Below are 72,089 nucleotides of genomic sequence, written 5' to 3' on the forward strand. Positions count from 1 at the left end.
ACTAAACACCATCTAGTTAGAAAGAACTTTCATATAAAGATAAGGAAATCACAAATATAACCCAAAAGCTTTAAACGATCACAACATTATTAATAATAAGGAATCATACAATATTTACATCATGTTTCCATAGCCTTTAGTGTGGGGCATTTCATATTGTTCATCCTTGTTCGCTCTACCACCGCTAGCTTGAGCGGAGTCCGGTCTCGACCCGGTCGGCTAGGTTGCCTCATTTGAGACATACACTTCAATCACAATCTCTCTTCCCTTTTTATCCGGGGTTCAATATCAACATACTACCACCATGTGTGCGGCATGGCGTCCGATCTCGGCCCGATCGGCTAGGCTGCCTTACCAAGGCATTTCTCTTTTCTATCAATCATCTCAATTCAACCTTTGTTTCACATATATCGTTCCATAGGCACATGGGGCCACAACTATCACATCATATATTTGGCACTAGGCCACATTTCACACCATTCCCAGATTCAATGATAGATTTGCAATTCAAGATAATAAGTAGAGCAACTAATATTGTAGGCATGGAGGAGACTTCACATAGATGGCACAACATATGCAGCTTCGATTTCAATTTAAGGTCTAAGCATTTCAATTCATGATCAATAGTCCTTTCACCTTTTCGAGCTATCAAGAATAGCATATTGATCATATTGAGACATACTTTCCACGCATATGAGGTTGCAACACCAATTGATGTGAAATAACAATCAATACAACAATTCAATTTTTAATCTTACCGTATTCACACAACCACCGATAAAGCTCAATTTCTAAAAGACGGGGTTTTAGCCATACATACCCCAATAAAGCTTTCCTTAATCCTTAAAAATTTTCGGAACTCTTAGAACTTTGATCTATTGTACAAAAATTATAAATTGAACCAAGAATTAGGGACAAGATTAGGATTCTAGCTCGTTTGAGCATATTATCAAGCACTAGGGGTGCATTGTGATCTTAGGCCCCTTTTGTGAAAGATTTCTATCATTTTATAACCCAATTGCTATCTTTTTAATTCACAACCTCCCAATACTCCATTATCTATTGTGCATGCAAGATTACTAGCCCTTATACCTATGTACTCACTTGCTAGTTACCTATTTTAATGGAAATTTCAAAATTATAGAGGAGGGTAAAGTTCTTACCTCTTAGGATGAAGACCTAGTAAATTGAGTTGACAATCTTCAAGGATTTGGGGCAAGGATTTAGAGAGAGCTTGATGAATATTACTCCTTCTCACTCTAGGAATCTCTCTCTCTATGTCGTGAAAAATAATAGGGAAATAGTCTATTGGGATGATTTTAATGGGATAGGGTCGGGTTTTAAAAATTAGAAAATAAGAGCCCCGAGTCAGATCTGCGATCACGTTTGCGATCGCAAAGTAGACATGCGGTCCGCATAATGGACCGCAAAAATTGCTTCCCAAAAACTGGACACACTGCCTGGGATCTGCGGCAGAAATGTGGCCTGCATACAGGTTCTGCGGTCGCATAATTCACCGCAGAACTGCCCTTTATAAAATCCCATGAAAATTATGCGACGACTATGCGGTCTGCATACCAATTATGTGATCGCATAATTGACCGCACAGTTGACCTCAAATTTGACCAACACACTGACTCACTTTGCGGCGACTATGCGGTCTGCATACCTGATATGCGACCGCATTCTCGACCGCAGAATTGTACTTTTCTGGAGAACATTATTTCTTGACTTTTTAGTGCATAGAACAGTCCAAAGGGGTCCGAACCTAACACGTATTCCTAACTTGGCACTACGAACTCTCGGGTTTAGAGTAAAAGTTTTCACGGGGCCTTACATTCTCTCCCACTTAAGATTATTTGTCCTCGAATGAGGATCAAGGTTCACACATTAACAAATTTTCTTCATGTAATCTCAGTTTCTCACAATCATAGAACACCTCAATAGCTCCGAACATGGCTAACTTTCTAATTTTCTAAAAATTTCGCAGAGTTTCCTGTGTAACTAGGACTATATACCTACCAGAGAACCACCAAAAACCATCCTAAAAATACATTCACAACTCGATAAAGCACCACAATGTATATATCAATAACACGAACCTCAGCATTACAAGCACTACATTATCATAATGACACCAGAACATGGACTGCACGTTTTAGATCATAACACCCTTTCAAGTCAAAGCTTATTGATACACAATCAACCGAAAATATTTTCCTTCCAAAATACTTTCGGCCTTCAAGGTGGCCTCTTATACTTATAGGCTTTTCCACAACATATTCACGGAAACAACTCCAACCTCCAAACATATCTAACAAGGGTGACAACTAGATACCTCGCATAAGCTAACCATCCATTAACATTCACTTCAATAATTTACACCAGGGTGATACACAAATGATCACCACCTACCTTCTTAGACATAGACATATGAAAACACAAACTCATGAGGAACAACTATGGGGAAACATCACACTCCTAGTGCGACCTAATGGGACATGCGCTTACGTACCCTTCATCATCAATTCACATAACATCTACAGGGGAAAATTTTGAGAATAACCGGTTCACCCTCCTGAATTCTAATTCTCTATGCAATCACCTAAACTCGTGGTGACCTTCACAATTACTCTAAGATGTGCTATAATAAATTGACCATAAAATTACCTACTGAATGTGTGTGATCACAGGGTGACTTTGACGTGTTTCAACCTTTAATACCAAATAGATCCAATACAGTAAGGAGCAACGGACTTCAAGATTGGGCTGGAATTATTCAGGAATCCATTTATGCGCCGAGCAGAGTATTTCATGAGGTTACATACTAAGAGACACGAGGATTTCTATTAATAATGCTAACATGGTTTACTCCAGGTGACTACATCAATTATTAGACAAATAAGGCATAGGGGTAACTCGTACATTGGTAATAGGAACTATTAAGGAGGAATATTCAAGTAAGTGACCCAGTCGTCTCCTCTCCTGGAGTGTAGGGAAAATCCGTTTATCAAGAATGAGAAAACTCTGGCACCTTGAATGCGATATGGGTTTCAAAATACATGAAGTTGGATTACACAAGCCCATGAGGATGGAAATAAGTTGAACACTAATGGGATTATCATATTTGAAACGGCTTATCCCTTCCGGATAATTGATCCTGTATGAGAGAACAAAAGATATGACTACTTGTCTTCCAAATCAATACGCTCATGATATGTGCAAAAATCTAAAGGCATTTAATCTCAACCTTTCACGAGTGAAACCATATAGCTAGGAACTCCTACCGTAGGGGTGAAATCATGTATTGGTTAGAGGGGTTTTAATGGTTGACATAACGCTCCAGGAGGAAAAACAATTAAAACTCCTATCCTCCTTAAGGAGGTGAAATACCAGGGGTAGCAAAATTTCCTGCACATGACAATGACGTTGTCAATAATCCTAGAAGCCGAGTGAGCAGAAGGCCACGTAACCCATCCAATCCGACCCATTTAAGACTTTTGAAAAGGGGACACACTTTGGTTCGAAATCATGGAAATATAAGCTTGAACTTAGGGGAAATCATTACTTTTGGAACCCATGAGACAAGCCCTCGTAGTCTTAGAGAATCGTCAACATTGGCAAGAAATTACTTAAAATCATTACGAGCTGGTATAGAATAAGGCCTCGAAGCGACCGTATGAATAATTATGAAAGGGTGAGAAGTCTTGATGCACTTATCAGAGAGGAGTAACCTAACTTATCTAGTCATAGGGACAAGTAGAGCATGTAGATGATTGTTAGAAAAGCATCTACAAGGAATACTAGCAATGTTTATTTATTCTAACAAAAAGAATATGTTCCCATCCTTAATGCTATAAGACTTCCTCTTTGATGCCATGAAACATAAATGAATTTTTACAATGAGAGTTATCAGATGAAATAGATAGTAGGGTAGCAAAACTAATGAGCACCATTTGGAACCAACAAGCTTAAACCAAGTTGAAAACATTAGAAGTCTGTAGAAAAGGAGAAATTTGCCCACTCTCAGAGCGCTTCTAGAGTACATAAAAGTGAGGTTAATTAAATTAGATCATATAGTTGGATAAATAGTCGAGACATTGAGATAATATCGCATTGAAGATTACGGGTAAACAACACATGATGCAAGACAAATTAAAAGAAAGTTAGAGAGCCTTATGGAAGTAACCTTTACATTGTAACCACTAGGAATGGTGGTAATATAAAGCGATTACGAGAAGCTACACTTTTTGAAAGAAGATCTCTGTAAGTAGTCACGTGATGTATAGCTCCAGAATTCAAAAATCCGATTATATTTAGCAACTCAACTTCACAATGAAGCACCATAGCACACTTCTACACAACCAACTATTACCAGCCAAATTGGGAGACGCTATAAGACTTGATTGAGAGAAAAGTTTTGGCATACGAATGTGTTACTAGGTGTATTGCTCATTGGTCAACCCAAAACCAAAGGCGAGAGTTAGACTGATAAGCAGATCGTTGGACTAGCACATATGTAGATAATCCATTATCGAAAGGAGATCATTAAATCTCAGCAATTGCGGCATGCTATCAACCCTTAATGAACTATAAGTGAGGTGGGAACCCAATGAGATAGTATAAAATAATTATGGAAGGTTTGCAGATGTTCATAATGAGTTCTCCATGGATTTTGACTTGAGAAATACCTAGATGCTAATGAAAGACAGAAAGACAAGAGAAACAAACGTTGTGCTACGATAAGATAACCTCCAAAGGTGTGCTTGGTCTTGACGGAGAGCCTAGTAAGGGTCCTTACGAGAAAGGAAGTGTTACAATGACACATAGAAGGATATGTTCTCTCATTGTTATCGAACAAGTGTTGGGAAACTAGCACAATGAATTCACTAACTAAGGAACACAGTTAACACATGTTGTGGAGGTGTAAAGAGAAAATAAACATTTGTTATAAGCTGGACATGCTTCTGCTATATTAACTCCCAACTGCAATATACGAACACGCCACGAGCAACCACAATACTAGGACAAGGTGAGCTACTTACCGCGGGATGTCCCAAGTGGACACGAAAGTTATGGCGACACAAGATCTCCCTATGACGGGGATGTGAGGATCTCAATTTTCAGAGAGACTTTAAGCACATGGTGACCATTTCGATTGACATGCACTCATGTGATAGGTGTTAAGGTATGCTCTTATGTTACTAGATAGTGAGAAGCTTTTATGATGATATTCGCAAGAGAGTAGATTGACTTGTTCAAACCATATAAGCCATATACACAACTGAGTAAAAGAGTGACTCGAGAAGGATCGTAACACTGGGATGCTTTACATGGAACTCGACAACACATAGGTAAACTTTACGACGGTGCATGCATAGGCACAAGTGGGCAGATGTTGTCCATTTCAATAAAATATTCTGTAAGAAATTTATCAGGTATAGTCCCTTGTTAAGAATTTAGGAAATGCAAGTCGGAAGTATTAATCCTAGAGTCATTGTCATAACCCCATTCAAGGACACAATTATAGAACTTGATTCCACAAGAATGTAAATAAGAGGATTTGTAATAGAGTGGATTCACGAATAATGCGTCTTGTTCAAAGAGTCGATACATGCAATGTTTTGTTATTCAACACCTTGTTAAGACCTTGTTTATGAGAATTCTTCAATATGGATGTACATATACAACGAGTAGAAATTTTGATCTGACTCACTTAATGACTTTAGGTTGGTAGGGCAATAGCTTAATCGATACCCCTCGACTCCACATCCCTAACGTACGTAGGTAACATATTGATATACTACATGATCTGGTGATGCAGAGACATTAATAGGAACAAGGGTACTCCCCTTAGCAACAAGTTCTACCAGTCCCTCCATGGCTCGATACATTCTCCTAACAAACGCTTGGGCAATATCCCTCAGATTCAATGGTGGGGTCATTCCCTCCTTAATCTTTCCAAAATCATGAATTACTCATCTTGAGATTTAGACAAAGAATGGAAATTAGCTCCCTATCTTGAGCTCTACTGCACGATCTTGAGTATCAAAGAAGGGTGAGATTCCTAAATGTCCGAATAGCTTCAACTTACAGATGTGGTCGACTACACACCGATAAGAAGGACTCTACTAGACACGGCTCTGAGACATCCTAGGACACTTTAAAACCTTAGGCTCTGATACCAAGTTTGTCATGCCTCAAAATCCGAGGAGCGAGACTGGCGCTCAACCGAGTGAACCCGACTGAGCAAGCCTGTTAGGATTCATTCTACCCAAACTAATTCATGAATAAATAGGAGATGGCCTCCATTAATCAAATTCTATAAACATGTCATTAACGATTTCCATTTCTTTTTCATTAGCAACTTCATTCACAATTTTGAAGACATTACAAGTTTATACATCATTGCCAAACATCAATATTTCTATTTTAATTCCAATACCCGACACTACCCACAACCTGTCTACGGAGCCTCTAAATAAAACTGAAAAATGTCGGCAACAAGGCTCCGGCTATACCTCAAATACAAAGTACATGATAAACAGATGAAACAGGACACCGAAATGAAGTGGGGATCACCAAGTCAGCTGAAGGGATGATGCGGCACTAGCTGTGACCAACACTGCCCGCTATAGAAACACCTACATCCATTTAAAGACGTAGCGCCCCCGGCAAAAGGGACGTTAATGTCATCGAATAGCACTAGTATGTATAACTAAACACCATCTAGTTAGAAAGAACTTTCATACAAAGATAAGGAAATCACAATATAACCCAAAAGCTTTAAACGATCACAACATTATCAATAATAAGGAATCATACAATTTTTACATCATGTTTCCATAGCCTTTAGTGTGGGGCATTTCATATTGTTCAACCTTGTTCGCTATACCACCGCTAGCTTGAGCGGAGTCCGGTCTCGACCCGATAGGCTAGGTTGCCTCATTTGAGACATACACTTCAATCACAATCTCTCTTCCCTTTTTATCCGGGTTCAATATCAACATACTACCACTATGTGTGCGGCATGGCGTCCGATCTCGGCCCGATTGGCTATGCCGCCTTACCAAGGCGTTTCCCTTTTCTGTCAATCATCTCAATTTAACCTTTGTTTAACATATATCGTTCCATAGGCACATGGGGCCACAACTATCACATCATATATTTGGAACTATGCCACATTTCACACCATTCCCAGTTTCAATGATAGATATGCAATTCAAGATAATAAGTGCACACAAGAGCAACTTCGATTTCAACTTAAAGTCTAAGCATTTCAATTCATGATCCATAGTCCTTGCACCTTTTTGAGCTGTCAAGAATAGCATATTGATCATATTGAGACATACTTTCCATGCATGTGAGGTTGCAACACCAATTCAAGTGAAATAACAATCAATACAACAATTCAATTTTTAATCATACCGTATTCACACAACCACCGATAAAGCTCAATTTCTAAAAGACGGGGTTTTATCCATACATACCTCAATAATGCTTTCCTTATTCCATAAAAAATTCCGGATCTCTTAGCACTTCGATCTATTGTATAAGAATTACAAATTGAACCATGAATTAGGGACAATATTAGGATTCTAGCTCGTTTGAGCATATTATCAAGCACTAGGGGTGCATTGTGATCTTAGGACCCTTTTTGTGAAAGATTTCTATCATTTTATACCTCAATTGCTATCTTTTCAATTCACAACCTCCCAATACTCCATTATCTATTGTGCATGCAAGATTACTAGCCCTTATACCCATGTGCCCACTTGCTAGTTACCTATTTTAATGGAAATTTCGAAATTATAGAGGAGGGTACAGTTCTTACCTCTTAGGATGAAGACCTAGTAACTTCAGTTGACAATCTTCAAGGATTTGGGGCAAGGATTTAGAGAGAGATTGATGAAGATTACTCCTTCTTACTCTAGGACTCCCTCTCTCTCTCTCTCTCTATGTTGTGAAAAATAATAGGGAAATAGTCTATTGGGATGATTTTAATGGGATGGGGTCGTGTTTTAATAATTAGAAAATAGGAGCCCTGAGTCAGATCTGCGATCGCAAAGTAGACATGCGGTCCGCATAATGGACCGCAAAAATTGCTTCCCAAAAACTGAACACACTGCCTGGGTCTGCGGCAGAAATGCGGTCCGCATACACGTTCTGCGGTTGCATAATGCACCGCAGAATTGCCCTTTACAAAATCCCAAGAAAATTATGCGACGACTATGCGGTCCGCATACCGGTTATGCGAGCGCATAATTGACCGCACAGTTGACCTCAAATTCGACCAACACACTGACTCACTTTGCGGAGACTATGCGATCCGCATACCTGATATGCGACCGCATGCTCGACCGCAGAATTGCACTTTTCTGGAGAATATTATTTCTTGACTTTTTAGTGCATAGACCAGTCCAAAAGGGTCTGAACCGCGGCGAGCAAGCTCGCTGCGAAGAATTTTACAAATTTCAAACACGTATTCCTAACTTGGCACTACGAACTCTCGGGTTTTGAGTGAAAGTTTTCACGGGGCCATACACTGGCACACTTAGTCCCTTAAGATTAACTCTGCTCAGAGTGCTTGCTTTAGGTAAGTGACTTCCTAAATGACCTTTAAAGGTTATTCGTCTATTGTCTATTATATTATTGTTGGAGCACGATCTCTGAAATTCTCACGATGTCGACCATTATCAAATCCTTCGGTCCCTAATTCATGTTCGATTTTATCTTGTTTACTAGACCATACTAATTTCTGTTACTATATGGGGTCTAACTTAGCCTTCTGGTAATCGCGTTCGACTCACCAACTCCTTTCTCGAAATGAGGATATGACCTTTGTCCTATACTCTATTATTGTCTCAAGGCCTGTCACCTCTTGTCTTTTCTTTCACTTGATTATAGACTCTGTCATTCTGTCATATTTTGATTTACCGTTATCATCCATTTATCACATCTTACTCATAATGCTTCAATTACTCTCTTCTTATTCTCCGGCTAATATTTTTGTCTATCACTTTATTCTGATAACTTCAACAATACATTCTTTCACTTTTAGCTCCCCTTGCTTTATCTCACTAGCTCTTTAGGTCACTAGCATTCTCTCTTTACTAGGAACGGGAGCCATACAAAGGTAAATATTTATCCTTTCTAGGATTCCAGTGCCAATCTTCTAAATTTTTCCAGACATTCTAGTATTCATATCTAAATGTACTATTCTATATCGCACTATCGGGGTGTCTCATAAGGAGAACTATTACAACCTTTGAAATATATATATTTATCCTTTGGAAATTTTAGCTTATGATAATAATCCATCTACCATTTTGGGTTACTCTAGCCCGAATTGGATCTTGCTATCCCCTTGTTCTCGTAAACTATATCTTTCAACTCCCATAGGACATACTGAGATGGGCATGGCCAATTGTACATACCTCTGTTACTGTTGAAGGTAACTCAGAATACATATATTTCTCTGCCTGAATTATAAAAACTCAAAACCTTCACTAACTGGTACCTCGTAACCTTCGCCACCTTGCTCCTTTTACTTGTTGAAACTTGTATCTAACTTTTGATTCTCTTATTGATTTTTAAACCATATGGGTGGATAGATATTCATGCCTTAGGCCTCCTTATCAAGAAACTTATGCGTCTTAGTACACACATAATCTACTGAAGACCTTACATTTACTCATCATAAGCATGATGCAAAATCGAGTTCCATTGACTCAACTCTTCCACAGCAACATTTAATCTCTTACCAACTATCTGTTTGGATGAGGTATCATTTGTGTTACGAATAAAATAGAATTTAGAAGTTTGAACTCTTATAATTGAGCTTTACCACACGATCTAGAGTAAGAAGAAAGAGTGACAGTCCTAAATGCCCTGCAGCCTCCTGCATATAAGTGTGCGGCACTACACACCCATAAACAAGACTCTACTAGACACGACTTGTAGACTCCCTAGGATAAAACTGCTCTAATACCACTTTTGTCACGACCCAAACCGAAGGGTCGCGATGGGCACTCGGTGCTTTACTCAACCGAGTACCGACATAACATATCATTCTTATCATACTATCATGAGTAAATGAGCCAGAAAACCCGTCATGAGATAACAAGAATAAAACATAAGGGAATACTCAACATATGACGACCCAACATGATATACAAACTTATACATGTGACATACGGGTCTATAAGGCCGACATGACCATTTGTAAACTCAAAACATAGGGCAACAAGGCCAAATAAGTATCCATACACCTGACATCTGTCTACAAGCCTCTAAGAGTACATAAAATCATAAAGCTCGGGATAGGGCCCTGCCATACCAATCAATACATTTCTAAATCATACTGACCAAATAGGCAACTCCGGAGCAAGTGGAGTGCACCAACATCTTCCGCTGAGCTGATAACCTACTAGGAGGAACTTCATCCTGTCTATCGGGACCTGCGGGCATAAAACGCAGCGTCCCAGGCAAAAGGGACGTCAGTACAAATAAAGTACCGAGTATGTAAGGCAGGAAAACATAAACAAGAATAGTAATATAAAGAGAGATAGAGGAGATACAACCTGTAACATCTGAGTGCCTCTGGGGGCTACTGACATGAAATGCATAATCCATACATATACATAAACTTTTAAAACATACGCCTCTATGGGCATCATCATCATATCGTACCCGGCCTCAAAGAGGACGCGGTTAAAAAACGTACCCGGCCATCATAAGGCTCGGTAGAATCGTACCCGGCCACGTGGAGCTCGGTAAACCCAACTGATCAGTGGTTGCACAATAGGTTCCGTACCCGGCTGACTTTAGCGCGGCTCGGTAGAGTAAAATAGATGCTATATAATGCATGCTACACTCATGCAATCACCTTCTAAACCTTTTGGAGTGACTTAAGAACATTATGGACATCCATACCCTCAATATGAACCTTAGTAGGATTCAAGGATCATACACACTTGCTTAGAATAATTTTATAAGGAAAGAACAACATGGACAACCTTAGTTGCTAGGAGTAGATCCGTTATGAAGTAGCATATTTATTTCACTTTAGATCATGCCAAAAGAAAGAACGAAGTGCCTTAACATACCTTAAACCCGTTAAGTACTTAATCCCTTCCAATCAACTCTTCAAACAAGTCAACTCAATCTATCATAGTATAAGGAGATTCAAAATCAGTGCTGAGCAAAGGCTATGTCTGTAACTTAAGCTAGTAGCTCCTTTACATAAATTCGGGCAGCATCTCCCCTGTAACAAGGGCCTCCTCCAATACCATGTACCAACAACAACAACCAGAGAAATCCATCAACATATAAATATCAATAACAAGAAACTATATAACAGTAACAAGTCACACTACTTCACGACGAGTGGCAAGCTTCGATTGGAATCCGTACAACCCATATCACCCCTTATAGACTTCTTAAATTAACTTAAAAGCATCATTAGCATGATAATGAATTAGTTCATCAATGATCCACACTTATACCATATATTTATAACAAAGGAAATAATCCACAACTCCAACTATCTTCAATTAGAAACTTTATTCACTAATTCATGTCTAGTCCAACCATTTAACTTAATCAACATCAAGATAACCTTAAGCACCTGCAAGAACACAATACACATACCTCCTACAGTAGCTTCAAGTTGAAATCCAAGTTATATTTAGCTTACAACAGCCCTCAATGGCAATACAACACCATAGAAGTGACTTAAGCTAATCCAAGTATTATCTTGTAGTTTATCATCCTAACAACTTAACCCACATACAAGAAAGCTTAAGAAAAATTAGTAGGCTATTATACTCACCTTAGACAGCAGCAACAACTTGAAATTTCAGCACAAAACAGCCCACAACTATCCTCAATGACAACACAACCTCAAAGAGGTGTTATTCTTCACTTTTGATGTTGAAATATTGTGTAATCCATTTGCAAGACTTGAAATAACCTAGGGTTGATATGAAAACCATCGGAGAGTATTTTACAGAACATAAACCACCTAAAACAACCTCCCACACGAGCTGGAACCACCCAAAAATCAGCAACAACAACAAGAACAAGAAACTTACTAGCGCCATGGGATTCCCGATACTTGATTTGTGTAGTTTGCCCTTTGTTTGGGTCTTGGATCATGAGAGAACCTTGAGAGAGTGTTTCTAGGGTTCTAAGGTCTGAATATACTGAAAATGACGACTTAAAACGGGGCTAAGGCATCTTATATATATCCATATGTCTTAAACCGCCTATGTGGGCCCCATTGAGAGCTGCTTGGCGCAGTCTCACGAAAACGCGAATATCTCTCTAGTCCAATGTCGTATCGACGAACGGTTTAATGTTTTAGAAACTAGACCCGTAGATTTTCAATTTTATATGTAGATCATCCCTTGATTCCAAGAATATTGGGAGAAAAGTTTGGATACATTTGACCTAAATTTCAGCACATTATGAATGCAACTTGTGATGACCTTTGCCAACTTTTGTTCCACAACTCGCTTGACTTAGAAACATAACACACGACTATCATACGACTAAACTAACTCATAAATTAACCTCCTTATCATGTTAATCACCCTAGTCTCACCCAAAAAGTATATGTTATAACATTCCAAACTTGTCGACTTTCGACGAAACTTATTTTCATCAGTTCGTTTAGCATCTAAGCTTTCCAACCCTTTACGAGAGAGGGCGAGAAATCGGCCACGAAGTTCGCTAGGATTTGGGACTTGATGGCCGTTCAAGGTTGATACTTGATTTCATACCCCCCGAGCTCGATGGCCCACTTGGCCAACCGGCCTGATAGTTCGGGTTTATGAAGTATTCTCTGCAGGGGTTACGTTGATAGAACGCAGATACGATGGCATTGAAAATATGGCTTCAGCTTTCGCGAAGCACTTATTAGTGCGAGAGCCAATTTTTCCAAATAGAGATACCTGGTTTCGGCATCCCCTAAGGTTTGGGTTACATAATAAATAGGGAATTGCGTACCTTACACTTCTCGAACCAGTACGCCGCTTACCGCTATTTCAGACACGGTCAGGTAAAGATAGAGTGTTTCATCCTCCTTTGGCGTATACAGCAAGGGTGGGCTAGTTAGATATCGTTTTAGTTCCTCTAAAGCGTGTTGGCATTCTGGAGTCCATTCGAAGTTGTTCTTTCTTTTGAGTAATGAGAAAAAGTGATGGCTTTTGTCCGATGATCTTGATATAAACCTGCCCAAAGCTGCTATCTGCCCTTTTAGTCGTTGCACGGCCTTCATATTGTTTACCATCGTGATTTCTTCGATGGCTTTGATTTTGTCGGGGTTAATCTCGATCCCCTGGTTTGATACCATGAAGCTCAAGAATTTGCCCGAACCCGCCCCAAAGGCGCATTTCTCGGGGTTGAGCTTCATGTTGTAATTTTTGAGGATGTCGAAAATTTCCTGCAAATGAGTCAAATGGTCCTCTGTTCGCAGGGACATAACTAGCATGTCATCAATATATACTTCCATTGACTTTCCTACTTGATGCTCAAAAATTTTATTAACTAGGCGTTAGTACGTTGCTCCCGCATTTTTTTAGTCCGAAGGGCATTACGTTATAACAATAGGTACCATACTTTGTGATGAATGAAGTTTTCTCCTTGTCCTCGGGGTTCATCTGGATTTGATTATACCCCGAGTAGGCATCGAGTGTGAGGGTCTAGTGGCCGGCCGTAGCGTTGATCAGACGATCGATGTTAGGCAGTCGAAAGGAATCTTTGGGACACGTCTTATTCAGGTCTTTATAATCTATGCACATTCATAGCTTGTTTCCCTTTTTAGGTACTACTATTACATTGGCAAGCCATTCGGGGTATTTTACCTCTCTAATGGATCCTACTTTAAGAGGTTTTGTTACCTCTTCTCTGTTGAAAGTATGTTTTACCTCAGACTGTGGTCTTTTCTTTTGCTTGCCGGGTTTAAATTTGGGATCGACGCTTAGTTTGTGGGAGATTATTTCCGGGGGAATTCCTGTCATATCTAAGTGGGACCAGGCGAAACAATCAAAATTGTTAGTAAGAAATTGAATGATCCCTCTTCTGAGTTCGGGGGTTAGCCCCGTTCCTAGATATACCTTACGGTCTGGGAGGTGTTCGACCAAAACGGCATGCTCCATTTCTTCTACCGTTGACTTAGTTGCATCCGATTCTTCGGGTGCGATGAAGGTTCGAGGGGTGGAGTAGTCTTCTTCATCGTCTTCGGGGGCCTGTATATTCCTAGGCTCGTCAGAAATTGGATCCGCGGGGGCCGGCACTCACTTCGTGGCAAACCGCGAACATTTCCTTCGCCGCCCGCTATTCTCCATATATGGTTGTTACGTCGTCCTTTGTGGGAAATTTTATCATCTGGTGCAGGGTTGACGGTACTGCCCTCATGCCGTGTATCCAAGGCCTGCCGAGCAATGCATTGTACCTCATGTCGCCATCGATGACCTGGAATTTTGTGTTTTGAATTGCACCAGATGTGTCGATCGAGAGGGTGACCTCCCCTTTTGTTACCTCGCCGATCATGTTAAAGCCGTGATAGATTCGAGAGATGGGAGTAACTCGATCGAGCAGCCCCAGTCATCCCACCACCTTCGATCTAATTATATTGGCCGAACTGCCCTGGTCCACGAGCACACGTTTTATCTTGGTGTTGTTTGAAAGAAACGAGATCACCAATGCGTCATTGTGCGGTTCTGTCATGGCCTCGAGATCCTCTTCGCTGAACGCAAGAGTGTCAACGGGCATGTGGTTTCGGGTCATCCCCTTTTCTGTGGTGGATATTCTCGTCCGCTTGAACATGGGCGCTTGGGGGGTGTCAGTTCGTCCAATAATCATACGGACGTCGTGTTGAGGAATATCTTCTTCTGCCCAGGTCGAGTTTTGTGGTGGAGCGCTGACATGTGGGACAACCATGTCCCTCGCTTTGTGGTTTTTGAGGTTCCTGTTCTCAACTCTATTCACTGAGCCAGACATTTGACCTGCAATCGAAGATCTTGGACAAGAAGAAGTATGAAAGATAACTTGCGTTTGTGTGACGAAACTAGCAAGAAAATAATCACTATTATTTTTAGCCCCACGGTGGGCGCCAAACTGTTTACCGTGAAAATGGTAATAACAATTAAATTTGTTGATGGGACTCTAAAAATACGTGATCTATTTTTATGCTAGTCGTGGAGCAGTTGATGTTGTGAGTGTGTGGTTTGAGGGTGAGACGCGAGCTAAAATAAAGCAGTAGTTGAACCAAGAGATAGCTGTTCAGAGCCTCGAGCTGGTCGATTTGGGGCCTCGAGGTCGAGTCCCAAGATCGGGCTTGAGCTATCGAGGGAAATCGGGGAAGGGCTAACAGATGCAATAATATTAAAGAAGGCTCTTTATAGCCAATGATAAGCAATAAGCAAGCAATGAATATGGAACAAGTATGAAAATAATAGGATAGAACAACAATGTCGAGAGAGTATCTTATATTTCTTGTAGAATCTTTGGTGCAATATCAGTTGCTTACAAAATAGTGAAAATCCCCTTTATATAGAAAGGGGGAAACTTATACGGTAAGGAATCCGTTAGCTGTAAATGAGCAGAGACGGGACGGCTGGAAATGACGCCCCGAGTAGGGCTCAAAATAGCCTGGCTAGGCTTTGTCAGACTCAGCCGCGACATACTTAGCCGCTTCTTGGGAACTTCCCATTTTCACTCTAGCCCCGACCATCATCCTCTTAAGACCGGGTGTCGATGGGTTCCGAGGGAGAAGACTCGAGCGCACCTTTGTAGCCTCGAGGCTTCGAGGCAATCTTCCAATATGATTTAATGACGGGAAATTGGACCCTCCGATTTTGCCGTACACAGAAACACAATAAATCAAACATAAATAAGGAAAGAGGAGCATGCAGAATCGATTAAGAACAAAATTAGGAGAAAAATCAGGCAAACCCTAATTTTGCCTGGAATCACAAAATTGGCCAAAGAATCTTGTCAAATCGGACACGTATGATCTTGCTATGGACGTATATAGATGAAGAACCGTCTGAGTGTTGAGGAGTACGTCTAATTTTCCTTGATTCGGAAGATTGGTAATACCATAGTCTTGTAAGAAACAACGAGTTAATCCATAAAAGGTAAGTAAATCAAAGAGGAAATCCGTGACTAATCGGATTTGGAAAAGATTTGAGTGAGGCGGCTAGGGTTTAGGCTTGAGAGATGAGAGAATAGAGAGGATTCAAGGGCGGCAGAATGGGGAAATAATATCTAGGGTTATGGGTTTAGTGGATTCAAAAGGGAAGATGGTTTGTGAGTCGTTGATCTCTGAGATCAACGGCCAGGATTAAAAGGGAGATGGGGCGGGTCATGAAAACAGGTCTCGTCCAGGTATATGGAAGGGGTCATTTGGTCTAGGGCTACTGGAGGAAAAATAGAATGGGCCAAATGTTCTAGGCCTGTTTTTGCTCCGAAAAATCACTTAAAACTGGGCCATAGTTTAAATACACAAAATTTGTCAAAAAATAATTTATGAAAAGTAACTAATAAAGTATTATTTTTGAAGTAAAATGATTGAAAATAATAACTTAACATTATAAAAATATAAAATGCTGTTTTGGCATAAATAATGTAATAAAAACGTAACTATGCATAACTATAAGCTATTATTGCAAAATTACGTAAATAGCTAAAAATACAAACATAATTATATGAAATGATGTAAAAAATGTTATAAATGTATCTGTGTGTGTAAATAATAAATTGGGATGATTAGTTCATCACAAAACAATTTAAAAAGATAATTAATAAATATTTAAGTAATTTAAATGCAAAATAAATAAATTTAAAGCTCTAAAATTCATGGAAAAATATCAAAAATTTGTATAAATCTTGTAAATTAAGTAATGATGCAAAAATGACATTTTGAAAAAATATCTATACTATTTGGAAAAAATATGAGGGCAATATTGGGTATCAAAACCAACATGCTTTAACTGTGAACCCCACTGTGTTTTCTGGTGTATACTTGCATATCTCCTCGTATGTATGAACATTGAATTGCAACTAACAATCGCCTTTGCTTGATACAGACAATGGTTCGATCTAGAGGTAGAGGCAACACTTCTAAAGGGAGGGGTGAACATTCTCGGGGTCGAGGCAAGAGTGCCTTACCCCTCGGCCTACAAAGGACAATTACAAAGAAAGCTACAGCCGGCAGAGGGAGATGTGCAGATCTCTCCGAGACGAGCTCTTATGTCCCGTCTAGGAGAGCATCTTAGGGCGACTCAGCCTCTGTTGAGGAGCAGCCGGCTGTACAGTCGAGGCCGCAAGGGAGATACCAACTCACGAGCGAGTGTCCTCATCTCATAGCACTTCCGAGGGATCAGAAAGTGCTGGTCTGGCTTTTAAGCTATCGACTACACCTGTCCCTAAGGCGCAAGATACACTAGTTCAGGATATCCCAATGATGGCAGAGGGGGATATGCTATAGCTGCTGGTCTTCAGAGATCGAAGAAGAAAGAGTTTTTGGAGGACCGACTTGTTAGCATGGCTGCCTTCACCAGCTTTCGGACATGGTGGCCAATGAGGTCTATAACTCTTGAGCGACAATTTCAGTTGAAAGATTCCGAGAGGTACAACCCAGCAGTGTTGAAACAATTCAGGGAACGCAATGGGTGGATGTGGTTGATTGAGAGTGTAATGGATGCCAAAGAATACCTTGTCCGTGAATTATACGCCAATGTGGTGCATATCAAAAAGGGGACAAAGGTAACCAAAGTGCGTAACCTAAAAGTGAGATTTGATCATCATACAGTCAACACGTAATTGGGCTTTGAAGATATTGAGCCAAAGGAATATTTAGAGAAGTATGAAATGGGAGATGCAGCCCGGCCGTAGTTACGAGAGATTCTAGCAGCACTAGGGCCACCACCACCATGAATTGCTGTTGGGGTTCCTATCCACCGGAGCACTCTGAGTTTCGAGGCGAAGGGGTGGCGAACCTTTGTCTCCAACAGACTAGACCCAAGCAAGAATGAGATCTACCTTCTGATTCCTCGGGCAGTTCTAGATGGTTCTATCATGGTCGGGTACACTATCAATGTGGGTGCCGTGATGTCGGCCAACATCTCAGTGATTGCTCGGCAAGATGACTCGTCCTACCCGTATCCCAACACCATTACAGAATATCTTACAGATGCGAGGGTAGAGCCGAGGGATTATGATATAAAGGTGCGTCCGAAGAAGCCTTTCTCTTGGTACTCACTGATGGCTGCGAACAACCCAAAGAGAAATGTCAGCCTTCCACCACCACAAGCTAGTCTGATGAGCTAGCCATGGTAGTTGCGGAGGCAGTTGATATTCCATCTACTTCGGCCGAGCCTTCCTCTAGTGCCGCAGCTATGCCTCCGCCATCACCTACAGGTCCTACCACAACTTCCACCTTGGGCTTTGAAGCCAATGTCTATGCCTACTATCCCACTTTCTGCACTCTGAGTCTCCCAGACATTGGTGAGCCTCAACAACTGGATGGAGACAACCACTGCAAAGCTGTCTGACTTATTCAGTACTATTGCAGCCCAATCTTCTGTTCAGGCACCTCAGGTTACCCCGACCATTGAAGAGCATTGAAGAAGCTCCTGGAGAACCAGACCAGTATTATGGCTACCTTTGTACAGCACAGGTTAGTGATCGAAGAGCTAGGAAAGAAAGTAAAGAAGATGCAAAAATCCCGGGCCAGCAAGAAGTTAGTGGATAAGCTCCTAAGAGAAGTAAAAAGAATGCTACAGCCAGAGATCTCCCCTTTGACATGCTGATTAACCTACACCATTCAGGCCTAGATCCTACAGCACTATCTGCACCGATGGCACCAGCTGGCCACTCTGAGGAGCCAGACCGTTCTGCTAACACTACAGATGTTCACCAACCAAGCCACTCCCAGAGTTGAGGATGATGAGATTCATTTAGATGAGCCTAAGTGCGGTGACATTGCTGGGGACACGGAGATGTCCAAGGAGACATAGGGAGTTTTTTTCACTCTTTCCCCTCTTTTACTCTTATTTTGTTAAGCATTAGGGACAATGCTTATCCTTATGTGGGGGTGGCGTTTATTAATTATATTTGATATATTGTGAGACATTTTTCCTATAAGAACTTGATATTATTTTCCGTTTTCATATTGTGTATATATTCTCTCTTTTTCTCTCATTATGTATATTCAGTATTTTTTTTGTTTATTAGCTTCTTTATTTTTGTTTCTTTATTAGTTCTTAGTTTGATTTAGTAGCTTCTTTTTATGTTTTAGTAAATAATAAACCTTTGGTTTTCATAATGCCACGTTTCTTTCCAAAGGTAGTTATTGTATGAACCAGGTGACTCATCCCAACAACGGATGGCCTGAAAACCTTCTTAAGGGAATGAGTCTGTTTTTGTGTTTAGGTAATAATAGTAGTAGTAATGAATCAAAAGACCTAATTAAGTCATACTCGAGAGTCAACCATGCTTCAATTGGCACCAACACACTTAACTACATGCTTATGGTTAGAGACAAGGTTTTTGAAAGAAATAGCTCTAGTTAGTGACCTTCTGACTCTTGTGTTGACTTTGGCAATCATCGAGTGGTTTAATTGGACCATAGTGATATTTACACTTGAATGTGGTCATTGTAGGCCCTTGACTATGTCCTCATTTACAATCGGTTTCTCGAGGGGTGAGATGAATCATTGCTTGTCCAAGTATCCGTGCGAAAGGTCTAGAACTTTCCCCGAATATGTTTCAAGGCGAAATCCTAAGTTTTGCTTGGTTTGAGAAGTGATTGTAGGCTCTCCTTGTCCCATTCGACTTTTCTATTGCCAACCAATGTCATTATCCCTATTCAACTCCATTGAGCCTTTAGCCTTTATCATTTGAAAACCATGTTACAAGCTTGTACCCGTTTTGTCGTGACCCAATCTTGGCACCTGAGATTTCCTTAACACTCTTGTGAAATAAACGGCTAAAAATATATGTTTGGGGGAGAGACGAGGAACTTGAAAAAAGTATCAAGGCAGCAAAAGAGAAACGAAATGATGAGAAGAAAAGGCAAGAAGAGAAAAGAACAAAAGAAAAATGCAAAAAATGAATACGTGGAAGGGTTGAAGGGATTCAAAGAGAGGCAATGATCCAAAATATGGAGAAATCAAAAAGGGAGAAAAAGAATGAAATGATCAAGAAAGAGTGATGTTAAGTCTCTCGAACCCCCAAATGAAAAGAAAGTGCCTCGAAGAATGGGCAAAGTGTGAGCCGAGAAATGAGAAATGGAGTGCTTAAGGAAAGGTGTAACCACTTACCCATACAGTATCCTACCCTAACCCAAAAGCCTTCATTACATCCCAAAAGAATTCTTACTTCATTTCAAGCCGAGTGAGCTTACATTAGTGGCGATCTACACGAGGGGCAAGCCCATGGTACTTGAAGTCGTACTTGTGACATTCTCTTGAGAGAGATGAGTGAAACTTTCATAAATCTTTGGATCGAGTGGTAAATTTCTTATGTGAGCTTGGCAAATGGACAGTAGAGGAGGAAGAGTTTGGAGTCCACTATGACCTACATGATAGAGCAAGAATCCTTGATGAGTAAAGTCAATTGTTGAAGCTCAAATGTCACATTAGAACTATATGTGCATGAATGTTTGACTTGTCGCCTTGCTAATAATACATGAGTAGTGTGGGTAATTGTTGGCTCCAAATGATGTGTGGATGGCTCACATTTGACTCGCTGAAATGACCCTTAACTATGAAGGTGGGAACTAATTTATTTTTTTGAGTACAAGCAAAGACTTAAGTTTGGGGGAGTTGATAAGTAGAGATTTTGACTGCTTATTAGCACCTTTTAGCTTTTGTTTTAGTCCGAAAGTATTGAATTGTGTTCCCAAAACTAATAAAATTGTGCAAATTATAGGAATGCTGAAAGTTTGGTCTCTCGAGATAAAATCTGACTCAAAATGAAGTGTTCCGAAGCACAAGTCAATGAAGGGCGCAAAAGCACAAATGTGCGGTCTGTAGAAGGACTTCTACGGCTATAGAAGAAATTCGTACCACAGAATTTCATCTGCGGCCGCAAACCAACAAGGAAAATCTAGCAGAACTTTCAGTAATGTGCAGCTGCAGAACTGGGCTAAGAGTCAAAGATTAGAGAGTATTAAAAAAAATCAAGTCCAGAAGCCTTTGTGAATTGCGTAGCACACAAAAATTGTGTGGCCGCAGAAGAGTGCCTCGCAGCCGCAGTCCAGAAATGTGTGGCCGCAGAAGACTGCCTCGTGACCGCAATTCAGAAATGTGCAGCCGCAAAACTCAACTTCCTGCCAGCTAAAGAAATCTACAGACCGCACATGGAATTGTGCAGCCGCAGAATCTCCCGAGGGGCATTTTTGTTCGAAATTTTTAGCCCTCTATAAATAGACGAGTTTCACAAAATTAGGTTAAGTTTGAACATCTGAAGTTGCTGTAGCCGTATTTCTTTACTACTTTAGGAAATTTTATATTATTTTGGTGTTTTAACATTAGATTTCATCATTTTAATCTTTCATTATGAGTTTAATTAGCTTTTCTTCTCTATTTTCTGTAATTTCAATTATGAGTAGCTATACATCTAATAAGGGTGTGACCCAACCCTGTGTAAATCTTATGGGTGATTAATTTAGTCCTTGTTTTTATTGGATGTTGATTATTTAGTTTAGTTCATGCTTTAATTGTAGAATTAATGGCTGCAAATATTGATTCATGCCAATTTGAATTAGTCTCTACTTCAGAAAGAGGGACCTAGTCAAGGATATCTTATCTAACAAGGAATTGGGTCAATTAAGAGAATGATTAACCCAATTAAAGGGTTCAACCTAGAGATAGTAATAACCCGACTTGAGCTCTTATCAATTATTTTGGTTGATACCCATTTGGTCTTGGCAAAGCCAGATTGGGCAAAGCCACTCTTTGACCGAGAGGTACTGAGTGGGTACTGTAGAGTTATGAGCTATAATACACCCCAATAAACAAAACAAGCATTAACGTCTTTATCCCATCAGGCAAACACCTAGGTTATGGTCACAATCCTAGGCCTTTAATCTAATTGGAAAAACCGTAAAAATATTTATCTCTAATCTATTTTATTTAGCTTGCTTTCATTAGAGTAACAGTAGAAATAGAAAACAAAACCTTGTTGTGGAAGTGCAATCTAGATAATCCAATTGCTCATTTCAGATATATACCCCTAACTCCCATCATAACTCCTAGTGGACTCGAACCCGACTCCTAGTTGGTTATTTGTTATTGCATACGACTGTTTCATATTTCAATTGAGGTGTGTTGTGGATATGATCAATGATCATATGTGCCCGCAGAATTACTTCTGCAGATCGCACTTCTGCTTTGCATTTCTCTTTTTTGCCTTGTTGAGCTAGAATACTCCTTTTTGAGTTAGATTTCTTTGTTGAGCTCCATTCCTCCAACATGCCTGCAATTCACTTAATTTTATTAGATTTTGAAATAAAAATTACTATTTTTAGACTAAAATTAAAGCAAGAAGGTACTAATAAGTGGTTAAGTTATCAGCTGTAACAGCCCAGGATAAGTAGCTAGATTAGATTTGTTCCTTTGATAGACACCATATTTTTTGACAAATTTTCTTACTTCCTTTCTCATGTTCTTCGAATAGAACAATATTACTAGCCTGTTTAGTGTAGTTTCAGCCCCTGAGTGACCCCCTTGAAGAGCATCATGCCATAATATCATAATTTCTTCACTTAACTCTGGCGCCTTACCTACTACCAGCCTTCCTTTTCTCCTTGGTTGCCTATGAATCCAAGTGAACTGATTATGAGTAGTAGGATTAATTTGGAGTTCTTCAATAAGTTGTCTAATTTCCTGATATGAGTTCCAGCTATCAACTATGGCCTAGAAGAGATCATTGTTGTTAGGTAAGATTACCAATGCCAACAACTCAGCTCCAGTGACTCTTGAGAGTGCAAAAGCTACCTTGTTCTCCACTCCTCTCTTGTACTCTATGGATTAGTCAAAAGGCATCAGCTTGGTCAACCATAAAAGTTGAGAGTTGATATTTAATTTATGCTCCATAAGGAACTTCTAAGCTTTCCGATCAGTTCTTATGACAAACATCGGTCCCAATAGGTATTGTGACCATTTAGTGACTACATGTACAATAGCTACCGATTATCTATCATAGACATATAGTGTTGCATGTCTATGTGATAGAGTTGCTAATAAAAGCTATTGAATGTCCTTCTTGCAATACTACTGCCCCTATATGATAACCATATGCATTAATATCTACAATGAATGTCTTATTGGCATCAAGTTAGGCTAGGACATGAGCTTGAATGCATGCTTCATTTAGTTTTGCAAATATAGAATCAGTTGTTGATGACCATTTGAAGTTGTCCTTCTTGGTCAGATCAGTTAAGGGCTTGCAAATCACACCGATGAACCTTCTATAATATCCAGGTAGGCCTAAATATCCCCTTAACTATTTGAGGGTGGTTGGAGTGGGCCATTTCTCACAGCTTCTACTTTGTGGGGATTAGTAGAAACACCTTATGCTGTGATAAAATGTCCTAGGTACTCAATCCCTTGAACACTAAAGAAAAGCTTTATCTTTTTGTCGAAGAGCTGATGCTCCTTTATTTCCACAAAAATGAACTCCATGTGAACCAAGTGGCCCTCCATATTGCTGCTTTAAATCAATACATCATCAAAGAACACCAACGTATGCTTCTTGAGAAATTTCTGGAAAAAAAATTCATCGGTCCTTGAAATGTTTTTGGGGCATTTGATAACCCAAATGGAATTACCAAATACTCAAAATGTTATGAATGAGTTCTAAAGGCAATCATAACCACTCTGAGTTGATGGTAACCAGATCTTATGTCTATCATAGAGAAGAACTTGGATCTTCCTTGTTCATCTAAAACTCTTCCACAATAGGAATTGGAAATCTGTTCTACACAATATACTTATTTCAAATCCCTATAATCCACATAAAGTCTCTATGTACTATATTTTTTCCCCTAGTAGAACCATTGGAGATGCAAAAGGACTACAGCTAGGTTGGATAATTCTTTGATCCATCATCTTTGAACTAAGCCCTCAATAATATTCTTTTTGACTGAAGGATACCTATAGGGTCTTTTATTCACAGATTCAATACCAGCTTGTAATACAATCATGCGATCAAAAACACCTCTAGAATGAGGTAGTTCAGTAGGTTCCTCAAACTTATAATACTCAAATAGTAATTGCACTAATCTAGCATCTGTTTTTGTTCCTTCTTTGGTCTTAATTGCATGGCATTGCTCCTCTGTATTCCCCGTGGGTACTACTTGAATCGTGCATTGTTGAGATGTGTTACCTGTATGTTTGGATAGTTTTTCAGCTCCTTGAACTTTAACTAGGCTGCCAACACCTCCAAGAAGATGCTTCCTCCCCTTATATCAAAATTTCACAGTTAACTTCCTTTATGTCTCCAAGTTTCAGAAATCATTGTACTCCCAGTGCCAATCCACATGAACCTAAAGAAATAAGTAAGAACTCTGCTGAGAACTCAACACCTTGCAGCAACCATGTGATTGCACGCATTCTATCCACTATCATGTTTTTATTTCCAGCAGCCACCATTTGAGGATTAGTAGACCTGATTTTACATTCCAAGTGTTTTACCAATTTAGGGTCTATGAAGTTGTGGGAACTACCAGCGCCAATCAGTATGTTCAATGCCTTCTTTGCATGATAAGCAGACACCTTCAAAGTTCTATCACCCAAGAAATCATTCAAAGCATGAATAAAAATTTCCATCTGCTCCACAGATTAAGATACTTCAAGTTTATTAAATCTATTTTCTTATATCATCAGTTCTTGCTCCTCGCCCAGGCTTTGCACTTCTATTTCTTCTATGGCTTGACACATATTTCTCATTGTAGAAATAACACAAACCCATTTTCTCTTTCTCATTCATTTCATTTTAGGCTTACAGTTCTCCTATTGAATCCCCTAGCATAAGTAGAACTACTAGAGTTAGGAGTTGGTAATCAAGGCTTACTGGCAGTTCCTTGACCTACATATCTCTTGGTTGAATGATTTGGTGCATAAGAAGGTTGTTTGGTTGTAGCTTGATAAGCTTATTGTATTCTAGCAGTTCTGTACCCCTGAGACAGTGTGGTTGGATTGATTAGTTTTACTGGAATGTTCAGCTCATGTTTCAGCCCCCTAAGGAAGCAGCTAATCGCATTTTCTTGAGACAAGCTGACTGTATTCAAATTCCTCTCATAGATAACTTGATATTCTTTCACACTTCCAGATTGTTTCATCTTCTTAATTTCCTCTATCGGATCATCAAAATAAGCCACAAACCTTTCTACTAATGCCATCACATATTCATTCCATGTAGCTAGTTGAAAGTATTGTCTATACCTCATGAATGACAAATTCCATTGAACAACCTCTCTTTCCAATTGCTTTGCAACCACTTCTACTTTTTCCTCAACAACGACCTTCTCTGTGGAAAAAAATTATTCAATTTTGAACAACCACGACCACATATCTTTCCCTATAAATTGCAGAAATTCTATTCTTGACCACTTGGAAAAATAAGGATTATGATGGTTGCAACTAACAATCCTTTCTCGTTGAGACCTTTCCTCAGATGGTTCACACTCATTCTGCAATGGAGTTTTATCCTTTTGAAGTTCTCTAAAATTTGTCAATTGTTCCTTCAACTCAAGGACTATATATACCACTCTCCTACAGAAATGTTTCTTATATTTCACGACCCAAGTTCCCCCTCCATGAACCGTCGTGACGGCACCTAGTCTATACGACTAGGTAAGCCTAACATTTGTGGAAAAAGAAACGAAAACATGAAAGCTAACAACTAACAGGTAAATTTTAATAAGAAATTAAGAAGCCGCTCGGCATATACAATAATCACTCTCGAAGTGTACATAAACTCTCCCAAAACCCTAAATATTGTAGGTCATAAACTGCAGAAAGAAATATGTATTTCTATACTCCAAAGTCTAACATAAGGAAATACAAGAAGTGTTTGACATGGGGAAGAGTAGATAGGGACTTCGAGGTCTGCGGATGCGGCAAATATACCTTGAAGTCTCTATAGCTGCCTCGCCTCACTGATAATGCGGCTGATAAGCGGTACCTGGATCTGCACACGAAAAACATGTGCAGGGAAGGGCATGAGTACACCACAACGGTACCCAGTAATTGCCAAGCCTAACCTCGGTGGAGTAGTGACGAGATCGGGTCAAGGCCCTACTGGGGTATATATAATAAAATAAGACAGAATGAAATATCACAAGAAAATTAAATATTGTAATTTAACAAGAATGTAATCATAGAAAGGCTGCAACTCCGAACACAGAAATAACAACAGGGGATCTCCCGGGATACCGTCCCGTAGTCTCAATCGTAAATGTGCAGGGGGGTCTACCGGAATACTGTTCCGTAGTCCCAAAGAAAATATGCAGAATAGGGGGATCTACCGGAATACCGTTCCGTAGTCCCAAAGTAAATATGTAAATAGGGGGATCTACTGGAATATCGTTCCGTAGTCCCAGAGTAAATATACAGTACAGTACAGGGGGATCTATTGGAATATTGTTCCGTAGTCCCAAAGTAAATATACAACTCAAACAATAGAAATACAACTACAACACGGAATCCTACAATTAAGACTATGTACAAGTCAAGGAAGAAGCAGGAAATTCACTAAACATGCTGCATAGAGTTCAGATAAGCAGTTAAGACATGTAGACATGTTGTTCTTAACTAAACAGGGTAATTACATATTCTAGTGTAGCTTAGTTAAAGGGAAACATGTATTTTACTTAAAGAAAATGGAGTTTTGAAACAAGTAGCTCGTGTACACACTTGACACCTCACGTACACGGCGCTCATTTATCAAAAACAGTACCAAATCCTAAGGGGAGTTCCCCCACATAAGGTTAGGCAAGCCACTTACCTCGAACCAAGCTCAATCAATCAGTCACAATGCCTTTCCCACGAATATCCGGCTTCCAGTGGACCGAATCAAGCCAAAATCAATTACATGACATAAATATAACTACAAGGAACTAATCTAGCTAATGAAATCAAAGCTAAAGTAAGAAATTTAAAAATCGCTCAAAAAGCCTCCCCGGGCCCATGTCTCAGATTTGGGTAAAAGTCATAAAATACGAACACCCATTCACTCACGAGTTCAGTTGTACCAAAATTACTCAAATTTGATACCAAAATCTCGATCAAAACCCCAAAATTCGGCCAAATAACTTTTCTCAATGTTTCCCAATTTTTTACCCCAAATCTGAAATTAAATGATAAAATTAATTATAGATTAGTGGGATATAACCAAAATCAAGTGTAGAATCATTACCCAATTGATATCTCTGGAAATCCCTCAAAATCTTGTCGAAATCCGAGCTCCCAAACTCAAGCTTTGATAAAATGGCCAAACCCTCGATTTTGAAATATTTAATACTGCCCAGTGAATACTCATCATGAACGCGATGCACTAGTCGCGAACGGGAATCTCACCTAGCTTGACCCTATGCGAATGGGGTACACTCATCGCGAACGCGTAGGCTTTTATGCTCGAACCCATCTGACTGTAACACGAACGCGAGGTCCTTATCGCGAACACATATCCTTAGTGTTCCATACGTTTACGAACGCGGTAACAACGTCACGAACGTGAAGAACAAACCCAGCAGGCCTCTCAGACGACCTACGCGAATGCGATACCTCCTTCGCGAAGGTGATGAACGAATTGTATGCAACAAAACAGCAGAAAATCTGCCAACTCAAAATCCAAAAATGATCCGCTAAGCACCCGAAACTCACCCGGGGCCCCCAGGACCTCAACCAAACATACCACCCAATCCTAAAACACCATACGAACTTTGTCGAGCTCTCAAAATCACATCAAATAACGCTAAATTCACGAATCAACTTCCAATTCGAACTTAAAGAACTTGAAACTTCTAATTTCCACAATTAATGCCGAAACCTATCAAACCACGTCCGACTGACCCAAAATTTTGCTCACAAGTCATATTCAACATTACGGACCTACTCCAACTTCCGAAATTGGATTTCGACCCAGATATCAAAAATTCCACTACCGGTCCAAAACTCCAAAAATTTGACTTTCGCCATTTCAAGCCTAAATAAGATAAGGACCTCCAAAACACAATCCGGACACGCCCCTAAGCTCAAAATCACCCAACGGAGCTAACTAGATGAAACTCCATTTCGAAGTTGTCTTCACACAGTCCCGACTACGGTCCAAATTCTAAGACTTAAGCCTCCGTTTAGGACTAAGCGTCTCAAAACTCTCCAAAAACCAAACGAAACCTCACCGCAAGTCACAATAGCAGAAATAGATACGGGGGAAGTAGTTAATAGGGGATCGGGGCTATAACTCTCAGAATGACCGGCCGGGTCGTTACATCCTCCCCCTCTTAAAACAATCGTTCGTCCTTGAACGAGCATAGAGACACACCTAAAGTGGTGAAATGATGAGGATAACGGCTGCGCATATACTGCTCGGTCTCCCAAGTCGCCTCCTCGATCGGCTGGCCCCGCCACTGAACCTTTGTTGATGCAATGTTCTTTGAACTCGGCTTTCGAACCTGCCTGTCCAAAATAGCCACAGGCTCCTCAACATAAGATAGATCCTTATCCAACTGGACTGAGCTGAAGTCCAACACATGAGATGTATCACCGTTGTACCTCTGTAGCATTGAAACATGAAATACCAGATGAACTCCTACTATGCTGGGAGGTAAGACAAGCTCATAAGCAACCTCCCCAACTCGCCGCAACACCTCAAATCGAAAAATGAACCTTGGGCTCAACTTGCCCATCTTTCCGAACCTCATATCGCCCTTCGTAGGTGAAACCCGGAGCAAGACCCGCTCTACGACCATAAATGCAACATCGCAAACCTTCCGGTCCGCATAACTCTTCTATCTGGATTGGGCTATGCGAAGTCTATCTTGAATTACCTTAACCTTCCCCAAGGCATACGGAACCAAGTCCGTACCCAATAATCTGGCCTCACCCGGCTCGAACCAGCCTACTAGAGACCGATACCGCCTACCATACAGAGCCTCATACGGTGCCATCTGAATGCTGGACTGATAACTGTTGTTGTAGGCAAACTCCGCAAGTGGCAAGAATTGATCCCAAGAACCTCCAAACTCCATCACACATGCACAGAGCATATCCCCTAGAATATGAATAGTGCACTCGAACTGTCCGTCCATTTGAGGGTGAAATATTGTGCTCAACTCCACCTGAGTACTTAACTCATCTTGTACGGCTCTCCAGAATCGTGATGTAAATTGCGTACCCCGGTCAGAGATGATAGATACCGGCACGCCATGATGTCTGATAATCTCGCAGATATAAACTCGAGCCAGCTGATCGGAAGAATAGGTAGTCATCACAGGAAGGAAATGAGCTGACTTGGTCAGCCTATCCACAATCACCCAAACTGCATCAAACTTCCGTTGAGTCCGTGGGAGTCCAACAACGAAATCCATAGTGATCTGCTCCCATTTCTACTCTGGAATCTCTAACTTCTGAAGCAATCCACACGGCTGCTGATGCTCATACTTCACATGCTGATAATTTAGACACCGGGCCAAATATTCCACTATGTCTTTCTTCATTCTTCTCCACCAATAATGCTACCTCAAGTTCTGATACATCTCCGTGGCACCCGGATGAATGGAGTACCACGAGCAGTGAGCCTCCTAAAGAATCAACTCACGTAATCCGTCTACATTGGGCACACATAGCTTGCCCTGCATCCTCAATACGCTATCATCCCCAATAGTGACCTCCTTAGCATCACCGTGTCCTTAAGGACAAGCATGCGGGTTATCATACTGACACTCCCTAATACGATCATAAAGAGAAGACCAAGAGACCACAAAGGCCACACACGACTCGACTCAGAAATATCAAATCTCACAAACTGGCTGGCTAAGGACAAACATCCAATGCCATGAGCCTCTCTACTGCTGGTACATATGCTAAACTCCCCAAACTCTCTGCCCGGCGACATAAAGCATCGGCCATTACATTGGCCTTCCTAGGGTGGTACAGAATGGTGATATCATAATCCTTAAGCAGCTCTAACCACCTCATCTGACGCAAATCAAGACCCTTCTGCTTGAACATATGCTGCAAACTTCGAAGATCAGTGTAGATCTCACAAGGGACACTGTACAAATAGTGCACCATATCTTTAGGGCATGAACAATAGCTGCTAGCTCAAGGTCGTGGACAAGAAAGTTCTTTTTATGCACCTTCAGCTATATGGGCGTGTAGGCAATCACCCTACGGTCCTGCATCAACACTGCACCGAGGCCAACTCGCGACGCATCATAATAAATAGTATAAGACCTCGAACCTGTAGGCAATACCAATACTGAGGTTGAAGTCAAAGCTTTCTTGAGCTTTTGAAAGCTCTCCTCGCACTCCTCCGTCCACATGAACGGAGCACCCTTCTAGGTCAGCCTGGTCATAGGTGCCGCAATAGATGAAAATCCCTCAACAAACCGACGGTAATACCCCGCTTAACCAAGAAAACTCCGAATCTCGGTAGCTGAGGACGGTCTGGGCCAACTCTGCATCGCTTCCACTTTCTTCGGATCCACTTTGATCCCTTCACTCGACACCACGTTACCCAAAACTGCCATAGAATCCAACTAGAACTCATATTTTGAGAACTCTACATAAATTTCTTCTCTCTCAAGGTCTGAAGCGCAGTTATCAAGTGCTGCTCGTGATATTCCTCACTCCAAGAGTACACCAGAATGTCGTCAATAAAGACAATGACGAATGAGTCAAGATAAGACCAAAATACATTGGGCATCAAATGCATATATACTGCTGGGGCGTTGATCGGCCTAAATGACATCACAAGGAACTCGTATTGACCATATCGAGTCCTGAAAGAAATCTTCGGGATAATTGGGTCCCGAATCTTCAACTAATGATAACCCGAACGCAAATCAATATTGGAAAACACTCGGGCAACCTGTAACTAATCAAACAGGTCATCAAAACGAGGCAAAGGATACCATTTCTTCACTATAACTTTGTTCAACTGGCAATAATCAATGCACATACGCATAGATTCATCCTTTTTCTCCACAAAAGATAGGAGTACCCCAAGGTTACACACTGCGCCGAATGAAGCCCTTATCAAGCATTCAACTCAGGAGGGTCCATACGGTAAGAAGGAATAGAGATGGGCTGAGTGCCTGGCAACAAATCAATACCAAAGTCAATATCTCTATTGGGTGGCATGCCCAGAAGATTAGCTGGAAATACATCAGGGAAATCCCTCACTACTGGGACTGAACCAACTCTAGGGGTATCAATACTTACATCTCACATAGGGTAGATACGCATCACACCCCTTCTCAACCATTCGTTGAGCTTTATGAAATGAAATAACTCGGCTGGGAGTGTAATCTAAGGTTCCCCTCCACTCTAATTGTGTTAAACCTGGCATAGCCAGCGTCACGGTCTTGGCGTGACAATCAAGAATAGCATAATGGGGCGACAACCAGTCTATACCCAAGATAATATCAAAATCTACCATGCTGAGCAACAATAAATCGACTTCTGTCTCAAACCACTAAGAGTAATCAAACACGACCGCTACACACAGTCCACAACAAGAGAATCTCCCATAGGAGTAGACACATAAATAGGGGAACTCAAAGAATCTCGAGATACGCCCAAATATAGGGCAAAATAAGAGGACACATAGGAATAAGTGGAGTCTAGATCGAATAGAACCGATGCATCTCTATGACAGATCAGAACAATACCTATAATGACAAAATCAGAAGCAATAACCTCTGTACGAGTGGGACGGGCATAGTATCTGACATGGCCTCCCCCTCTAGGGCGACCTCTACCTCCCCGACCTCTACCTCAAGCTGGCTGAGCAGGTGGAGTGGCAGCTGGTGTCATAATCATAGCCTGGGAACCCTATGGAGCATGGTGTGGCTAAGAATTCTGTAGAGGTGCACCCCTCCTAAGTCTAGGGAAATCCCTCACCATATGGCGAGTGTCGCCACACTCAAAACAAGCTCTAGGACGGTGTGGCGGTTGTGGCTGGCTCGGGCCTGGTCTGCTGGACTTACCGCTAAAAGCACCCCGTGTAGGAGGCACGCTAGATATTAGAGGTGCATAATAAGGCTCCTGAGGTCTAGGAGGAGCCGGAATACCACTAGCGGCTGGAAGAGCTGAATGAACGGGGCGACTCACATAGCCCCTACAATGACGAACTGCAGCTGGGGCACTAGCACCAAAATAATGGCCAAACTCTCAAGACCTCTTGGCCTCTCGGTCCTCCCTATCCCGAGCAAGCATGCCCTCCACTCTCCTGGCAATACTCATAACTTGCTAATACGAGATGTCCATCTCTAACTCCCGGGCCATGCTAGTCCTGATGCTGGGATGGAGTCCCTCAATAAACCGATGGACCCTCTCTCGAACTATAGAAACCAAGGCCGATGCATGTCTAGCCAAGTCACTGAAACAGACTGCATACTCTAAAATAGTCATAGCACCCTGGCGCAACTACTCACACTCCGCGCGCCATGTGTCCCTGAGGCTCTAAGGGACATACTCTCTATAAAACATGTCCGAGAACTGAGTCCATGTAAGGGAACCTGCCTCAGCCGGACTGTCCAACTCATAAGTACGCCACCACTGATAGGCTGCCCCTCGAAGCTAAAAAGTAGTGAAAGAAACCCCACACAACTCTGCTATGCCCATAGTACGGAGGACACGGTGGCACTCCTCTTGAAATCCATGAGCATCCTCTGACGCTAGACCACTAAATGTAGGAGGGTCGTACTTCTTGTACCTCTCGAGCCTACGCTGCTCCTCCTCATAAATAGCTGCCCTACCCTCGGGCTGAACTGGGTTACCGCTGGTACCAGTATAACCTCTAGAATCTAATAAACCTGAACCCGCTGCTTTGGGGTGCAAGCAGCGGGAGTCTATGCTCCTCCCCCGGCCTGAGATGTGGCTGGAGTAAGGGGAATCAACCCCGCCTGAGCTAGAGCACCGAACATGCTCAGGAACTGTACAAGGCACTCTTAAAGAGCTGGAGTAGTAGTAGTAGGCGTCTCAGGTGCCTGCGCTCCAACTGAAGTTACTAGTGCCTCCTCGGTAGTAGCTCGATCGAGTGCTCTGGCTGCACCACTTGGGCATCCTCGGCCTCTACCCCGGCCCCGGCATCGGGCAGCTCTAGCAGGGAGCGCAGGTGCCTGGTTATCTCCGGTTGTACGTGTCCTCACCATCTGTAAGAGAATAGAAGACATAAGTTTAGAATTTCGAAGTCAATAATTTCGCACGACAAGGAATCAAATGAAGTGAAATTTTCCTAACAGTTCCATAGCCTCCCGAAGATAAGAACAGACATCTCCGTACCGATCCGCGAGACTCTAATAATACGGTTTGTGACTCACGACTCCTATGAACCTAGAGCTCCGATACCAACTTGTCATGATCCAAGTTCTCCCTCCATGAACCGTCGTGACGGCACCTAGTCCCTACGACTAGGTAAGCCTAACATTTGCGGACAAAGAAACGAAAACATGAAAGCTAACAACTAACAGGTAAATTTTAATAAGAAATTAAGATGTTGCTTTGCATATACAATAATCACTCTCTAAGTGTACATAAGCTCTCCCAAAACCTGGAATATCGTAACTCACAAACTACAGAATGAAAGCAGTGTTTCTATACTCAGAGTCCAACAAAAGAAATACAAGAAGTGTTTGACATGGGGAAGAATATATAGGGGCTCCGAGGTCTGCGGATGCCGTAGATATACCTTGAAGTCTCTACAGCAGCCTCGCCTCACTGATAATGCGGCTAATAAGCGGTACCTGGATCTGCATACGAAAACTATGTGCAGAGAAGGGCATGAGTACACCACAACGGTACCCAGTAAGTATCAAGCCTAACCTCGGTCGAGTAGTGACGAGATCAGGTCAGGGCCCTACTTGTGTATATATAATAAAATAAGACAGAATGAAATATTGCAGTAAAAATAAATACTGTAATTTGACAAGAATGCAATCATAGAAAGGCAGCAGCTCAGAACACAGATATAACAACAGGGATCTTTCGGAATACCGTCCCGTAGTCGTAAACATAAATGTGCAGGGGATCTACCAGAATACCGTTCCATAGTCCCAAAGTAAATATGTAGAACATGGGGATCTACCGGAATACCATTTCGTAGTCTCAGAGTTAATATACAGAACAGAGGGATCTACCGGAATACCTTACCGTAGTCCCAAAGTAAATACGCGGTACAGGGGGATCTACCGGAATACCGTTCCATAGTCCCAAAGTAAATATGCAACTCAAACAATAGAAATACAACTACAACACGGAATCCTACAATTAAGACTATGTACAAGTCAAGGAAGAAGAAGGAAATTCACTAAAGATGTTGCATAGAGTATAGATAAGCAGTTAAGACACGTAGACATCCTATAAACAGGGTAATTACATATGCTAGCGTAGCTTAGTTAAAGGGAAACATGTATTACTTATTGAAAACGGAGTTTTGCAACAACTAGCCGTGTACGCACTCGTGACCTCACATACACGGTGCTCATATATCAAAAACTGTACCAAATCCTAAGGGGAGTTCCCCCACACAAGGTTAGGCAAGCCACTTACCTCGAACCAAGCTCAATCAATCAGTCATAATGCCTTTCCCACGAATATCCGGCTTCGAGTGGCCCAAATCAAGCCAAAATCAATTACATAATATAAATATAACTATAAGAAACTAATATAGCTAGTGAAATCATAGCTAAAGCAAGAAATTGGAAAATCGCCCAAAAAGCCTCCTCGAGCCACGTTTCGGATTCGAGCAGAAGTCACAAAATACGAATACGCATTCACTCACGAGTTCACTCGTACCAAAATTACTCAAATCTTATACAAAAATCTCGATCAAAACCCCGAAATTCGGCCTAAGAACTTTTCTCAAATTTTCCCAAATTTTCCGTTTTTTCACCCCAAATCCAAAATTAAATGATAAAATTAATGATAGATTAGTGGGATATAACCAAAATCAAGTGTAGAATCATTACCCAATTGATATCTCTGAAAATCCCTCAAAATCTCATCCAAATTCGAGCTCCCAAACTCAAGTTTTGATTAAAATGGCCAAACCCTCGTTTTTGAAATGTTTAATAGTGCATAGTGAATCCCTCTTCGCGAACGCGGTCAAAGCCTCGCGTTTGTGCAGCACAAGCTGCTTCAGTCCTAAAAATACTCATCGCAAATGTGGTGCATTGGTCGCGAACGCGAAGTTCACCTAGCCTGATCCTATGCGAACGTGGGACACTCATCCCGAACGTGTAGGCTTTTATGCCAGGAACCCATCTGACCGTAACGCGAACGCGAGGTCCTTATCGGGAACGCGTATCATTAGTGTTCCATACCTTTGCGAACGCGGGAACAACGTCGCAAACACGAAGAACAATCCCAGTTGGCCTCTCAGATGACCTACGCGAATGCGAGACCTCTCTCGCGAACGCGATGAAGGAATTGACTGCAACAAAACACCAGAAAATCTGCCCACTCCCAAAGTCCAAAAATGATCCGCTAAGCACCCGAAACTCACCCGAGGCCCCCGAGACCTCAACCAAACATACCAACCAATCCTAAAACACCATATGAACTTATTCGAGCTCTCAAATCACATCAAAAAACGCTAAATTCACGAATCATCCTCCAATTCGAACTTAAAGAACTTGAAACTTCAAATTTCTACAACCGATGCCGAAACCTATCAAACCACGTCCGATTGATCGCAAATTTAGCACACAAGTCATATTCTACATTATGGACCTACTCCAGCTTCTGGAATCAGATTCCAACCCCGATATCAGAAATTCCACCTCTGGTCCAAAACTCCAAAAATTCGACTTTCGCCATTTCAAGCCTAAATAAGCTATGAACCTCAAAAACATAATTCGGACACGCCCCTAGGCATAAAATCACCCAACGGAGCTAACGGAATTGACAGAACTCCATTCTGAAGTCATCTTCACATAGTTCCGACTGCGGTCCAAATTCTAAGACTTAAGCCTCCGTTTAGGGACTAAGTTCCCCAAAACACTCCAAAAACCAAAACAAACCTCCCGGCAAGTTACAATAGCAGAAATAGATACGAGGGAAGCAGTTAATAGGGGATCAAGGCATAAATCTCAAAACGATCGGTCGGATCGTCACATTATATTAACAATCGAAACAAGCAAAATAAAGTTAGAGAACAATGCTCGATGTTTAGTTACTTGAAAGGAAATTAAATCTTGTCATTACTAACTCTTGAATCTATTTTTATTTTATTTTATTTTTTCAAAGATACATGAATTTATGGATCCATTTACCACGAATGTTAGGACTTATACAACCATGTAATTCTTTCTGTACTTATTTCCTCCTTTTTCACAATTTCACTGTACATAATTTTTTGATGACGGAAAATGAAATATCGGTGAGAAAAGGATCATAATACATTTTGCTGCAATGCATATAAACTAATAATAAAAATCCATTTAAAATCTTATATACATTATAAAAAAGAAAGATTTCTTTTTTAATTGTGTAAGCTCAAGATCATAATTCGAGATCAAATTTTTAAGCCTTGAAAGAGTCATTGGTATGGATGCACACATTGAAGAGTGAAGACTGAAGCTAATAACCTAGTTCTTTCCACGATTTAACAAAGGCATAATTATTTGTTCTTGTATTCTGTAATTCATGACCGAAACCAGATGCTTTTGACACGTTTAAATTAATTAATTAACAGTATCACACTTCATCAGAAGAGACAGAAAAACAGAACAAAATATAGAAATTAGAAAATGAATTAAATTAAAACGACTCAAAACAAATCCTTTTTCCTTTTGTTTGCTTAAAAGGAAAAGATGCATTACATTAATAATTATTACTACGTTGTATTGCATGAATTACTTTTGCTAGGAGCACAATGTACAATGAGATCAATCATGAAAGTATTAAATACAAAAGGAGCAAAGGGAGATAATATCATCCCCTAGATAGTTACATCCATATTTAGCTAGACTATGTATTACTTGATTCGTTTTCCTGTATGCTTCTCGTTTATATGGTTGGGTATAACTTTGTTCAATTAGCATCAACCTTTAGTCATCAATGATATGATCGATGATATTTCTCTCATTTCAATTTCCAGGCGAAGATAAAATTGTCTGGGAGTCTTGGGTAATGAAGTCGAAGCACATTGTCACTTGGTTTAAATACTGAGTGCAGACAAGTTTATTTTTTCAGTTGCATTCCTTGAAAAGAGCATTGTAATCTCCGTTTGACTATTTGTTGTGCAATTAGGTCCTTTTGAGAAGCCAATAGTCCATTATCTTTTGTCATTTCTAACCTCTACATTTGTTTTCTCTGAAAGAACTTTATGTGTTTAACTTGTAGCAATTTCGTGGGGTCAGCACCAACCTAATTCTTGTGTGTAGCAATGCTGCTGTTTTAACACTTTCATCAATTCTTTAACTAAATAAAATCTATTGATACAAGTATGTATAATGTAGATAATGTCTCTTTAATTTCTCTTTTGCTATATCTTAACATTTGTGTCACCAAAGCATTTGAAGAAGCCATATCAAGCCAAAAGATGCAATCACCGCGTTACAAGAAGCTAATTAGGTCTGGTAATTCTTGAGGTTTACCAGGTACATTAATGGTAGAAGTAGGAATCAAAGAATTAGTTTCAAAAGGATTAATTGGTGTTGGTGTAACTTTTACTATAGCATGAGAAGTGCCATCATTTTGCTTCAAATCTTCATCAAATGTCTCCCAACGATCAGTAATTACTGTCCTCAATTTGTTCTGTTCTTCAAGATTTTGATTACCAGTTTCATGTACCACAATGGCTTTAGTCTCATGTACTAATTCATGCATTTGTGAGGCTTTTTCAGAAACCCCATTAATGATTTCCTCAAGTTCTTTAATATCTTCATCTGGTATTTGCTCAACTCTTGGACATTCTGCTGCATTTTTCACCCCAATGCTTCTACAAAGCTCAAAATACAAAGACAATTCTTCCCCTTGAATGGTTGCTTTTTGCACAATCCTAAGTGCCATGCTAGCTTCAACTTTCCCTGCTGAATAAATCCTCAACAAAGTTCTAGCAATTCCATTGCATATTCTGCTATAAACATCGAAAACTTCAATCATAACACAATCCATTGCTTCAAGAACAAGAGGGACAATAGCTGTATGACATAGTGGCCTAATTTCAAGCAACATGTCAAGCAAAAATTGAAGCTTTTGAAGCATGACAAGATCTTGAATCATGGAATATCTTCCTTCAACAACAAGATTTTTATTATTGATGTTGTCCAAATTTTGTAGATTCTTCCTTTCTTGCAAATTCATGAAAAGAAGAGAGGATTTCTGATCAAGGTAGGTAAAATAAGCGCGAACAAACGCATTAATCCCCCACATTTTTGAAGGATTAGAATGGCCATCTTTGAAATTTGAAAGATCAAATGGCAATCTTCCAATTCTTTGAATAGCAGGGAGTTTGGAACTATAAACGCCGTGCATGAGCATTAAACCTTTAATTGCAACAACCCAACTTTTCGTTTTCTCCATACGTAAAGAAATTGCCCATATAAGAGATTTAAGATGGCTAGGAGATAAACGTAGCCATTTGTAAACACGATCAACATTCTTCATATCAATTGAGAATTCGTCGTGACTTGTGGCTTTGATTACAGCAGCTTCCATTTCAGGATTTCGAAAAGCTGTTCGTCTTGATAAGCTAGCAAGCCATAGGCTGTTACGATCTTTGATTAATCCAGAAGCTTTTTTCCATAGCCTCATTGTTCTTGTTGGGTTGTTTTAGCTATATGTTTTCACCTGCTTTTATTTTCTTTCTTCTTTTCTTTCTCTTTTTGATATTCTAAGTTTGTGATTACCAGTAAAACTATTGGGATCTTTAAGGAATTGGGAACAAAAGAGAACAAAAAAAACAAAAAAAACAAGAAGAGTTGACTAGTAATGGAACCCAAACACATGGCATGAGTCATAACAAGCCGGCCAAAGATATAAAATAAAGGAACCCCCCATTTTTTGTGAGGTTTGTTAGAATTACTAGTTTTGTTCAGTAAACTTCTTCCTTCAATGTTGTGTTTTTTTTATTAAAAAATTAACTTTTGTACCTTAATTTTGTTTTATTGTTGTTTCTTTTATTTGAGTTTTCTTTTCTACTTATGCTGGTAGTATTTTTCCTTTCCTTTACAAGGTATTTTTACCATAACTCTTTACTCGTATTTTTTTTTAACCGGTTTTGAAAACACTTTTGAGGGTCTATCTTATTAGCTTCTCTACCTCTCACAAGGTAAGAATAAGGTCTGCGTACACCTCATCCTCAGACTCTACTTGTAGGATTTCACTTAGTATGTTGTTGGTATTATCTCCTTTATTGGCACAATTGTTTTTGAATATTTTTTGTTTCAGTGAAACAAATCAACTAATTTTCTAAGAAAAAATACTCCTAATCAGAGGTGGATCTAGGAATTGAAGTGTATGGGTTCCTACCGCAATTTTAAGTCAATATATTATAATAACCGAATTAAGGAACGAGTATCACTATTCAACATACATTTAGAAAATAACAAAACACTTAAAGATAACATATGAATATAAACATTATCATTACAATTGTACTCGACGACTAGTCATGTTTTGAAAACGATCAATGATCGCATCATTAGATAAACTTTCAAATACTTCATCCTCTATATAACAAACTAAACAATCATTAAAAAATTCATCACCAATTCTGCTTCGCAAGTCATTTTTAACGTACTTCATCGAAGAAAAAGCTCTTTCTACCGTTGCAGTAGCGACAGGCAACTCAAACATAACTTCACAAGCAAATAAACACGTCTCCAAGTCTTGTGCAAATTTGTTTTAACCAATGTCTCTGAAAGATCTCCAAGTCTTTTCAAGTTAGAGAATTCATTGCCCGACTCTCGCACATAGTCAATATAGATGTCAAGCTTAAAACCAAGATCCTCAAGCATAGAATCAGTAAACTCATCCGGATAGTGTGTAGCAAGTTTCATAATCTTGTCCTTATCATAATTTGCAAAAGAATTATGTGGACTCAAACTAGCCATACGAAGAAGTAGATCAGAATTCACTTCATTGAAACGACTGTTAAGCACCGAAAGTTGCAAATCAATAATAGCATAGAAAACCTCTACACGCAAATGATAAGAATATGTAACACTTGATTTCTTACGCTTTGACTTTCTAGGAGCATAATTCATATCCATTTCGGGGATCACGATACCATGCTTAACACAAAATAAAGAGACGTCTTCTAACAAAGAATTCCATCTAGAATCTCTCATATCTTGCAATTGTCTCTTTGCGAAACCAACAAGCTTCATTGCACTTACAATATCTTGATATTTTTTTTGCAAAGCCATATTTAAATCATATGTAAGTGCCAATACTTTCAACATCAAAAGTAACATATACACAAAGTCATAAGATCTTATGTCATCCACTAGACTTTTTGCTATTGATCTCTCATGATAATTTGAACCCTCAATTGCAAGAACTCCAAGAACATGAACAATTGATGAGAATAAACTAATAAAATTACGTACTGTCTTAAAATAAGAACCCCGTCGAGTATCACCTGCCCTTTGAAGTCCAAGTTCTTGATTTAAACCGCTTCCCGTATGAACCTCACCAAGCACTAGTAGTTCCTCTAATTTTTCTGCTTGATCATCTCGAAGCATCTCCCTACGCTTAAAAGAACCCCCAACAATGTTTAAAACTTTTGCAAGAATATAAAAAAATTGTTCGGCCTCATAATGTATTTTTGCAATAGCTACAAGAGTCAGCTGCAATTGATGAGCAAAACAATGTATGCAATACGCCGAAGGAGTATCATTCATAATTAAAGTTTTAAGACCATTAATTTCTCCTTGCATGTTACTAGCTCCATCATAACCTTGTCCCCGTATTTGAGATTTACTCACTGAATGTTCCAAAAGCGAAGAACAAATTGCTTCTTTTAGTGACTTTGCCGATGTATCTTTAACATGAACAATGCTAAGGAATCGCTCAATAACTTTACCCTCTTTGTTGACATAACGCAAATCAAGCGCCATTTATTCCTTGTGAGAGACATCCTTAGACTCATCAACCAATATCCCAAAGTAATCCCCGTTCAAGTCTTCCACAATGGCTTTCAATGTTTCTTTTGCACAAGAACTCACATTGTCTTTTTGTATGCTTGGACAAATCATAATGTCATTTTTTGGAGCATTTTCTAATACAACTTTCTTTACATCATCCTTCTTATCCGCATACCACTTTAAGAGATCTAAGAAGTTGCCTCTTCTTGTAGATGTTTCGCGCTCATCGTGACCCCGAAAAGGCATTCCTTCTTTCAAAAGATACCTTGCAACGTCAATTGAGGCATTCAAGCGGACCCGATACTCACTTTTAGTTTTCTCGGATTGCTTATCAAAAGATGTTAAAATAGATTGCGCTTGATTCGATAAATCTAGCATCATCTTGAAACATCGATTATGAACACTATTCACTTCACTCACATGTGCGTTAAGCCTTTCTATATCTTTATTCCAAGTCCTAAAATCATCTTTTGTAAAAGAGTCACTTACTTTTTTCCCATATCCTCCAATCTCATTTTTAAACAAGTAACAACATAAGCAAAACGCTGCATCTTCTTTAATACTGTATTCTAACCATTCAGAGTATGAAGTTTTAATCCATTCCGGATTAAAATGACGCAATTTCCCACCAAAATTTGTTTTTGGAAAAATAAAATTGCGAGGCCGACAAGGCTCTCTTTGAATGAAATGTCTTCTCACGCGGTAGCGTAGATTAGGAGGAATTTCTGAAATTTGTTTTCATTCACCAGGATTGGGTTTAAGAAGATTCGAATCCAACATAATATCTATATGTGATGGTTGGGAAGAATTGACATTGTCATTAATCACTGGACATGAGGGAGAACTAGAAGTAGAACCTGAAGAGGTTTGCGGCTTGAAAAATTTCTTGATCATATTGACTCTCACTAAAATGCCCTACAAGTCATAAGACACAAATTAACTATTACAATTTATTATTATTTTAATTAAAAAATAAGATCTATAACCCAACTTCATAAGTTGAATAAAAGATTAATATTCACAAAATCCAAAAATAATACTAAAATTTATAGCACATGGTCCCATTTAGGAGTGAATGAATAGCAGATGGTCCCATATAGCAGATGGTCCCATATAAAAGGTTCCAAGGACGAGTTCTTTTGCAATTTTGTTAGAGAACAAATTTATATCAAATAAAACTAACATGCATTTGTTTTAGGTTGTTCTTTTAACAAAACTAACATGCATTTGTTTTAGGATAAGATAGTTTTGACATGGTCAAAAGAACTTTCGTCATATAACAACGATCAAAAATGACTGTTTCGTGTTATGATCTCACTCGACAATATCTTCAACAACGTCCTAAGAAAATCAAATCCGAATGTTATATTGAAAGTCAGGGCATGCGGCGCAATTCTCTCTTAAAAATCTTTCTTTAACATCATTCGGGAGTAGAAAATTATATTCGTTTTTAAATTACAAGAATATATATATTAATTAGGAAGAATTACATATAAGTACAACTCATACACTTACATTGCAATACAATAGCCTAGATTCAACTTTACAAATCTGTAGCACAAAGATATTAGGCTCAAGTTCGAAGAAACATGATTGTCAAGATTCCCACGGGGAATTTTGTCTGCTTTTTTATTCTTTGCACACAACCACCTTATATCGATCATATACTGTAACGACCCGACCGGTTGTTTTGAGTATTGGCATTCAGTTCGGTGATTTATGGTTTTGAGTAGTTTCATATTAAGTATTATGACTTGCGTGCATGGTCGGTTTCAATTTTCGAGTGATTCGGGGTTGATTTGGAAGAATGATTCTCATTTTTAGAAGCTAAAGTTTGAAAAGTTGACGACTTTAGTGAAAAAGAACCCGAAATGGCATTTTGATGGATCCGATAGGTTCGTATCGTAATTTTGGACTTGTGCGTATGCTCGAAATGAAATTCGGAGGCCCCTAGGTTGATTTGTCATGTTTTGCCGAATGATGGCAATTTGTGGCTTAGAAATTTCCTACTTTCACCATGGTTTGACCTTATGGCTATTTGGTTCGCATTTTAGTTTCAGGACTTGGAATAGGTCTGTTTTGTCGTTTGTGACTTGTCTGCAAGTCATTCCGACTTGGTTTGATAGGAATCAGACGCGTGGTTGCGTTTTTTAGAAGTTCTTGAAATTCATTGTGATTTTCATGTGTTTTGGTGTTCGATTCTTGATTCCGGATATTATATTGTTGTTTTGATCGCATGAGCGGGTTCATATGATGTTTATGTACCTGTGGGGATCTTTGGTTGGAGCCCCGGGGGCTAGGGTGAGTTTCAGACGCATTTCAGAGTGTTTGAAAGTGTTTCAATCTTGCTGATTTTCGGTCTGGTGCTTCAGGTCTCGCAAATGCGATTTAGTTCACATTTGCGGATTTCGCATTTGTGAGGAGGGCTCCGCATTTGCGAGGTTGGGGTGAACTGCTGTATTCACATTTGCGAACTTATAAATCATTTTTGCGATGGGAGTTGGGGGCTAGGCAGGCTGCATTTGCGACCTTTTCTCGCATTTGCGGTATCTGCCAGGTACGCTTTTGCGAACTTTTTGTCACTTTTGCAACTTCTTTATAGATTGATGAGTGGTCGCTTTTGCAATCATTTTTTCGTATTTGCGACCCCAGATCCCAAATGCGACACCCACAGCTTGTTTATAGCTGGGTATTTCGGGACTTAGCTTCCTTTTATCATATTTTGAGCCTTAGACTCGGTAGGAGGGGATTTTGAGGAGGGATTTTCACATACAACTATTGGATAAGTGATTTCGATCAATTTTTAATTATATTACATGATTATGTATGAGATTTACCATCAAATTCATGACAATCTAAGAGAATTTTTGGGAAATTTTGTCTGTATTTTGAAAAATAAAAATTTGAGATTTGAGAGTGAAATCGGACTCGGATTTAAAAATAAAACACATATATAAACTCGTAGGATTATGGATAGTCGAGATCGATGAGTGTCTCCTTTATTGGAACAATTGTCTTTGAATATTTTTTGTTTTTTGGAAAACAAATCAACAAATTTTACAAGAAAAATAAAATACTCGTAATGTTTTTAACAAAACTAACATGCGTTTGTTTAAAGATAAGATAGGTTTGACATGGTCAAAAAGAACTTTCGTCATATACCAGCGGTCGAAAAGGACTGTTTTGTGTTATGATCACTCGGCAATATCTGCAAAGAACAATGGTAGGTGACTCTGAGACCTAAGAGCGGGCATGCAGGTATACCTTAAAGTCTCTGCAGCAAATTTCACACAGTTACCTAACACCCAACTCACTCTGAGGTATCTGGATCTGCACAAAAATGTGCGGAAGCATAGTATAAATATATCATAGCGGTACCCAGTAAGTATCAAAATTAACCTCGATGGAGTAGTGACGAAGTTCAAGTCAAGACACTTACTAGTCAATAACCTGTGCAGAATATCAATATAAAACTATCAACGGAAAAACAAGGTAAGGAAAGCCAACGAAGGGTAATCGTGTGATAAACAGCAAAATAATCAAGCACAGATAAAATACAAGTGAAAGCAATTAAAGGATAACAACGACAGTTCTAATCATCAAACTATTCCAACACAAAATTTACAACAAGAATCACCCCTAGTTATCAGACCTCATAATCACAAATTACGAGTACCCATATCACAAATCTAATACACATGTTAGCTCGTGGCCACATTATCAATCACAACCGCACGGACAACTCCCGTGCTGTACAAACAACTCACGTGCCAATGCCACCACATGCCAAAACAACAATACCAATATTACAATAAAACATAGCCCACGGCTCAACAACGAAGTATACAAGAATTTTAATAACAAAACGAAACGGGAATAGCTCAATAATAAAAGACAATCCATGTAATTACAACTTCAATCAAGAGCATGGTAATAGCCTAAAAGCCTAAATCGGTCAATACCACATATAAGCGCGTGTACCCACTCGTCGCCTCGTGTACACATCTTTCATATAGTTCAAGTAATGCAATTAATCGGGGAAGTTTCCTACATAAGGTTAGGCAAGATACTTACCTCAAAGCTCTCAATGAGTAGTCTAGAAATGCCTTTCCTTTAAAATTCATCCCCTCTCGGCTCAAATCTAACCAAAATCGACTTAAAAACATCAACTAATGCAAGAGAAATCAATTTCAGTAAATAAAGTTAGGATCTTTACACAATACCCCAAAAGTCGACAAAGTCAACTCCGGACCCGTCCAACCAAAACCCGAGTCGACATGTAGATCTTGACTATCCATAGCCCTACGAGTCCAAATATGTATTTGGTTGTCAAATCCGAGTCCAATTCGTCTCTCAAATCTCAAATTTTTATTTTTTAAAATATAGACAAAATCCCCCAAAATTTCTCTTCAAATCTCATGATTTAGATGTTAAATCTCATAAACAATCATGTTATGTAATCAAAATGAATTAAAAATACATATCCAATAGTTTTATTCGAAATCCCTACTCAAAATCGCCTCCTACCCAGTCTAGTGGTTCTATATGTGATAAAATGAGATTAAGTCCTGAAATACACAACATATAAAAGATGCAGGTGTTGCATTTGTGACTTGGGTTCACAAATGCGAACCCTCACAAAAGCAAACTCTTGCAAAAGCGAAAAAGGCTTCGCAAAAGCGAAGCTTCGATAGCCCTGAACAAAGCAAAAGCGATAAAAACTATCGCAAATGCGAACTATGGCCTTTCACGAAGGCAACCAGTCGGTCGCAAAAGCAACCTTCCCCTAACCTAGGCCTCTTTGCATTTGCGATCGCGAAAGCCATGGTCGCATTTGCGACCTCCTCATCGCACATGCAATGGAACCAGTTATTGCACACTCAAACTAAAAAAAAAAAAAAATCTGAAACCATTCGAAACTCACCCGAGCCCTGGGGTCTCCATACCAAACATCAACACAAGTCTAAAAATATCAAACAAACTCGCTCATGCGATCAAAAATACCAAGATAACATCCGGAACCACGAATCGGACACCTAAATACATGAAAATTACAATGAACTTCAAGGATTGCTAGAAACACAACCATGCGTCCGATTCCTATCAAACCAACTTATAATGACACCAAATTTTGCAAACAAGTCACAAATGACAAAAATGACATTTTTCAATCCAACTAAAATCCGAACCCGATAGCTTTAAGGTCAAACTTTGGTCAAACATAAAATAATTCTAAACTTTCAAATTGGTAACTTTCGCCAACAAGTTCTAGATCAACCTAAGAACCTCCGAATCCAACTTTGGGCATATGTATTAGTCCAAAATCACAATCCGGACCTAACAGAACCATCAAAATTCCAATTCAAAGATCAAATACGCAAAAGTCAAATTTTGTCCACTCTTCCAACTCAAAGATTCTAAAATGGAATCATTATTCCAAAACAATCCCGAATTGTTTGAAAACCAAAACTGACCAAACACACAACTCATAATACCTAATAAGAAGATACATAAGACCTAAACCCACTAAACGGAACGCTAAAGCTCAAAACGACTGGTCAGGTCGTTACATTCTCCCCATATTAATTAAACGTTCGTTCTAGAACATGCCAAGAGTTGTTCCAAAGCCACCAAATCAATGCATAAAATTACCATGCACATACACACGGGTGATCCCTGTTGCTCCAAAATGCACACGCAAGTATACGTGGTCGACAAGTAATATAATGATAAGTTGAGTGTCGAACCCACAGAGACTTGTGTAAACTACTCACGGAATTACTCAAATTTCTATTCAATATAGCTACAATCAAAATCCAATGATATGATTATATTTTACTATGATTCTAAGTAAAACTAAATTATCAAGTAACGAATTGATTGTTGTGTATTCAGTAAGACAAACATTCCAGGGTTGTGATCGATTCACCATTCGTATTGTGTTCTAATTAACTCTCCCTTTCATATTATTCACCCATGATTGCTAATTAATCGATAAATGCTCTCATAGACCTCTCCCGAAGTACTACTCACCTATTCTCAATAGATTAACGCCTATATTCTTATGGAATCAACCTATTAAGAACACATTAAGATTACGATATTTAATTAAGCACGGTGACTAGGTATATTCCTATCCTAACCACAAATCCGCTCCCCCTAAGGGTTAAGATCATGCTCTCTTCAATTCTTCTCTAATCTAAACATGGCTTTCCCAAGCATAGCATAGATAGTAAATAGAACCTAACTGTTGGCCAGACAATTAAGCAATTAAACACAGAATTGACGAAACAACCATATAGTGGTGAATTATAATCAAGGTCAAGCTAATATCAAACAACAATATTCATGGCTAAATCACAACCCCAGAACAATGGGTGTTTAGCCACTCATACTCATGTTCATCACAATAGGGTTCAAATTTATCACAATTAGCAAAAACAACGAGAAGAAAAGAAGAAACTGATGGTTAAATCTCCTCCTTGCCTCTTGCCTCTCTATTTCTCCCTCTAGACTATGAAAAACTGATAAATTAACCTTGGGCGAGCTTGACTTTATATAGGTTAAGTGGGTTTCTCTCCAGATTTTCAATCTTGCCCCTGAATAACTCTTTTCTGGACTGGGAAACGCGCGAGCTCGCGCGTGACTTCGCGCACCATTCTGCCTCAGCTCCCTAACACGCGCGACTTCGCGCATGAGCTCGCGCACTTGGGCCATCATTTCTTCCATTTCTTTGTCTCGTCCTTGCGCGCACTCAGCTCCGAGGGGTCGTTCTTGCTCATAAATCATCCCAATAGCCTCTTGAAAGCATCACATAAGCTCCTCATCCTTCAATGTATACAATTCACAATTAGAGCCTATTTTTCATCAATTAACCATATTATGACATTGGAATATAATCAAGCGGAAGCATAAACAATAGCTAAATCACTAGTTTTAACCTATTATCAACACCCCACACTTAATTCATTGCTAGTCCTCGAGCAATCAAACTATACTCTCTAGAGATTCCTTCACTCAACCATTTCCCCTAACGCATTACACCCAGAACAATTTATATACATTACGCCTAGCAGTGAACAATCCTAGCCTCAAAGGTCGACTTTCAAGTGCCATGCAATATTCATACTTCCTCAACATACTCTACACAGAGGTCAAGACTTTCCTTTCCTTCACGAATCACATGCCCTCACAAAAGAAGTCACATGCATGCAATTGGTACCATAGGCTTGCCCTTAATGTAAATCTCTACTAATGTAGGCTCACTCGGTCTAAAATCAATTAGGACTTTTTCATGGTTGTAATGTGGGCTAAGGGGCGGGTAGGATATATTTAGGAATAGTGGTTCACCCTCCTAAGCACTTTAACACACCACATAAGCACTTTGAGCGCAAATTTTTCAATCCCTACTTCAATTTCACAAACAATATCACCCAAAAATTTCTCCCTCTTTCTTTAAGCACTACTTTAATTTATACCCCACTAGCAAGAACAAGACAACAATTTATTCACTATATTTTCCTTCTTCTTTTTTTTTTCAATTTCCGCTAGTGGTGTATTATTTTACAAATATAAGTGCACCCATCTTTCTTTCATTGGTTCCACTCAAAAGCCACCCCACGCTAGTCCCTTCTTACTTCTTTTAGTGCTCATCTCACAATTAAAGTGCTTTAAGAGGAAAAAAGATCAAACATATCAAATAAGAACAAAAAGGATATAGGCTTGTAATCTGGGTGCCAAATAAAAGTCTATAGGCTCACAAAGGGTTAACTAGGGATATAATTTATCTATGGTAAGCAGTTAAGCTCAAAAAGATCAAAGAGGGCCTAAAATCATCTTTCAAACCGAGCATTACCTAAAATTTTGCTTCAACTCACATACCGGGCAAGTTCTAGATACAAGTACACAACATGGACTACACAAAACCTCACCACACATGGCACATGACTCGTTTCAGATCAGCTCCTCAAGATACTTCATTACGAGCATTCAATTCAGTCAAACATACAGATTAAGGTACTATAGTGAGATTCAACAAACAAGACTAAGCGTTACACTCTAGGGTCTATTGTGTTCAGGTGTGTTAACGCTATGGGTTCTCTTTTGAATTTTCTAGCTCGTAGCCCATTAACCTAATCTACAAATAAAAAGTAAAAATAAAAACTACCTACACTCGGTTTAAGTTAAAACCTTGGAAAAGAACCGTGGTATAAAGAAAAACCAAGGGGAAGTTGCTACACTACCAAAAAAAAATCTTTTTGGTGTTTTTCTTAGACTAACTTCCCTCAAGAAAATCGTCTAAAAGATCCGTCATCAGGAAGAGTCTACATATTTTCAATTTTTTTTCGACTTAGTCCCTCAAGAACCCCGTCGAAAGGGATCCGTCGTCGGGACGAGCCATTTATCTATTTTAACTAATGATTCCTACTTAATGCTAAACTAGCAAAATCAAACAAAACAAAACAAAAACAACATTCAAATGATACATCTACAAACATACAACAAAGTACCCCCAGCTGCAGCATCTACCACGATCTTAGTTTCAGAATGTAGCCCTTCTATGAAAGTGTGAGCTAACACTTCATTCTTATGATTGTGATGAGGACAGTCTCTGAGTAGCCCCTTGAACGTTTCCCAAGATGAGTACAACGATTCACCTCTTTCTGTTTGAAGGCCACTATTTCACTTCTGATCTTTGCAGTTTTGCCTGAAGGAAAGAACCTTTCCAGAAATTTTCTTGCCAAATCATTCCATGATGTAATGGAGTTAGCTGGTTCTGCCTTTAGCCATCGCTTAGCCTCACCCAACAGAGAGAATTGAAAAAGTGTGAGTCTCACATAATCTGGAGTGACCCCGTTAGTGATATAAGTATCACAAATCTCCAAGAAGTTCAGAATATGCTGCTGCGGATCCTCATGTGGAAGACCCATAAATTGCCCGTTTGCATGAAGCAGCTGGATCATACTCTGTTTCAGCTCAAAGTGCCTGGTGATCCTGGGCTTCACGATACTAGAGGTGACATTAGCAATGCTGGGCATTGCCACCTCCTGAACAGCCATGGGTTGCTCCTCTGCCATGTCCACAGGAAATTGAACAAGTGGCTGAATATTATTCGTGTCCCTTGCTTCCCTTAACCTCCTGTGAAATGTTCTCTTAGGTTCAGGATCAAAGCGTTGAAGTCGGTCCTGGCTTCTAACCCTACGCATTCAATCAAAGTTCCTGAGATCTGAGCAACAATCAAGTAACGTTAGACTAGACAAAATAAGCAATTAAAGAAAAAACTAGCAAGTAGCTAATATTCAAGTCCCCGGCAACGGCGCCAAAAACTTGTTGCTCCAAAACGCACACGCAAGTATACGTGGTCGACAAGTAATATAATGATAAGTTCAGTGTCGAACCCACAGAGACTTGTGTAAACTACTCACGGAATTACTCAAATTTCTATTCAATCTAGCTAAAATCAAAATCCAATGATATGATTATATTATACTATGATTCTAAGTAAAACTAAATTATCAAGTAACGAATTGATTGTTGTGTATTCAGTAGAGACAAATATTCCAGGGTTGTGATCGATTCACCATTCGTATTGTGTTCTAATTAACTCTCCCTTTCATATAATTGACCCATGATTGCTAATTAATCGATAAATGCTCTCATAGCCCTCTCCCGAAGTACTACTCACCTATTCTCAATAGATTAACGCCTATATTCCTATGGAATCAACCTATTAAGAATGCATTAAGATTATGATATTTAATTAAGCACGGTGACTAGGTATATTCCTATCCTAACCACAAATCCGCTCCCCCTAAGGGTTAAGATAATGCTCTCTTCAATTCTTCTCTAATCTAAACATGGCTTTCCCAAGCATAGCATAGATAGTAAATAGAACCTAACTGTTGGCCAGACAATTAAGCAATTAAACACAGAATTGACGAAACAACCATATAGTGGTGAATTATAATCAAGGTCAAGCTAATATCAAACAACAATATTCATGGCTAAATCACAACCCCAGAACAATGGGTGTTTAGCCACTCATACTCATCTTCATCACAATAGGGTTCAAATTCATCACAATTAGCAAAAACAACGAGAAGAAAAGAAGAAACTGATGGTTAAATCTCCTCCTTGCCTCTTGCCTCTCTATTTCTTCCTCTAGACTATGAAAAACTTAACCTTGGGCGAGCTTGACTTTATATAGGTTAAGTGGGTTTCTCTCCAGATTTCCAATTTTTCCCTTGAATAACTCTTTTCCGTACTGGGAAACGCGCGAGCTCGCGCGTGACTTCGCGCATAACTTCGCGCACCATTCTGCCTCAGCTCCCTAACACGTGCGACTTCGCGCATGAGCTCGCGCANTGTCTCGTCCTTGCGCGCACTCAGCTCCGAGGGGTCGTTCTTGCTCATAAATCATTCCAATAGCCTCTTGAAATCATCACATAAGCTCCTCATCCTGCAATGTATACAATTCACAATTAGAGCCTATTTTTCATCAATAAACCATATTATGACATTGGAATATAATCAAGCGGAAGCATAAACAATTGCTAAATCACCTAGATTTATCCTATTATCAATCCCACATCACATCAATCCATGTAGGCCTGGCAACACTATCTCAACTGAAGATTATTCCTTCAAACTTAACCAATTAGCCTAAGAACCAAATTTCCTCGTCCAAGCATCCCCCAAAGATCTGATTCTCATATAAAGACACTATATCAACCTTAACCAGCTACAACGGCTTATGCGTACATCCACAAGGTAGAACCACACGACGCAACACATCACCCATATGCCCATAGCAACAACTCTGACCATAATAGCTGCCCATTATAAAACCTGGTACCGGTAAATTGCCCTATATTAACTAAACCTTGTTCCACACCTTTATAACACTGATAATCTCACCCGGCCAACAATGCACACCTGGTACATACATCGCAATCCGAACCCCAAAAGTACAACTCGAATATGACTGAATATGGAAAGAGAAACACATGAGAGAACTATCAAACAAGTCCAACAGGTACAACTCCCCACCGGTACCATACTATGAATCCATTCCACAAGGGAGAAAAAAAACATACGAACTAATCACTAAGGATCTCATCCTAACTTTACAGTACCACAACACATAGCCCGATTCAGACACACCGATCCATCTAAAGACACGAGGATCCCATCCTCAACTCTGAATCACAGGTAGAATAGACGCCACACTAATCAAAAACCTTTCACTAACTCAATCCCGTAGAATAAAACTACAACATGCAATAAACTCCCCATGCTAGTAGAGTACCTCAACCATAAGTCGTGGCCAAAACCACCCAAAAATCACATCAAAACCTACCGTATTAAGAAATAAAAAGTCCACCCTAGTCTTGTAACCCTCAATACTGACCAAATTATAACGATAAATATGATCTACCATAGTAGAATCCCCCAATAGCGTAGACACATAAATAGAGCACAAGAATCATGAAACATCAATATAGGAAGCAAGGTTGAATGGATCTTACCAATAAATAGGACTGGATCAAAATAAATGTGATGCATCTCTAGAGGAAACCGAAACCATACCTGCAGCGACATCCTCTGGTGCAGCAGCGTCAACCCTACCAGGGAAAGCATAACAATGGGTCGGGCCTCCCCCTCTATGACTCCCTCCACCCGCCTATCCCCCATCTCTAGATGGATGTGAAGGTGTAGTAAAAAATGGAGCGAAACCCATGGCCTGAGTACTCCAATGTGATAAACTTGCCCGGAGTCTGGGACTATGTGCCTGGTATCCCCGAACTCAAAGTAACCTCTCTGTTGCTGTGGCTGTGGGAGCTGTCCGGAACGAGTGCTCTAGGACCCATGGATAACTGAAGCACCACGTGAAACCTGAACTGCAGACTGAACTGGCTGACCAAATAAACCTCTACCATGACGCGCTCTGGCCCAAAAATAGGGATTAGTAGATCCTCCCGATCCAAAGGCTTCTTCGCCACCATATCCTCCATCTTTAGACCGTGAATACGCTCTATCCTCCTAGCAATCACCACAACCTGCTGAAATGAAGTATCAGTCTCCAACTTCCGTGTTATCACCCTAGTCCGAGACCATAGTTGAGCCCCTCGATAAATCTGCGGACTCTCTCTCGTTAACACTAGAAACCAAAGCTGGTGCATGGAGGGACAACTCACTAAACCTCATGGCATACTCTGACACAATCATAGTCCCCTAACACAACTGCTCAAACTTTGTGCGTCATGCATCCCAGAGGGTCTGTAGAACGAACTCCCTAAAATACATCTCAGAAAACTAAGCCCAAGTAAGTGGCGCTGCATCGGTTGGCCTACCCTTCTCATAAGCCTGCCACCACCTATGTGCTGACCCTGACAGCTGGAAAGTAATAAGGTCTACCCCGCTCACCTCAACTGTGCCCATAGTGCACAGAATATGGTGACACCGCTCCAAAAAACCATGTGCATCCTTAGAAGCTACGCCTCTGAAAGTGGGAGGATCATACTTCTTGAACCTCTCTAACCTCTTCCACTCCGCCTCTGATGCCTCTGAAAGTCGGCGGGAGTTTGAGCTCCTCCCCCAGCCTGTGAATTAGCTGGTGCAACTAGGATCAATCCCGCCTGAACCAATATACCAAACATGCTTAGGAACTGAAGTCCAGGGGTAGCAACAGGCGTCTCAGATGCCTGCTCCCCGATCAGAGCTACTGGTGGCCCCTCAACTACTAATTTGGCAGGTGCTCTAGCTGTGGCACGTGCTCCTCCTCGGCCTCGGCCTCTGCCCCTAGAAACACCGGCTCTGGAGGCAGCATCATTAGTAACTGTAGCTCGTGTCCTCTGATCTCGTCCAATTCACACCACAAATCGAGGATATGAAACAGTTGATTGCAATAGTAATACCCAACAAGTGTCGGGGTCGATTTCCACAGGGAGCTATATGTGGGGGTTAGGAGTATATAATATAGTACGTAAGTATGAACTATCTCAATTTACACTTTCACAAATCGGGGTTGTTTCTATGTACATTTTAAACTAAGATTGCAAAGTTAAGAAATGAAACTAAGAAATTATTTTTATTGTTTTTCAAGTTTTGTAAAAAGCCTAGGGCTATGACCATCACCTAGGTGTTGCCTAATGGGATATAAACCTTAATGCTTGTTTTGTTGATCAGGGTATATTATAGTTATCAACACTCAATCACCCACTCAGTACCTCTCGAGTAGAGAGTGATTTTGCCCAATTTGGCTTTCTCAAGTCCAAATGGGTGTTGCACCAAACGGTTAATAAAAGCTCAAGTCGGGTTATTACTATCTCTAGGTTGAACCCTTTAATTGGGATTATCGATCTCTCGACTGACCTAATTTCTTCTTAGCCAAGTTTTCCTAGACAAAGTCTCTCTTTCTCAAGTAGATACTAAGTCAAATAGGCATGAACTAATATTTTCAACAATTAATTCCACAAATTAATTCATGAACAAGGCTAAATAATAAACACCCAACCATAAACAAGCATTAAATTAAACACCCATAAGGTTCACACGCTAGGGTTAGGTCACAACCCTAGTAAAAATCTAGCTACTCATGCTTGAAATTGAAAAAATAGAAGAACAGATGCTACATAAACTCATTTTATGAAATCAAAATAATAAAACCTATGTTTAAATATCCCAAAATATGAAAAACTACTAAAAAAAGCAAAGAGAAACGTCTACTGTAGCTGTTGATGTCAAAAGTTGCCTAAATTTATGGAACTCGTCTATTTATACAGGGCTGGAAATTTCGGAAAAAAATACCCTTCGAGAGGTTCTGCGACAGCACAATTCCATGTACGGTCCGCATATTTCTTCAACTTGTCAGGAACTTGGAGGTCTACAACCGCATAATTTTGATCTGCGGCCGCAAGGCACTTTTTCTGTGGTCCGCACTTTTACACGTGTGTCCGCACTTGATCTTCAGCGGCCCGCACTTTTACACCTGCGGACGCGTAACTCTTCTTCTGCGACCGCACAACTCCTGTGCGTTCCGCACTTCTGGGAGACTTGGAATGCATATCCTCGGAACTTTTGGTCCTAGCCATCTTTTGCAGCCGCACAATTCATGTGCGGAATGTACTTTGCACCAAGCTCTGCTGGATTTTCCTTCATCATCTGCGGTCGTAGATGATATTTTGCGGTCCGCACTTTTGGGCTTCTGTGCCTTTTATGGCCTTGAGTTCAGATTGCTCCATTTTTAGTTTGATTTCATCTCACAAGCCCATCTTATAATATTCCTTCAATTAAGCACATTTCATCAATTTTCGGGAACACAATTAAACTCTTTTAGACTAAACAAAGCTAAAAGGCACTAATAAGTAGTCAAAATCCCCACTTATCATCCTCACCATCTGTGAGAGAATAGAATGACACAAGATCAACTTCAGAAATCAATAAATCTACATGATAGGAATGAAAGAAGTGAGGTTTCCTAATAGTTTCGTAGCCTCTCGAGGATAAGTACTGACATCTTCGTACCGATCCACAAGACTCTACTAAACTTGCTTATGACTCGTAGCACCTATGAACCTAGAGCTTTAATACCAACTTGCCATGACCCTAAATCTCACCTTAATGATCGTGATGACACCAAGTACCTAGGAATAGGTAAGCCTAACACATTTTGAGTTTTTAACAGATTTAAAACATTAAATATAAACTAGTAAATGCCATACATAGCTAAAAGCGAACAATAGTTATACATTTTCCCAAAACTGGTAGTACAGAGTCATAAGCTCTACTAAAAATATACTGGAGATCACTAAATAATACACTGTGGAAATAAAGTAACCAACAACAAAGAAAAATGAATGGTGACTCCGAGGCCTGCGAGCGGGCATGCACGTATACCTTGAAGACTCCGCAGCAAATCTCAAACAGCTAGCTAACGTCCAGCTCGCTCTAAGGTACCTGGATCTGCATAAAAATATGCAGAAACGTTGTATGAGTACACCACAATGATACAGAGTAAGTATCAAGACTAACCTCAATGGAGTAGTGAGGAGGTTCAAGTCAAGACACTCACTAGTCAATAACGTGTACAGAATATCAATATAAAGCTAACAACGGAAAAACAAGGTGAAGAAATGGTAACAAAGGGTAATCATGTAATAAATAGCAAAATAATCTAGCACAAATAAAATACAAGTGAAAGCAATTAAGGGATAACAACGACAGTTCTAATCATCAAACCGTTCCAACAAAAATTTACAACAAGAATCACCTCGAGGTACCACACCTCATAATCACAAATCACGAGTCCCCAAATCACAAATCTTATATAGATGGCACCTTGTGCCCATATTATCAATCACAACCGCACGGACAACTCACGTGATGCATGTACCAATCACGTGCCAATAACACACTTTACCCAGCATGGTCACAGGATCAATAATCACAATCCCCCAGGCGTGGTCATAGGATCAATATCCGAAAACGCCCGGCATTGTCATAGGCTTAAAGTCATAATCCGCCCGGCATGGTCACAGGCTCAATATCCCAAACCGCCCGGCGTGGTTACAGACTAACAATCCATCCATATCACAAATTAAGCAAATATACAAGAATACTTGTAGATGATCAATGAACATCAAGTTTCATACTGCTGGACTGGTATAAGTGACATGTTACGGTGTATGCATGTGTAAGTGTACAATCAAAGCTCAAATCAACAAGTAATATCAGGGACACTGAGTAGCACATTAAAAACAACACAACAAATCACATAACATGCATGACACACACACAAGGAATTCACACCACCACACGAATATCATCAATAATATTCCCCCAAGCCAACACACATCGTCCCTACGTAGCTCCCTTGTCACGCCGCATGTGCAACAATAATGTAAATGCCCGCCTTGTCTCGCCACACGGGCATCAATAATTAGACCACCTTGTCTTACCACATGTGCAGATTCGATATATATATATATATATATATATATATATATATATTATAGAAAGAGAGAGAGGGAGAGAGAGAGAGAGAGAGAGAGAGACCGCCTTGTCTCACCGCATGTGCAAATATCAACAATAACAATAGCACAATAGAAACTTGTGCAAACGCCCCGACAATCCACTCCACAAGTCAACATATGTCAAATTCACAAATTAACAATCAACTTGCACCACACGTGTCAAATGCCACCACATTGCCAAAACAACAATATCAGTATCATAACAAAATCATAGCCCATGGCTCAACAATGATGTATACAAGAATTTTAACTACAACAAAATGAAACAGTAAATAACTCAACAATGAAAGACATTCTATGTAACAACAACTTCAATCAAGAGCATGTTAATAGCCTAAGAGCCTAAACCGGTCAATACCAAATATAAGCCCGTGTACACACTTGTCATCTTGTGTACACGCCTTTCACATAGTACAAAAAATGTAATTAAACCAAATCCCATGGGAAAGTTCCCCCACACAAGGTTAGGGAAGATACTTACCTCAAAATCCCTCAATTAACTCTAGAATTGCCTTTCCCAAAAAATTCACCTCCTCTCGGCTCAAATCTAAAAAAAATCAACTTAATAACATCAAATAATGTGACAGAAACCAATTTCAATAAATAAAGTAGATTCTTTACACAATTCTCCAAAAGTCAACAAAAGTCAACCCTAAGCCCGCTTGGCTAAATCCGAGTCGATAGGTAGATCTTGACTACCCATAGCTCCACGAGTCCAAATATGTGTTTTTTTTTTCAAGTCCAAGTCTAATTCGACTCTCAAATCTCAAATTTTTATTTTTCAAAATATAGACAAGATCCCCCAATATTTCTCCTCAAATCTCATGATTTAGATGTTAAATCTCAAAACAATCATGTTATATAATAAAAATAGATTAAAAACACTTACCCAATAGTTGTATGTGAAAATCACTCCTCAAAATTGCCTCCTACTGAGTCTAGGGGTTCTAAAATGTTATAAAATGAGACTACGTCCTGAAATACATAATATATAAACAGCTGCAGGTGTTGCATTTGCGACTTGGGGTTCCAAAAAAGAGGAAAAGTCTTCGCAAAAGCGAAGCGTGGACAACCTTGAACAAATCGCAAAAGCGCAAAAAACTATCGCAAATGCGAACTCTGGCTTAAGCAAAAGCAGTCAGTCGGTCACAAAAGCGACATTCCCGCAGCGCAGGCCTCTTCGCATTTGCGAGGCTGGTTTCGCAAATGTAAAGCCTGTCAGCTCACTAACACCTTTGTAAACACGACCTTCATTTTGCAAAATCGATTTTTGCATTTGTGACCTCCTTATCGCAAATGCGATGGAACTAGAACCAACAAACTCAAACTCACAAAAATAATTTGAAACCCATCCGAAACTTAACCGAGCCCCGGAGCTCCACATCAAATATCCACATAAATCTAAAATTATCATACAAACTCGCTGGGGCGATCAAAATACCAAGATAATATCTGGAACCACGAATCGGACATCAAAACACATGAAAATCACAATGAACTTCAAGGATTGTTAGAAACACAACCTTGTGTCGAATTCCTATCAAACAAACTCGGAATGACACCAAATTTTGCAAAAAAGTCACAAATGACAAAACAAACCTATTACAAGTCCCAAACTAAATTCAAACCTGATTGCCACAGAGTCAAACCATGGTGAAACTTAGAAAAATTTTAAACCTTCAATTCGCAAACTTTCGCCAACAAGTGCAAAATCAACCTAAGAACTCCGAATCCAACTTTGGGTATACACCTAAGTTCAAAATCACCATATGGACTTAAAGTGACCATCAAAAATCCGATCCAAAATCAATACGCAATGGTCAAACTTGGTTAACTCTTCCAACTCAAAGTTTCTAAAATGGGAATCATTCGAAAATCGAAACCGACCAAACACGCATGTCATAATACGTAATATGAAGCTACTCAAGGTCTCAAACCACCGAACGGAAAGCCAAAGATCAAAACGAACGATCGGGTTGTTACACATGTATAGCGAAAGACCATTTAGTGTCAAAGTATTTAAGTATTATTCTAGTAAAAGTTGTTGGTATCATCTTCTATGGAGTGAAAATTGAAAAACGGTTTGCTTTCGCCTAAGAACATAACTATCAAAAACTATTTGTTGATCGAAATATTCATATTCGTTTCCAAGATATCTCTTTCTATCATGTATTTTCACAACTTACATTTTCACTCAATGATGAAAATATTTTTCCTACTATCACCATTGGACTTGGGAACCAATTTGAAGTTTGTTTCCCATGTTAACTATTTGTTGGTCTAGGACCCAGTTAGCGAGATATCGATAAAACTTCCACCTTGTAAAAATACTTGTGGCATGTAATTATATAAATCTGTTGTCTATGGGTAAGAGGTGTTTAAAAGTATTTTTATTCATGTATAATTTGAAACGACCTAGCCGGTCTCTTCGAACACTAGCGCGTCCTTAAGCGGTTTGAGGCCATGAGTAGCTACACTTCAGGTATTATGACTTGTACGTGTGATTGGAATTTAATTTCGGGAAGTTCGGAGTTAATTTTGAAAGAAAATTAGCATTTTAGAAGCTTTAAGTTGGAAAATTGACTAAGGTGTGATTTTTGAGTAAACGACCTCGGAATTGGGATTTGAAGGTTCCAACAAGTTCATATGATGATTTGGACTTGGGTATATGATCGAATCAGGTTTCGGATGACCCGGGAGCGTTTCGGCTCCTATTGTGGAAGTTGGCATTTTGGAAGAATTTCACAAATTTGGGTTGAAGTGCATTTCAATGTTATCGATGTCCGTTTGGGATTATGAGTCTGGGAATAGCTTCGTATGGTGATTCTGTGTCACGACCCAAACCCGAACCCGGTCGTGATGGCGCCTCTCTTATAGACAAGGCCAGCCAGACCAATAAAGAACACCTCTTTTAAGCCGTAAATATCCATTAAGCAGTTCTAAAGCATGATTTAACAACAATAGTTCGCGAAAGTATAGAAAATAACAGTAGAAACCATCACGACACAGCCCAAACCGGGGTGTCACAAGTCACGAGCATCTAAGATGATAAACTCTCAAATGTAACTACAGAGTCTCAATACTAGAATAGAAAGTAAAGATATAGATAGAGAGGAGCTCTAGGCTGCGAACGCAAGCAACTACCTAAAGTCTCCTCGAAGATCCGCCTGAAGCTGGAATGAGTCAGCACTCGGGAGCGGGACCTGCTACGCCTGAATCTGCACACACGGTGCAGGAGTAACATGAGTACTCCGACCCAGTGAGTAATAAATATAAATAATGGCTGAAAGCAAGAAAACGCGCAAAAACACAAAGCATTCTATACAAAAGTAGTAAAATCACTTAAAACAGTAAGTCAATGAAGAAATCAAGTAAAATCCCTTTTTTAACAAGTAAAACAGTTAATTTGGCAGGTACATAACAAGTAGAAATCCGCCCCTCGGGCAAAACATCTATCACTCAGAACGGTATCAGCCCCTCGAGCTCACTCTCAGAACAATACCAGCCCCTCGGGCTCACTCTCAGATCACAATGGGTACCCGCGCTCACTGTGGGTGTGCAGACTCCGGAGGGGCCCCTTACGGCCCAAGCGCTATATCAAGCCACCTCGTGGCATCATCTCTCGGCACTCGGCCTCACATCACTCAAGCCACCTCGTGGCATATGAAAGTATCTTAGGCCCTCGGCCTCATATCACTCACCATATCCTCACATATGGCCCTCGGCCTGACTCAGTCCGAAAATCATCACAAGCCTCTCGGGCATTAGTAAAACAGTAGCTCTCAGCCCAAAACATCATTTAGAAAATTCATTTATGTTCCAAATCAGAGTAAAAGTGGCTGAGCTTACAAAACAATAGATATCGACAGGACTGAGTTCAAGTAATAAGTCAACACAGTGAGGAAATAGTAATAAAAAAACCCCGGAGGGTTCAAATAGTTGGCACGAAGCCCAGATATGGTAATCAGCCAAAATCATGATGATAACAAATAAGTTTCAGTCAAATACACGATAAAATCATCAATCGGGACGGACCAAGTCAGAATCCCCAATAGTAAATGACCCCGTGCTCATCATCAAGCGTGTGTCTCACCTCAATATAGCACTACAATGTGCAATCCGGGGTTTCAATCCCTCAAGACATCATTTGACATCATTATGCACCTCAATTCGGCCTCCACGCGCGTCGAATCTATCCAAAATAAGAACTAATACGTCACAATATGCTAAGGGAACAAAGCCCAAGCGAAAACAATCAAAAAAATATCAAAAATCCCGAAATTAGCAAAACCCGAGCCCCGGGCCCACTTCTCGAAACTCAAAATTTTTTACATCAACGGGTTCCTTCTCACTCCACGAGTCTATTCATATAAAGAACACCAAAATCGGAGTCCAAATGACCCCTCAAATCCCAAATTAAAAATCCAAAATTCCAAGCCCTAGTTCTTCCATTTTGTTCAAGTTTCCATGAATTTCTAGTTAGATTTCACAATAGAATCATGTTTTAGGTTCAAAAATCTTACCTCCAATCAATTCTCCTTGAATCCCTCTTTAATCACCTTCAAAAAGCTCTCAAAATGCTCAGCTATGGAGGAAAAAATGACTCAAAATCGCGGATGAAATGTTTAATAAACTTTCTGCCCAGTTCTGATATTCTTTCATCGCGTTCGCGACCTAAGCCTCGCGAACGCGAAGCACACTTTTTAATTCCTCAAAAATAACCCTAACCTGATGCACGGGCCGACCTCTCCGCTGCACCTTCACTGAAGCTACATCCTTTGACCTCAACTTCCGAACCTGATGCTCCAAAATGGTTGCTGGCTCTACATCATAAGTCAAATCACCCTCCAACTGAACTGTACTGAAATCTAGAACATGGGATGGGTCTCCAATATACTTCCGAAGCATAGAAACATGGAAAACCGGATGCACACTCGACAAGCTGGTTTGCAAGGCAAGCTCATAAGCCACCTCCCCAATCCTCCGAAGTACCTCAAAAGGCCCAATGAACCGCAGACTCAACTTCCCTTTCTTTCCGAATCTCATAACACCCTTCGTGGGCGAGACCTTCAACAGGACCTTCTCACCGACCATGTAGGACACATCTCGAACCTTCCTGTCCGCATAACTCTTCTGCCTCGACCGCGCTGTACGAAGTCTCTCCTGAATTACCTTCACTTTATCTAAAGCATCCTGAACCAAATCTGTCCCCAATAGCCTAGCCTCGCCGGGCTCGAACCAACAAACTGGAGATCTACAGCGCCTCCCGTACAAAGACTCATATGAAGCCATTTGAATACTCGACAGGTAGCTGTTGTTGTAGGCAAACTCTGCAAGCAGTAGAAACCGATCCCATGACCCTCCGAAATCAATAACACAGGTGCGTAGCATATCCTCCAATATCTGAATGGTGTGCTCGGACTGCCCGTCCGTCTGAGGGTGAAAAGCCGTGCTCAACTGCACCTGAGTACCCATCTCTCGCTGAACAGACTTCCAAAACTGGGAAGTAAACTGAGTGCCCCGATCTGATATGATGGAAACTGGGACACCATGCAACCAAACAATCTCCCGAATATCTATCTCTGCCAGCCGCTCTAAAGAATAAGTAGTACAGATAGGAATGAAGTGAGCGGACTTGGTCAGCCTGTCTACAATCACCCAAAGAGCATCTAACTTCTTCAAAGTCCGTGTGAGTCCAGTAACAAAGTCCATAGTGATCCCCACTTCCATTCGGGAATAACCATCTGCTGAAGCAAGCCACCCGGTCTCTGATGCTCATATTTCACCTGCTGATAATTGAGACACCAAGCTACAAACCCTACAATATCTTTCTTCATTATTCGCCACCAATAATACTGTCTAAGATCCTGATCCAATATCAACTCTCAAAGCCCATCCACATTGGGCACGCAAATCCGGCCCTGCATTCTCAACACTCCATCATCACCAATGGTCACATCTCTAGCATCATCATGCTGAACTATGTCCGTAAGGACAAGCAAATGCGGATCATCATACTAGCGCTCTCTGATGCGATCATATAAGGAAGACCGAGATACCACACAAGCCAATACTCGACTGGGCTCAGAAATATCCAACCTCACGAATCGATTGGCCAAAGCCTGAACATCCACCGTAAGAGGTCTCTCCCCAACTGGGATATATGCCAAACTCCCCATACTCACTGCCTTCTGGCTCAAAGCATCGGCCACTACATTGGCCTTTCCCGGATGATACAATATGGTGATATCATAATCCTTAAGCAACTCCAACCATCTCCGTTGCCTCAAATTAAGATCCTTTTGCTTGAACAAATACTGAAGACTGCGATGATTAGTGAATACCTCACAAGATACGCCATACAAATAATGCCTCCAAATCTTCAATGCATGAACTATAGCAGCCAACTCCAAATCATGAACGGGGTAGTTCTTCTCATGGGGCTTCAACTGACGAGAAGCATATTTAATAACTCTACCCTCCTACATCAATACACAACCAATACCAACTCTCGAAGCATCACAATACACGGTATATGAACCTGAAGCTGATGGCAAAACCAATACTGGAGTTTTGGTCAAAGCTGTCTTGAGCTTCTGAAAGCTCTCCTCACACTCGTCCGACCATACAAATGAAGCACCCTTCTTCAACTTGGTCAAGGGTGATGCGATAGATGAGAATCCCTGAACAAACCGGCGATAATAGCCTGCCAAACCAAGAAAACTACGAATCTCAATAGCTGAGGACGGTCTGGCCAACTCTGGACCGCCTCTATCTTCTTTGGATCAACTTGAATCCCCTCACTGGACACCACGTGTCCCAAGAATGCCACTGACCTGATCCAAAACTCACACTTGGAGAACTTTGCATAAAGCTTCTCCTCCCTCAATCGCTGCAACACAAACCTCAAATGCTCCGCGTGCTCCTCCTCTACGCGAATATACCAGAATATCATCAATGAAGACTATAACAAACGAATCCAGATAAGGCCGGAACACGCTGTTCATCAGATGCATGAACGATGCTGGGGCATTGGTTAGCCCAAAAGACATAACCAGGAACTCATAATGACCATATCTGATCCTGAAGGCTGTCTTGAGAATATCTGAATCCCTGATCTTCAACTGGTGATAACCCGAACGGAGATCGATCTTGGAGAACACCCTCGCTCCCTGAAGCTGGTCGAATAAATCATCAATGCGAGGCAGAGGATACTTGTTCTTAATTGTTACCTTGTTCAATTGCCTATAATCGATGCACATTCTCATAGTGCCATCCTTCTTCTTCACAAATAGAACTGGCGCACCCCAAGGTGACACACTAGGCCGGATGAACCCCTTATCTAGGAGTTCCTGAAGCTGCTCCTTTAACTCCTTCAACTTTGCTGGTGCCATACGATATGGCGGAATAGAAATGGGCTGAGTGCCAGGCACCGGGTCAATACCAAAATCAATATCCCTGTCCGGTGGCATGCCCGGCAGGTCTGCAGGAAATACATCAGAGAAATCCCTCACAACTGGGACAGAATCAATACTGGGAGCCTCAGCTCCAACATCCCTCACGAAGGCAAGATACGAGAGACAACCCTTCCCAACCATGCGCTGGGCTTTCAAGAAAGAGATCACTCCACTAGGAACATAATCAGTCACACCGCGCCACTCGAACCGCGGTGCACCCGGCATAGCCAATGTGACTGTCTTAGCATGACAGTCTAGAATAGCACGGCACAGAGATAACTAATCCATGCCCAAAATGACATCGAAATCCAGCATACTCAGTAATAAAAGATCAACTCGGGTCTCCAGACCCCCAATAATCACCGCACATGACCGGTACACACGGTCTACCACAACAGTATCGCCCACCGGAGTAGATACATGAACAGGTAAAGCAAGAAACTCCCAGGGCGTACCCAAATAATGAGAAAAGTATGAAGACACATAAGAAAAGGTGGAACCGAGATCAAATGATACAGAGGCATCTCTGTGGCAGACTGAAATAATACCTGAAATGACTGCGTCGGAGGCAATGGCATCGGATCTGCCTGGCATAGCATAAAAATGGGCCTGGCCGCCACCTGATCGACCTCCCCCTCTAGGGCAACCCCTAGCTGCCTGACCTCCACCCCTAGCTGGATGGGCGGGTGGTGAGTAACTGGAGCAGAAGTCGAGGGCTAACCCCTCTGCCGAGACGAGCTAGCAACACGACGAGGACACTACCTCCACATATACCCAAACTCTCCACACTTAAAATAACTCCCAGGTGCTGGAGAAGGGGACTGAAGGGAACCCCTCGTACCGGAGTGACTAGCTAATGCACTCGGCATAGAAGAACCCTGAACTGACGGGGCACGAGATGAACTCTGAGCTGGGAGGGCGCTAAGTGAAGGCTGGCCCTGCTGAGACCCATAATAACCACGACCTAAAGATGCCCCGCGATACTCTGGACGGGCTGACTGAGCAGTCCTAAAAGAACGACCTCTACCATGCTGGAACTGGCCCCTCGAAGGAGCACCACTGTAACTGCCCGATCCTCGAGGCCTCTTGGCCTCCCTGTCCTCTCGATCCTGACGGCGAACCGTCTCAATCTCGTGAGCAATATCAACCACCTCCTCGAATGTAGCACCCAATACTCTCTCTCTGGTCATAAGAATGCGGAGATGGTAGTTAAGGCCATCAACAAATCTCCTGATCCTCTCACGATCAGTCGGAACCATCCAAACGGCATGACGAGCCAACTCAAAAAACCTCGACTCGTACTGTGACACAGTCATATCCCCCTGTCTCAACCACTCGAACTGTCTACACAGCTCCTCTCTGCGGGACTGTGGTACATACTTCTCCAAGAAGAGAGTAGAGAACTGCTGCCAAGTAAGGGGAGCTGCACCAACCGGCCTACGCCGCTCATACGCCTCACACCAAGTGAAGGCAGCCCTAGAAAACTGAAAGGTGGTAAATGCCACACCACTAGACTCAAGAATCCCTGCTATACGGAGCATCATCTGACACTTATCCAGAAAACCCTGGGCATCCTCGCCCTCAGCACCACTGAATGACAGAGGCTGGAGTATACCAAACCTTTTAAAACGACGCTGCTCATCATCCGGCATAACTGGTACCATGAACTCCTGAGCTGGTGCAACCGGCTGGGCTGGAGGTGCCTCCGATGTCTGTAGTCCCTGCACTACCTGCTCGGGTGTGCGAGCAGCGGGGGTCTGATTGCCTCCCCCGGCCTGTGAAGTAGCTGCTGCTGTGGTGGCTGAAACTGCTTGAGCCAGGCCAGTGCAAACTGTCAAGATCTGTGCCAAGGCCTCCTGTAGACCCGGGATCACGATGGGCACAACTAGTGTCTGAACTGGTGCTGCTGGAGCCTGATCCTGAGATGGGGCAGCTAGTGGATCAACAGGTGCTGCCCTCGCTGCTCTGCCTCTGCCACGACCACGACCGCGTCCACGGCCTCTGGTGGCCTCAGCGGGTGGCACTGGTGGTCGTCCACCTCCTCTGGTAGCTCGCGTCCTCACTATCTGTGAGAGGATAGAATAACAAAAGTTTAGTTCTCGGATCAACAAGTTCGCACGACAAGAATTTCAAGAATATGAAGTTTTTCCTAAAAGGTTCTGCAGCCTCTCGAGGATAAATATAGACGTCTCCGTACCGATCTGCGAGACTCTACTAAACCCGCTCATGAATCGTGAGACCTATGTAACCTAGGCTCTGATACCAACTTGTCACGACCAAAACCAGAACCCGGTCATGATGGCGCATCTCGTGAAGACAAGGCCAGCCAGACCAATACAGAACACCTCTTTTAAGCAGTAAATATCCATTAAGAAGTTCTAAAGCATGATTTAATAACAATAGTTCGCGGAAGTATAGAAAATAACAGTAGAAATAATCCCGACACAGCCCAAACCGGGGTGTCACAAGTCACGAGCGTCTAAGATGATAAACTCTCAAATGTAACTACAGAGTCTCAATACTAGAATAGAAAGTAAAGATATAGATAGAGAGGAGCTCCAAGCTGCGAACGCCAGCAGCTACCTAAAGTCTCCTCGAAGATCCGCTTGAAGCTGGAATGAGTCAGCACTCGGGAGCGGGACCTGCTATGCCTGAATCTGCACACACGGTGCAGAGAGTAATGTGAGTAATCCGACCTAGTGAGTAATAAATATAAATAATGGCTGAAAGCAAGAAAACACACGAAAACACAAAGCATTCTAAACAGAAGCAGTAAAATCACTTAAAAATAGTAAATCAATGAAGAAATCAAGTAAAATCCCTTTTTAACAAGTAAAACAATTAATTTGGCAAGTACATAACAAGTAGAAATCCTCCCCTCGGGCACAGTATCTATCACTCAGAACGGTATCAGCCCCTTGGGCTCACTCTCAGAACAATACCAGCCCTTCGGGCTCACTCTCTGATCACAATGGGTACCCGCGCTCACTGTGGGTGTGCAGACTCCGAAGGGGCCCCTTACAGCCCAAGCGCTATATCAAGCCACCTCGTGGCATCATCTCTCGGCACTCGGCACTCGGCCTCACATCACTCAAGCCACCTCGTGGCATATGAAAGTATCTCAGGCCCTCGGCCTCATATCACTCAGCATATCCTCACATATGGCCCTCGGCCTCACTTAGTCCGAAAATCATCACAAGCCCCTCGGGCATTAATAAAACAGTAGCTCTCAGCGCAAAACATCATTTAGAAATATCATTTAAGTTCCAATCGGAGTAAAAGTGGCTGAGCTTACAAACCAATAGATATCGACAGGACTGAGTTCAAGTAATAAGTCAACACAGTGAGGAAATAGTAATAAAAATCCCTGGAGGGTTCAAATAGTTGGCACGAAGCCCAGATATGGCAATCAGCCCAAATCATGATGATAACAAATATGATTCAGTCAAATACGCGGTAAAATCATCAATCGGGACGGACCAAGTCACAATCCCCAATAGTAGACGACCCCGTGCTCATCATCAAGCGCGTGTCTCACCTCAATATAGCACTACGATGTGCAATCCGGGGTTTCAAACCCTCAGGACATTATTTAACATCATTACTCACCTCGAACCGGCAAAAACTCTAGATCGCGACGCCTTTTCCCCTCAAATCGGCCTCCACACGCGTCGAATCTATCTAAAATCAGAACGAATACGTCACAATATGCTAAGGGAACAAAGCCCAAGCGAAAACAATCAAAAAAATATCAAAAATCCCGAAATTAGCAAAACCCGAGCCCTAGGCCCACTTCTCGAAACTCAGAATTTTTTACATCAACGGGTTCCTTATCACTCCACGAGTCTATGCATATAAAGAAAACACAAATCGGAGTCCAAATGACCCCTCAAATCCAAAATTAAAAATCCAAAATTCCAAGCCCTAGTTCTTCCATTTTTGTTCAAGTTTCCATGAATTTCTAGATAGATTTCACAATAGAATCACGTTTTAGGTTCAAAAATCTTACCTCCAATCAATTCTCCTTGAATCCCTCTTTAATCACCTTCAAAAAGCTCTCAAAATGCTCAACTATGGAGGAAAAAACGACTCAAAATCGCGGATGAAATGTTTAATAAACTTTCTGCCCAGTTCTGATATTCCTTCATCGCGTTCGCGACCTAGGCCTCGCGAATGCGAAGCACACTTTTTAATTTCTCAAAAATAACCCTATGCGAACGCGACAGGGTCCCGCGTACGCGATGCTTCAATCCCCAGACCTACGCGAACGCGAGCCCCCAGGTGCGAACGCGAAGAACAATTTTCCACTGGACCCAAGTCCTTATACGCGAATGCGAAAGGAATAAATCCTGGCCTTCCAAATTCCTTCTACGCGAACGCAAAGAGATAAATCTCTGCAACACCTGAAATGAAAATCTGCAACTTTTAAACTTAGAAAATGGTCCGATTGACCACCCGAAACTCACCCGAGGCCCCCGGGACCTCAACCAAAAGCACCAACACATCCTAAAACCTCATTCAGACTTGTTCCAGTCATTAAAACACCTCAAACAACACCAAATCCACCAATTCACATCGAATTCAAGCCTAAGTTTTCTAAAAACTTCCGAAACACGCTTTTGATCAAAAACCCAACCAAACCACGTCCGAATGACCTGAAATTTTGCGCACACATCCCAAATGACATAACAAAGCTACAACAACTCTTGGAATTCCATTCCGACCCTCGGATCAAAATCTCACCTACTAACAGGAAATCGCTAAAATACTAACTTCGCCAATTCAAGCCTAATTCTACACCGGACCTCCAAAGCTAATTTCGATCACGCTCCTAAGTCACAAATCACCTCACGAAGCTAACCGAACCATCGGAACTCACATCCGAGCCCTCTAACACATAAGTCAACATCCGGTTGACTTTTCCAACTTAAACCTTCTTAAAAGTGTTAAAAGAGACTAAGTATCTCATTTCTTACCAAAACCACTCCGAACGCAAACTAATCAACTTGATCACATAAAACATGGATAACGAAGCACAAAGAAGCAGAAATGGGGGAAACAGAGTGGTAACTCATGAGACGACTAGACGGGTCGTCACATTCTGGTATTGGGAGCGCGTCCCGAAGTGGACTCAGAGGTCCGCAGGTCATTTTGGTGTCATTTGGAAAAAGTTAGAAATTTTAATGTTTTTGAGAAGTTTGACCAGAAGTGGATTTTCTGATACCGGGGTCGGATTTTGATTCCGAAAGTTGGAGTAGGTCAGTAATATCGAATGTGACTAAAGTTCAATCGGACATGATTTGATAGGTTTCGGCATAATATGTAGATGTTTGAAGTACTAAAGTTCATTAAGCTTGAATTAGGGTGCGATTCATGATCTCGATGTTGTTTGATGTGATTTGAGGCCTTGATCAAGTTCGTGTCATGTTGTGGAACATGTTGGTGTGATTGGACGGGGTCCTAGGGGCCTCGGGTGTGTTTTGGGTGTGTTTTGGATCATTTTGGCTACTTTGGATGCTGATTTTCTGATGTCTGGTGTTGTTCTTAGCGTTCGCAAGGATCTTCTCGCGTTCGCGAAGAAGGATTTGGTTTCTGCGATTTTGTTCTTCGCATTCGCGAAGAGACTCTCACGTTTACGAAGAAGGAAATCTTCGTTGCCCAGGTTTGACTTCAGAGGCACATATCTCGCAATCTATAAAGAACTTGGAGATGATTCAAAAATGAATGTTGTAACCCTTTGTGTCTAGTTTTCAGAACGATAAACCACTTAGCATTTGGATTTGTGTAAACAAAGTTATGGCTGGTACACAACAGGCTGTCTGGGAAGCCGAAGAAAATATTTGTGTTGCACGAGGCTGACTTTGACAGCTTATATCTCGAAATCTATAAGGAATTAGGAGATGAAACAACACATGAAAGTTGTAGATCTTGGCGTATAGGTTTCCTAATGTTAAACCATCTTTTATTTGAAGTTTTGTACAATAAGTTATGACCATTATACTAGAGGCTGTCTGAGAAGAGTTTGGAAATGGCTTTTGAGAATTTCATTCATCGCGAGCGCGATGGGAGGCCCGAACGTGATGAAGGGTTGCCTGGGCAGTGTATAAGTAGAAATTATGGGTTTGGCTCATTTCATCTCATTTCCTCTATGGGAGACGACCTAGGAACGATTTTGGAGCTCCATCTTCATCATCAACGTCAAGGTAAGTGATTCCCACCCATTGCAAGTTAAATACTTGGATTATATATAGATTTTAACATGGAAATTTTTTTTGGAAATTTGGGGTTTTGGTAGAAAACCTAAACACTGGTATTTTTGGATTTTGACCACGAATTTGGGCATGATATTAAGAATAAATTATATACTTGAGTTCTTGATATTATGGGTAATATTTATCTTCGAAAATTGTTGGAATCCGGGAAAGTAGGCCCGAGGGTTGATTTTATCGACTTTTAGAGCGGAGTTGGAAATTATTGTAAATTGGATTATAATAAGTATTGGAGTGTATATTTCTAGATTTGCACATTTATTGACTAGTTTTGGAGCGTTGGGCATCGGTTTGAGTTGTCGGAAAGGCTTGGGAACCGGTCCGAGCTATTATACATGGTATTTATGGATTAGTGCCATACAAGGTACTTCATGACCATGATAGTAAAGTGTATAAGGTATGAAAAGTGAGTATTATTTAAGTAAGTTGAGATAATTCTTAATTATGTGGGTAATTGGAGATTACCTAGTTAATTAAGGAGTTGTTGGGTGATTAATTAAAGAACTGGGATAAGACTTAACCCCTCCACAACGTGGCAGCACCCCCTTTCCCAGTTTATGACTCTTAATAGAGATTTAAAGGTGGCACACTTGAAGAAGGTTATGTGACACCAAGCTTGAAATATGGGGCACACCTAAAGGATAAAGAAATCATTCCTAAGTTCAAAATCAATTGCTAAGGAAAAAGTTTCAGCAAATATTTCTTTGCATAACAACGTAACATCTCTTAAGAAAGAGTTTCATCAAAGATGATTTTGCAAGCAACGTTAACGCTTCGAGCATTTCATACAAAAACTACTTAATATTATAGCAACGTGGAGTTTGCGATTCTAAGGGAGTACAGTGCAATCTTTCTCAAGAATATTATACGGATTTTTGCCTACTTTGATCCACCATTACGTGTTTTTTGCAAAAGACATGTGCTAGAAGAATTGTCAAGAGAATCGGCTCAGGTATGTTAAGGTTATCCCTTCTTTCTTTTGGCATGA

General features: G+C 40.6%; 2 protein-coding genes across 2 annotated transcripts; both read right to left on the reverse strand.

Moving 5' to 3' along the window:
* LOC109236267 (putative clathrin assembly protein At1g25240) lies at nt 37,057–39,134 on the reverse strand. Its single transcript, XM_019402467.1, has one exon. It carries the CDS (start codon nt 39,003–39,005, stop codon nt 37,806–37,808), a length of 1,200 nt encoding a protein of 399 aa, XP_019258012.1. The 5' UTR covers nt 39,006–39,134; the 3' UTR covers nt 37,057–37,805.
* On the reverse strand, nt 39,840–46,167 carry LOC109236109. Its single transcript, XM_019402327.1, has 8 exons — nt 46,122–46,167; nt 45,975–46,037; nt 45,416–45,482; nt 44,741–44,791; nt 44,606–44,671; nt 41,333–41,903; nt 40,153–41,044; nt 39,840–40,051 (listed from the first exon to the last, which is right to left on the reverse strand). Exons 1-8 carry the CDS (start codon nt 46,165–46,167, stop codon nt 39,840–39,842), a joined length of 1,968 nt encoding a protein of 655 aa, XP_019257872.1.

Source organism: Nicotiana attenuata, chromosome 12 (genome assembly GCF_001879085.1).
Source record: "Nicotiana attenuata strain UT chromosome 12, NIATTr2, whole genome shotgun sequence".
NCBI lineage: Eukaryota > Viridiplantae > Streptophyta > Magnoliopsida > Solanales > Solanaceae > Nicotiana > Nicotiana attenuata.

What these genes read in the sequence shown, in the direction of transcription:
- LOC109236267 (XM_019402467.1), bottom strand. Translation starts at nt 39,005, where the DNA reads ATGAGGCTATGGAAAAAAGCTTCTGGATTAATCAAAGATCGTAACAGC.
- LOC109236109 (XM_019402327.1), bottom strand. Translation starts at nt 46,167, where the DNA reads ATGGCTTTCGCGATCGCAAATGCAAAGAGGCCTAGGTTAGGGGAAG. An exon ending in AAGAGTTTGCTTTTGTGAGG is followed by an intron (nt 45,483 to 45,974) that starts GTTCGCATTTGT and finishes GATTTTGGTTAG; the next exon opens with ATTTGAGCCGAGAGGGGATG. An exon ending in TACTCATTGAGAGCTTTGAG is followed by an intron (nt 44,792 to 45,415) that starts GTAAGTATCTTG and finishes TATTCTGCACAG; the next exon opens with GTTATTGACTAGTAAGTGTC.